This window comes from Rattus norvegicus, chromosome 16 (assembly GCF_036323735.1).
Source record: "Rattus norvegicus strain BN/NHsdMcwi chromosome 16, GRCr8, whole genome shotgun sequence".
NCBI classification, from domain to species: Eukaryota; Metazoa; Chordata; class Mammalia; order Rodentia; family Muridae; genus Rattus; species Rattus norvegicus.
The window spans coordinates 51,279,374-51,351,218 of record NC_086034.1 but is presented as its reverse complement, the minus strand read 5'-3'; the positions used below and the strand labels follow the sequence as shown (position 1 = coordinate 51,351,218).

Here is a 71,845-nt window from a genome sequence, read left to right as displayed (position 1 = left end):
CTTTAATGGGTCAATCAGGGACCCAACAGGAGGATATACTTAAGTTAGAGTAAGTCCAGCAGTGTTCAGTGGAAAGGCTGTTTACAAAAGGAAGGCTAAATTGAAGGTAATCCAGAAGACAGTGGCTCAAACTATGGCCTCCCTCTCCAGAGAGACGTGCCTTGAGTGTAGAGAGGCCAGGGTAAGGCAGAGCTCAGAGCAGGAGCACTTGCTTCCCAGTCTGGTGATCATCAAATCACTGACTGCACTGTATTCCTTAAGTAATATGAATTGTCTTCCCTTGTGATTTCCAATAATTTCCTTATAGCCTTTGTACTGGCTGGCTTTGTGTGCCAACTTGACACGAGCTAGAGTCTTCAGACAGGAAGGAGCCTCCCTTGAGGAAATGTCTTGGTGAGATCCAGCTGTAGGGCATTTTCTTAATTAGGATCGATGAGGGAGGCTCAGCCCTTTGTGGGTGGTGCCAGCCCTGGGCTGGTAGCCCTGGGCTCTTTAAGAAAGCAGGCTGAGTGAGTCACTGGAAGCAAGCCAGTGAGCAGCACTCCTCCATGGCCTCTGCATCAGCTATGGCCTCTAGTTTTCTGCCCTGCTTGAGTTCCTGTCCTGACTTGTGAAAGTGTAAGCCAAATAAATCCTTTCCTTCCCAACTTGCTTTTTGGTCTCAGTGTTACATTGCAGTAGTAGAAAGCCTAACCAAGACAGCCATGTTTATAAAAAGAAATATTCAAAGAAATGGCCTCCCTGGTGTAAATACAAGAACATTGGTGGAAGCTGGTAGAAACAGGAAGATATTTTTGTTCTCAGTCTTCTAGTTCAGGTTAGTAAAAACCCGTACAAGGAACCCCCCCTTTTGTTTACATTTTGCCCAAGGCTTTAATACCAAGCTCTGGTTCTGGAGTCTAATTTTGATCAATCTGCTGTTTCAGGCAACAAACACGATATACAAAAACAAACAAATTGAACAGGCCATCTGAGTCCACTTTCAACCTTACCAAAAAATGGTTGGGTATAATCTGCTCATAAAGTGTTCAGGTTTGGGGTAAGATTTATAACTTTTGCTGGTTGTCTCCACTCAAATAATTGTTCAAATCTTCTGATTACAGTTTCACTTAGTTATCATTTAACATGCTAATTTGAGAAAATACCTTTGTCATTGATACCCAGGAGAAAGTTATGTTTTAGTTTAAAATAATTGTACTCCCAATAAAGGATGGCTGGCACTTTTGAGAGAAAGGAAACGGAACAGAAAATCCTCAAAGGGAACTGGGCAAGATAACTGAGTTTGTAAAGTGCCCACTGAGTAAACTGAGGGTCTGAGGTCGGGTCCCCAGCACCCACAGCAACAGGCATCTGCAATCCCAGCGCTGGGTAGGTGGAGACAGGAGGCTCCCAGAGGATACTGGGAAAGCCAGCCTAGCCCAAACTGATACACTCCAGGCCCCGTTATCTTAAAACTTTAGGCTCTGTCTCAAAAAGTGAAAAAGGTGGACAGCTGGTAAGAGAAGATCTGACTTCAGTCTCTGGCTTCCACGTGCTTACTTACACAAATGCTAATGTACCCACATGCACGAGTACAGACACAACAAACCACACACAAAGTACTCAAAGGTTACAGCAAATATGTAAAGCATACATCTGCTAAGGGGTTAATATAGAGAATATGTAAAGAATCTAAGAGCAAACAACCCAATTAAAATATGAGCAAAGGGTGTGAGTAGACATTTCTCTGAAGGAGACAGACAAACGAGTTAATGATTGTATCCAATCAATGTCACAAATAATCAGGGGAAAATATACCAAAGACAGCTATTAAGGTGGTTAGCAAAATGATTAAGAAATAATTATTGGCAAACACATGGAGAAAGGGGTCCTTTTATACAGAATATAATGTAGAACAGTATGGAAGTTCTTCAGAAGACTGAACTACCATATACTCCATGTGCTGCATAATAGCATGTCTGTCAACAAACATGGGACATGATGGTGGTCCCATAAGACTATATGACCTAGTGATTTCCTAGCTCTTTTACTTTGTGTGAGTATCCTCTATGATGTCCATACAACAGCATTATCACACAGCCCATTTCTCTTGTTAAATGATGCATGATTCTATACAAAAAGGAAATAAAATCAGTGTTGTGATTAGGTTGAATCACCTAGGAGATGAGCTCCTAGGCCCAATTGTGAGGATTGTCTGAATTAGGTTAGGCATCTGGCCATGCCTGTGAGAAATTATCTAGAATGGGTCCATTGAAGTGAGAAGATCTGTCCACTGTGGGTGACATCATCCCATAGGCTGGAGTCCAAAGAAAAAGGAGAAAGGGAACTGAGCACTAATACTCCCTGTTGTCTTTCACTGCCTGTCTTATTTTTTTTACTTAGGTTTTACTACTTTGAACAGACACCACGACCAAGTTACCTCTTGTAAGGACAACATTTCATTGGGGCTGCCTTACAGGTTCAGAGGTTCAGTCCATTATCATCAAGATGGGAACATGGCAGCAGCCAGGCAGGCATGGTGCAGGAGAAACTAAACATTCTACATCTTCATCTGAAGGCTGCTAACAGAATACTGACTTCCAGGCAGCTAGGGTGAGTCTTACAACCCACACCCACAGTGACACACCTACTCCAACAGGGCCACACCTACCCCAATAGGGCCACTCCTAGATGGTGCCACTCCACTATCACACTGCCTGTAGACCTGATACCATCAGCTGCTTAAAGTCTTTGATTATCCCACCAGGATGGACTCTACCGTTGAGTTCTGAGCCAAATGAACCTTCCTTAAGTTGCTTTTGTCATCCCAGTGACACCTCTTCAATGAGGAAGCCGAATGGACACTGGGGTGCAGATCTTCTTAAAGACCCTGCCAGGCAAAACCACCACCCTCCACATTGGGTCCAGTGACACCATCAAGACTTTTAAGGCCAAAATCCAGAAAGGAAGTAACCTGCCCAAAAAGGGTCTCTCGCCCGAGGTAGTTGGAATGAATGCTTTGGGGAGACGCTGCGTGGCCCGCACGGGCATTCCCAGTATTTGGAGAGGGAAATGCTTCAGCTCCGGGAATGAGCCGGCAGAAAGCAACCAGGTGACACCGATGCTGCAGCATCTTATGTATAAAATAAAGTCTACAGGTCCCATCACTGTGGCCGAGTACATGAAGGAGGTTTTGACCAACCCAGCCAAGGGATATTATGTGCACCATGGTATGCTAGGAGAAAAAGGAGACTTTATTACTTCACCTGAAATAAGTCAAATCTTCGGGGAGCTACTCGGGGTGTGGTTCGTTAGTGAGTGGATGGCCTCTGGAAAGAGTACAGCATTCAAGCTGGTGGAACTTGGTCCAGGTCGGGGTACCCTCACAGCAGATATTTTGAGGGTGTTCAGTCAGCTTGGGTCTGTGCTAAAAACCTGTGACATTTCAATACACCTTGTAAAGGTGAGCCAAAAATTAAGTGAGATCCAAGCACTGACACTGACTGAGGAGAAGGTCCCTTTGGAGAGAGATGCTGAATCCCCAGTGTACATGAAAGGTGTCACGAAGTCTGGGATTCCAATCTCCTGGTATCGAGACCTGAAGGATGTTCCTACAGGATACTGCTTTTATCTCGCACATCGAGTTTTTTGATGTTCTTCCTGTGCATAAATTTCAGAAAACACCGCACGGATGGAGAGAAGTATTCATTGATATCGACCCACAAGCTCCTGATAAACTGAGGTTCGTCTTGGCACCTTGTGCGACTCCCGCAGAAGCCTTCATACAACGTGATGAAAGAAGAGAGCATGTGGAAGTTTTTCCTGATGCTGGGGTTGTCATCCAGGAACTGTCCCACCACATTGCATCAACTGGAGGTGCTGTCCTGATTGCGGATTATGGTCACGATGGAATGAAGACTGACACCTTCAGAGGGTTTTATGAACACCAATTGCACGATGTCCTGATCGCTCCTGGAACAGCAGACCTGACAGCTGACGTAGACTTCAGTTACCTGTGCAGAATGGCACAAGGAAGAGTAGCTTCTCTGGGTCCCGTGGAACAAAGAACATTTCTAAAAATCATGGGCATTAATGTGCAGCTGAAGGTTCTTTTGGATAAAACAGGTGACCCATCCCTGCAGCAGCAGCTACTTCGGGGGTACAATATGTTAATGAATCCTCAGAAGATGGGAGAGAGATTTACTTCTTTGCCTTGCTGCCTCATCAGAGACTTCATGTGGGAAGTCAAGGAAGGAATGCCTGCCAGTCAGAAGCCCCCTCATCCTCTGTACCTGGGTTTGATGAACTTGTTTGGCAGTAATATTTCAGCTACCTTGACTATCAAAATAAAAGAAATTCACTTTGCATAGTGAAAAAAAAAAAGGGGTCTCTCTTTCTGGTTTCCTGCTTGGCAATATGGATTCTTCCAAATACATGTGCCTCCACTGTGATGTGATTTTTATCCCTATAGAACCAATGCATGTAACAGGTCTTTGAGCCTCCCAGACTGTGGGCTCCATAAACCTTCCTGCTTTGTAAAAGGTCTTGTGTATTTCATTAAAGTAACGAAAAGTTAGCTGACACAAGGAATGTGAGTGGTTTTTTCTTTTTCGCTGTTGGAGGTAAATGTTATTACCCCGTAGACATTCTGAATGATATAGCATATTGTGGTTGTTCCAATAAAAGTGGCCCTCATAGGTTCATAAGGAGTGGCACTATTGGGAGGTGTGTCCTTGTGGAGAGTAGATGTGGCATTGTTGGAGTGTCAGTTTTTCTTCCTGCTGCCTGCTGATCAAGATGTAGAACTCTCAGCTCCTTCTCCAGCACCATGACTGCCTGCGTGCTGCCATACTTCTGGTCATGATGATAAAGGACTAAACCTCTGAACTGTAGGCCAACCCCAATTAAATGCTTTCCTTATTAAGAGTTGTCTCGGTCATGGTATCTCTTCACAGCAATGGAAACCCTAAGACAGGTGCTTATAAGCTGTCCCTTTCTACACTGTCATTGGCTGCAGGGGCACCGACAACATATATGGGATCTTCAGGCCTTCAGTGACAGGATCATTAGAAGAAGATGGGTCTGAACTGTTTCTGGAACTTCCCTTCTATTTCCTTTGGCCTGCACAGTTTCTACCTAGCAGATATTAACCTTTCTTCAAAATCCACATGTGCTTTATTCTTTCCTGAGAAGTTTCTCTAACATTGCTAGTTAGCAACTTCTTTCTTGGATCCCAAAACACTCAGAAGGGAATATTAGTATTTTTTCTAGTATATCTTTATACTTTATTGTAATTATCTGTCTTCTCTCAGCTATAGCCTTATGAAAAGACTAGCCTTATATCTTCAGTGCATCCCAAGGCTTCACCGTAGTAGATGCCGGAGTGTAGTACCAGCCGACTCTCGGAAGGCACTAAACGTCCTGCGATGTCCCTTTTAAACTTATTTCAGCTTTGCCCGGCCTTTCCCCCAATTAGCTGGTCCTTGTGCTGTCTGTCATTTCTGTCTGAACAAACCCACCATTGCCTGTGACAGTGTTAATTTGACCAGCAAGAACTGCTGTGCTAGGAGTTCAAAGAATTTTAAGTCTCCATCTCTGCCTTCCAGAGGCGTGCGGTCTCATTGGAGACTTAAAGACCAACACATGGAACAATTAGGTGGCGATATGGAGACATAATTAAGTGCTAATTGTTTGGGACGGACTGCATATTTTCAAAGGGGGATAATGAAGTCAGCCACTTAATGAGCAGATGATTTATAATGGATGCTGTGCACACTGTCCTTGAATTGAGCACAGGGGTAAATAACTTTGGGTTCAGAAAACAAGGCGTTGTTGTTGTTCCCTATCCCAGTATAGTAATCAGATTTGTGGAAAAACCGACCCATTCGTCTGCTTGAAAGTAAAAGGGGTTGGCCCTCAGCGACAGTGTGCAAGAATCAGAGAAGGCTGCCCTCGAATGAGATTTCTGGAGTCTCTTCTGTAAATCACAGTTTGTTGGAAACATATTTATCTACAAGGAAAATGGTTACAGAGCATTTAGGGAAGGGGGGCCACTGGTCAGTCATGGTACCAAAGTCCTTAGTGTCCTAAGAAAGTTTTGTCAAAGGCAGCAAGAAAACACCAGCCAGGTCCAGCAAGATGGTTCAGCAGGTAAAGGGGTTTGCCGCCAAGCCTGACAACCTGGATTCAGTTTCTGGAACCCTCCTTGAGAACTGATTCCTGCAGGTTGTGCTCTGGCTTTCTCACACTCACACAGCAAATAAACAAATAAAATGTATAAATACGAAAAGAAAACAGCAATTATTAGGGCTGGAAATGTAGCTTGGCAGTAGAAAGCTTGTGTAGCATTTGTGCAAGGCCTGGGCTGGCTGAAAACAAAGGAGTGGGGGAGGGGAGATAGGAAAAAGGGAGGATGGGAAGGAAGAAAGAGAGAAAAAAAGGACAATAGTCATTACTGAAATACTTGTGCTCTTATATCAATGGTTCTCAACCTGTGGGCCATGACTTCTTTGGGTGTGGAATCAAATGACACAGGGACCACACATCAGATATCCTGCAGATCAGATATTTACATTCTGATTCGTAACAGTAGCAAGATTACAGTTATGAAGTAGCCAAGAAATAATCTTATGGTTGGGGGTTCACCATAACATGAGGTGGCAGCATTAGGAAGGTTGAGAGCTGTCTTATATGAATATATTTTCCCTTTGAATATTCCTTTCCCAAATTCTTTTCTATTCCAATCCGTCAGAAGCCCATAAGCCTTTTCTGTGGCTTTGATGGAACGATGAAGGACACTGAGTTCCTCTCTCCCCACCCACGTTTCTCAGGAGGTCAGGTTCGTTCTCCTGGTAGCACCCGGAAGCTGAGGTAATGCAGGATTTTAGTTCTGTGGTGCTGTTGGCAGCTAATCCCGGTCCACAAGAGCCTTGTTGGCTGGTGTATCTAGACACTTGCTCTAAAGTAACCATCCTACAGCTGAGTAACTCTTCTTCACCCTTTCTTACTTTCCAAAGCTCGCATTTAGAAAGATTCACCGTGGGCAGACTACCCTTGCGCAATAAGAGAACAGGAACTAGTCATTCCTAAGTAGACCGCGATAGTTACTACGATATTGCTGTGGCCAAACTGTCTGCCGAAATGCAAGGAAAGAAACATTTATTTTAGCTCACTGTTTTGGAGAGATTTCAGTCGGTGAGGGGAGGCAATCCAGGAGGCTCAGTCTGTGGGGGCGGTAGCTTCAGAGATTACTGTTTATGAAGTGGCAAGACGGAAACTGGGGAAAGCAGGCAGGAGATGGGGCGACAGCCATAGATAGGGTCCCCAACCTCCTAAGTAAAAGCTAGGACCAAACATTAAAAGCATGAGTCAGACTCAAACCATACCATAGATTAATTACATGTTAGGCCTCAGGCAAAACCTTGGGAATAAAATTTTCAGTTCCCCAGGATGCAAACTGGGCTCCTCAGAGGAAGCCACTGACAACAGGTCATTGATCAGTGATGGCCGTGACTCAGGGAGGGTAAGTCTAGAACAGAGTCAGCTCGTGGGACACCTAGCTGGAGGAGATAAGGCCAGAACAAAGCAGGTTTCCAAAATTCTTAGAGGTCGCAGCAATTGTAATGAAACCAACTTAGCAACCAATCAAAATTGTACTAATGTCACTGCTTTCCTGCCAATCACATTAGAGGTTACCTAACCCTTTTGTAAAATTCCCCTAACCTTAAGTAAAAGGGGGCCTACAAGCCCCTTAGGTTGTCGCCATTTTGGTGAATGGTTGACCACTGCGCACTGGTAATTTCTGCAGAATAAGCACTCTGCCTTTGCATACTATTTATGTCTGGAGTCTTCCTTCCGGGATTCTTGCACCTTAACGACAACATACAGAAAAATTAGGAGTCACTCTATGGCATGAAGGGGCTCTCCTAAATGGCACTAAAGACCTCTGTAAAGACCCTCCCTGCACAAAAACTAATTTCTTCAGTTCATGTTATTGTGAGCAAAACCGTTGAGACCCGCGGAGAAAGAACTTGCGAGCTGACTACAATCACTGTGGAGAGTGCCCTTTGGACTTTGAGGTTTCAGCTTTGCACTGTTTAATTGAGAGGGTCTCAGCAGGGCTGACCCAGGTTCAACACTTGAGATTAATACACTAGAACATTCTAAAAAGAAGGTCAGAGGTGATATAAAGTGAATAAAGAAAATTTTTAAAGGGGAAAAATATTAAAAAGCTCAAAAAAAAAAAAAGAAAAAAAAAAAAAAAAGGTGAGAGGTGAAAAGCCCAAGACTGTTCCAATTAGGCAGGTTCTAAAGAGATGAAATGAACGGCCAACTTATGGATACTGCCGGTCTCGTCTGTGCCTCAAGGATACTTGGCGTTTGTTTGAGCTGATTCAACTATGAAAGAATCAAGCCTGCTTTGATTTTTATTCTTCCCTTAAATCAACCATTTTTTTTCTTTATGATAAATCAGTAACTCTAATATTTTTCCTATGTGTTGACTCCCAAGAAAGGAATTAGTTATTCTGAGGTAAATTCAACTCAGAAGGATTAGCAAGTATATACTATATACTTCCCCTGTCAACTGCAGAAAGTCAAGTCTTGCGAGCCGATGGACAGAGATGTCCAGGCGATGTTTGAACTGAGAGAGACTACAGAGATCACCACCCTCCTGTGGTCCCTGGATGACAGGAAAGAAGTGTAATTCACAGAGTAGTACCAGCACTGGCCCCTGCTTGACCTGGGACGGCTGGCTCTAGGGCAGTGAGGAGTCTTGATGCACAGCTTGGATTATGCGAGGCTGCTGTGCTGGGAGGCTTCTATAGATGGGAAGTGTGGCTTCAGAAAGGGCCAGTGGCCCTGTGCTTTGCCATACAGGACAAGACATAAAGGTTCTTTTTTGAGAAATGTTCTTCACATGACCTTGCCGGCAGCTGTGTTTGCAATGAACTGAATAAAACTCTGGAATCTAGAAGCTTCTACACTCCCTAGGTAATGTCCCTAGGACTTAACTTCCTCATCCAGAGATCTATCCATCTATCTGCCAATCTTTTCATAGATTTATTGTTCTTGGCTAAAAGGATAAATGCTCTGATCTTTTCCTTATTTATTTATTTATTTATTTATTTATTTATTTATTTATTTATTTAAGGCAGGATCTCAGGTAGTTCTGGTTGGCTGTGAACTTGGCTGATGATAACCTGGAGCTTCTGATCCTCCTGCCTCTCTACCTTGAGTGCTAGGATAGCAGGCATGGGCTAGTTTTATGTGCTGCTGGCGATTGAACCCAGGGATTTGGGCATGCTAAGCACTTTACCGACTGAGCCACATTCCCAGCTCTACTGTGGCCATTTCCACTTTGGGCTGCACTATTGTGAGATGATAGGCAAGTACACTACAAATCTGCACCAGAGACTGGAGTCAGGCTGGCTGTGCTCAAACAGCGGCAGTGTACAGAGCATGATTAAACCAAAGTGGTGGATAAAGAGAGATCGGGAGCATGGCCCACACTTCCTGTGCAAATGGACGGATTCTTTGACTTCTTCTCATTTCTCCATCCATCGCTTTTTTTGTTGTTTGTTTGTTTGTTTGTTTGTTTGTTTGTTTGTTTGACAGAGTCTCACTATGTAGCCTTGACTGGCCAGGAAATCCCTATAAGGACTAGGCTGTCCTCTAACTCAGAGAGATCCTCCTACCTCTGTCTTCCAAGTGCTGAAATTCAAGGGCATTAGCTGCCATACCTGGTCATTATATTCTTTAAAACAAAACAAAACAAAACAAAACCCCAAATCTGTATTAACTGTCTCATTAGGAAACAGTCTTTTGTTTTGGGTTTTTTGTTTTGTTTGTTTTTGAGACAGGATCTCTACATAGACTTGGCTGTCCTAGAACTCCCAGAAATCCACATGCCTCTGCCTCTGAGTGCTAGGATTAAAGGTGAGTGCTGCCACACTCGGCCAAGAAATACTCCGAAGGACAACATGGTAGGAAAGAACTATACTGCAATCAGAAAACTACAGCTCTCATCTGTGGCCAAGAGCCTGCTTTCCCCGGCTACAGTCGGTCTCCACTGGTTGCAGCCTCTTGGAATACAGCCAAGCGAGGGAAACAAATCCTGAGGCTTCTGTGCATCCCCTCCTTGGAGATGGAGCTGCTCGCTGATGTCAGAAACAGAATTATCCAGTTAGTGCCTACTAGGATTGAGCCATCTGGGTTTTTCCAGCTGAGCAACCTCTAGGTTTCCTCATAAACAGAGCTGGTTTGCTGAGCCCTGCAGCAACGGAGTCCCAGTTTCTGGATCAGTGTGGGGCCATCATCTGAACAATCCTTGCAGGTTCCCACCGAAAGAGTACTCTTGGTCCGGCTGAAGCGAATGCCTGCTATTCCAAAGCAGATGCGTCACTTCAGGTCAAAAGGGTGAACACATTTCCTGGCTGTGGAGACCACCCGCCATTCTCAAGGATCCTCTCCTAGCTTCTGCAAATCAAGACATTTTGAAAGCAGAAAAAAATGAAGCGAAGGTTTCAAATTTCAGGGTGAAAAGTAGAATGGGCGTGTTTTCAAGCATTCATGGTAATCACACCATGCAAAGATCTGAGATCATAGCTTTCAACGTCTCCAAGAGCAATGAACTGCTTGACCACGTTTTTATATAATGACGAATACCGCACAAAGCGCTGTCATACACTAGTTACTTTGTCCATAAGGGTGGGTGCGCATGTGTACAAACATGTCGTGGGAGAGCATTTTTGTGTGGATATGCATATGTGTGCACCTGGAGGTCAGAAATCAACTTGGGTGAAATGTCTCAACAGCTGTCGGACAACCTTGTTAAAATAGAGTCCCTAAACAACTTAGAACTTGCCTCGTAGACCAAGTTGCGTTACCAGTAAGCCACAGGGAGCCCCTGCCTCACCAAGATCTAATAATGGCCGTATCTGTCTGTGTGCGTATATGTGATTCACTTTCCTGGATGTTGTTTTTTAACCACTTGAAAGCAAATTCCAGCTATCATGAAGTTTCATACTTAAATACTTCTGCATGCATCTCCCAAATCTGGGAGCATGATGTCTAATCATGATTACATCATCACATCTAAAAATGTTAGTAATAATTTCATATCATCTAATCTCCAGTCATAATCAAGCTTTTCTCATTTGTTCTAATGCAATATAGTTTTCTCAGGACTAGTAATTGAACGGAAGGCCTCATGAACTAAACAAGCACTCTTTCTTGGGGCTCAAACCCTAACACCCCAATGTATCTTTAGATCTGCTTTTGTTTAGGCAGAATCCAACTATGACTGACATGCTGTCTTTTAAAGCTTATAATTGCCCCTCTTTCTGTCCCCCAACCCCCAACTTTGATTTATTTTATTTTTTTTATTTATTTTTTATATATTTTTTTTATTTTATTTTTTAATATCCATGCCAGCTCACGCACATGCTGAGTTTGCTCTTTTATATTGTGATTTAACTTTACCCCATCCTGTCTAGATGTTATATCTGAAGAGCTTTGATCTGACTTAGGCACGACATTGTCAGAAACATTCGGCTAGAGGACAACTTCGGGGAGTCAGTGCTTTCCTACTGCTGTATAGGTTCTGGGGATTAAACTTGGGTTATCAAGTTTATCAAGTTTATCAAGGTTATCAAGAGTGGCAAACTCCTTTAACCCATGCAACCCCATGGCTCACCATCAGTCACGATTGCTTTATTTAATGTCGCACCAGGTCAGTGGGGTGTTTCCTCAGAAGTGAGTCAATAAAGGCTGAGATGATACTCTGGGAAGCCTGCGCTATTAGGTAGGTAAACATTCCGTAGCCTTTCAAATTGGTTTATTTCAAGATCTCTGAACAATGGATCTCCTTGTCAAAATTTCTGCAAAGACCACATGGTGGCCTCAAAAGTCTGTCTTACGAGTTTCAAAGCTTGGAAACTGAGAATGCCCAAACCAGGCAGGCGCTGTCCTTGAATGCAGTCAGTGGGCTGATCTCTCCAAGAAAGTAAACAAAGTCAGGAATGATAGGAATGCAAGCACTGCTCGGAATTGAGAAGCAGTATCATTAACTTGTCTTAAAGACAGACCCCCATGAGGCCAGGTCTGTAGACTGGGGTGAGATGTGTCTGGGCAGTTGCACTCTTGAGTTCTTTGTGTTAGAGTCTCGTTTACTTTATCAGTAGCTGGAGCTGGTTCTGCAAATTCAAACTTGTATGGAAACGCCAGGTAGGCTGCGTGGGCCACTCTCCTTCCTCTGCCTTCCTTATTCCCCTGAATGTTTTTTGCCTTCTTGGAAACCCTGAGGTAGGAAAATGAAAGAAAAATACAGCCAGAGAAGAGACTAAAGCAGATAAATGTGACTGTTTTGGTAACTGCTTCAACCCAAATCCTTACTGACTTCTTTAAAGATGTGGAAAAGCTTTATTCACTATGAAATGAAGATTTTGAAAATGTTACATGATAAACCTGGGGTGTGGTGGTACACACCTTTAATCTCAGCACTTGGGAGGCAAAGGCGGGTGGATGTCTGTGAGTTTGCGGCCAGCCTGGTCTACAGAGTAAGTTCCAGGGATCTAGGGCTACACAGAGAATCCCTTTCTCAAAAACCAAAACCAACCTAACACAAAAGTGTTGCATGAATAGGTGAAGCTATCCTGGAGTTACTTTGTGCTGGTTGACGTAAAATAATTGAGACAAGAACATTCCTTGACTTAAATCCTACCCTTCCCTTCCCTTTGCTTCAGATCCTGACTGCTGTGACAGGACATGTGTGAGGAACCTGGAGAGCAGGCCTACTGGCTGCTTCTCACTCGCAGAGTCTGCTCTAGGCTGTACCTTAGTCCGTGAATAGTGAGGATGTGTTCGTATGCCATATTAGGTGCATGTGGAAGTCGGAAGACAACTTGTGGAAGTTGCTTCTCTCCTTCCACCCCCTCCTTCCCAGGGGATCAAACTCAGGGTGTCAGGCTTGGCAGCAAGCACCTGCTAAGCCTTCTTACCACACATCTCCCCTTTCTTTGACACGGACTTCTGAGACCCCAACACCAATGGGCCCTCCCTTAGATGAAGCCGGATGAGATGGTATGAGGATTGGTGCAATGGAAAAGGGCTTTAGTTGCTCAAGAGCTATTTGTTGAAGATTAATTATTAACTAAGCAAGGCTGGAAGCTTTGGGAGGGGAAAAATAAATAACATCTTTGTTTTTTCCACCCTAGCTTGAGCCAATAGAGAAGCGGAAAGCAGGAGATAGGCAGATAGATGCAGGTTAAAACACCAGCTTTAATAGATTAAGCAAAGGGAAAGCATGACTGCAGCGAAGTAGGTCTTGAGACTCAGACTGGTCACATGACCTTCCTGGTCTCGGGCAGTTCACAGGATAGACAGCTAATGCGGGGCAGTAGGTAGATAGTAATCTACATTTCTTACGGGCAGTAGGACTAACAAAAGAATCCAGAAGGACCTATTCCTCATCCAAATTCCTATATGGTTCTCAAACCATTCTCACCTCTCAGCATGCTTTCACTTTAGGTCATTATATAGCTCTACTGCTAGTGCATGGTGACCCACAAAGATCTACAACGTATGTCCCAGATTACTCTAAGGTCCTCTGATCCAATAAAATCTCCCCCTCCACATTTTCCTCTAGGTTAGACGTGAGCCCTGTTAATTGTGCAATTATTAAGTCCAAATGAATTTCAAGCTTGTCTAAATTTTGTAGCAAGCAACAAATATTCAAATATAAAAGTAGAACCAAGGGGTTGGGGATTTAGCTCAGTGGTAGAGCGCTTGCCTAGCAAGCGCAAGGCCCTGGGTTCAGTCCCCAGCTCCAAAAAAAAAGAAAAAAAAGAAAAAGAAAAAAAAAAAATAAAGTAAGTGTCTTAGGGTCTTATTGTTCCTACTTTGAAGCCTGTTGAAGAAACTATTTTTTCTGTTGTCCACTATATAAAGTAAGTGTCTTAGGGTCTTATTGCTGTGAACAGACACCATGACCAATGCAAGCTTTATAAAGGACAACATTAAATTGGGGCTGGCTTACAGGTTCAGAGGTTCAGTCCATTATCATCAAGGCAGGAACATGGCAGCATGCAGGCAGGCATGGTGCAGAGGAGCTGAGAGTTCTACATCTTCATCCAAAGGAAGCCAGAAACAGACTGGGCATCCTCAGGCAGCTAGAAGGAGGGTTTCCAAGCCTACCCCACAGTGACACACTTCCTCCAACAAGGCCACACCTCCTCCAACAAGGCCACACCTAATAGTGCCACTCCCTGGGCCAAGCATATGCAAACCATCACACTTATTTATTTACTTATTATTTTGAGACAGGGTCTCATTGTGGCTCTGCCTGTTCTCAAAATCTCTGTATAGAACAGGCTGGCCTTGAACTCAGAGAAATCCACCTGCCTCTGCCTCCCAAGTGCTGGGATTAAAGGAGTGTACATCTGTATTAGTCAGGGTTCTCTAGCATCACAGAACTTATGGGCAGTCTCTGTATAGTAAGGGAATTTGTTGATGACTTACAGTCTGTAGCCCAACTCCCCAACAATGTCAGCAGCAGCTGTGAATGGAAGTCCAAGGATCTAGCAGTTGTTCAGTCCCACAAGGCAGGCAGGCGAAAAGAGAGTCTTCCTTCTTCCAATGTCCTAATATAAGTCTCTAGCAGAAGGTATGGCCCAGATTAAAGATGTGTACCACCACGCCTGGGTCTGGGACTTGCTTTGTCCCAGATGACCTTGAACTCAGAGCTCTCCTTGCCTTAATTTCCTTGGTTTTTGGTTTTTTTTTTTTGTTTTTTGTTTGTTTTTTGTTTTTTTTTTCGGAGCTGGGGACCAAACCCAGGGCCTTGTGCTTCCTAGGCAAGCGCTCTACCACTGAGCTAAATCCCCAACACCGTTTTTTTTTTTTTTTTGTTTTTTTTGTTTTGTTTTGTTTTTTGGCTTAATTTCCTTGGATTCATAGCCACTATGCCTCAAGATCTCCATGTCAAGAACTTGTCAGAAACTTCTATCTCCCAGCCTCAAGATCAGGATCTCAGGTGAGCCTTCCAATTCTAGATTGTAGTTCATTCCAGATACAGTCAAGTTGAGAACCAGGAATAGCCACTACAGTGCATGGAAGAACATGCCTTTAACTCCAGTGCTTAAGAAGCAGAGGCAGGGGGTTGGGGATTTAGCTCAGTGGTAGAGCGCTTGCCTAGCAAGTGCAAGGCCCTGGGTTTGGTCCCCAGCTCCGAAAAAAAGAAAAAAGAATGAAAAGCTCTCAGGGAGAACTTTCCCTCGGGATGGAGACCCTCCAACTCCAAAGACCAGACTGAGACACCACAGGATGCAATCAGCAAGAGGATTTGGTTTATTGTCGGGATACACAGGCACAGGCACCTGCGGGCGCTTCAGTCACTCGGGGGACTGGCGCGCCCCACGGAACCAAGGATGGGCTTTTATAGGATTTTGGGAAGCAGAAGCAAGCATACAGAAGCAGATGCATGGTTACAGGGATATAATTGGTGGATTCTAATATGGCAAGGGTTTAGCCCGGGGGCAAGTTTCCTAGCTACCTTCCTGAAACATAACGGCTGACTCAGCCCCCCAAGGGTTCAGCCCGGGGGCAAGTTTCTTAGCTACCTTCTTGGAACATAACGACTGACTCGGCCCCCCACCAGGGTGTGGGACCTCTCCCGGGGCTTTTCTCATTGTCAGGTGCTCAACTGCAGTCGTCCTGTTGCCAGGCCTTCAACCAAACACATCCTGCTTGGCAGCCGCTGTGTACTCAGTGTTCTAACCTTTCCCTGAACCAGTCATCTTAAGTACAGCCTTGCAAAATGGCGTTACTGCTGCTAAGCTGGGGTCTTTCATTCCCCCATTTTTTTTTTTTTTTGCTAACTTTGAGTGAAATCTTTCACTCGACTTGGTCAAGAAATTTCTGTCTGGTGGGGGCTTATTCCCCCACTGACTCTAGGCCACAAAAGGGCTAGGAGGAGCCACGTAGGAGTTTTAACTTTAAGGGGTTTGGAGTGCGCTGAACTCTCCATGTCTGGGGTGTAGTGTTGTGATTAGTCAATTCCTCAGACCGGACTGTCTTGACGTGTGGTGCGTGGATCTAAGCCGCGACTCCGTCTACCTTTAGGGCGGTCGGGGTAGTCAGGAGGACGGTGTAGGGTCCTTTCCACCGTGGCTCGAGATTCTTGGTCTGGTGTCTGCGCACCCACACGGTGTCTCCAATCTGGAACGGGTGTGGCACCATCGGATGTTCAAGCTTGTCCTGGTAAGCAGTGGCCATAGGTCTCCAGACGTCTCTCTGCACAATCTGTAGGGCCTGTAAATGGGCCCTCAGAGAAGGGCTGTCAGCAAAATCAGCAATGTTGAATCAAAGAAATGGACAAATGGGGGTGGTGCTCCATATATTATTTTAAAAGGAGTTAGACCATGGGGGCCCGGGGTATTCCGGGCCCGATATAGAACTAGGGGAAGGAGGGCCACCCAATCCTTTGAGCCAGTTGTAAGCGCAAGTTTGGATAAAGTCTCCTTAATTGTTCTATTCATGCGTTCTACCTGACCTGAACTCTGGGGTCTATAGGCACAATGTAATTTCCAATCAATCCCCAGCAATTTGGCCACCAACTGACTTACTTGGGAGACGAAAGCGGGCCCGTTGTCCGACCCCAACGCTTGAGGCATGCCATACCTGGGAAAGATTTCCTCGAGGAGCTTCTTAGTGACCATTTTTGTAGTCTCGTGCTTTGTGGGGAAGGCTTCGACCCATCCTGAGAAGGTGTCTACAAACACTAGGAGATACTTGTATCCATATATACCTGGTTTAATTTCAGTAAAATCAATTTCCCAATGGATGTCGGGACGGTGTCCCCTAGGACGAACTCCTTGTCCAATCATGGTCCTTTCCGGGTTAACCTGAGCGCACGCTTTGTAACTCTCAGTCACCTTTTGTATCGCTTTGTCCCGATTTAAAAAAACACAGATTTATCTCTTCCCGATCTAGTCATCTTCTTAAACCCCAAATGGGTTAATTTATGTAAAAAGGAGATCAATTCAAAAGTCCTTTGTAGACCCACTGTTTTAGTTGAGGGTGGTAGATGGCCCCCATTTTTAGGAGCTCTATGTCCTCATGGGCATAAACCCAACTGGTTTGTCCCACTGGTGGGGGCGTGGGTTGGTCTGGGCTATTTAAGGGCAAGATTTGTTTGTTCATGGCCGCTTCTCGCGCCGTGGCATCGGCCAGCCGGTTTCCTCGTGTCTCAGGGTTGTGCCCTTTCTGGTGTCCTGGACAATGTACTCAGTCTTTTGGGCAAGAATAGGGCTTCTAAGAGGGCCAGAATTTTAGCCATATCTTTACCCTCAGATGTGAGCAGTCCCCGCCTCCGGTAGATCTCCCCGTGGATGTGTGCCGTGGCAAAGGCATAACGGCTGTCTGTATATATATATTTAGCCTCTTACCTTTTGTCATCTTGAGCGCCTGAGTCAAGGCGATGAGTTCAGCCCGTTGTGCGGAGGTACCAGCAGGCAGGGCTTTCGCCCAAATCACTTTGTCCTCCGTAGTGACCGCAGCTCCAGCCTTTTGCTCTCCCTCTGCCAAGAAGCTGCTGCCATCCATGTACCATGTGTGGTCAGCATTCTGAAGAGGCTGGTCCGATAGGTCCGGCCTGGTTCCATGTACTTCTGTGAGGATTTGTAGGCAGTCATGCTGTTCTGCCTCCTCTGGTAGAGGAAGCAAGGTGGCAGGATTGAGGGCAACTACAGGCCCAAACTGAACCTGTTCTGCATCCAGTAACAAGGCTTGGTGTGAGAATTAGAGAGCCAGCGGTCTGGGGGCTGCTTTACCAAGGCCTCCACTGCATGGGGTGCTAGGATGGTGAGTGGCTGTCCCAAAGTCAATTTTCCAGCGTCCTTGATCAGGACAGCAATAGCAGCCACCATCTTTAGGCACGGTGGCCAGCCGGAGGCCACAGGGTCCAATTTCTTAGACAGGTAGGCCACAGGGCGTTTTCAGGGTCCCAACCTTTGTGTTAGGACCCCTTTAGCATACCCCTGTTTCTCATCGATGAACAGTTCAAAAGGTTTGTAGGAGTATGAGGGTGGGATGCTGAACCCTAAAGTCAGGAGCAAATTGTAAGGGTTTGGAACAGTCGGATGAATATCTTCTACCCTCTTGTTGACCTCTCTCAAGTCTTGTACTGGCCTATAATCTCCAGTGCTGGGTTTCTTAACAGGCAGAAGAGGCGTATTCCAAGGCGACCGGCAGGGGACTAGGATGCCTTGATCCAGAAGCCTCGTAATGTGAGGCCTTATACCTTGATAAGCTTCATGGGACAGGGGGCATTGTTTTATGGAGACTGGAGTTGTAATTAAGGGGGGCTGTTGGAGCGCCAACCCCATCCCACCAGTCTCTGTCCAAGCCAGTGTCCTGTCCCAGTTCATAGGGTTAGAACTTGAAGGGGAGTTCCGTGGGGGCCAGTTATTTGGGCCCCTCCTTCCTCAAAATGAATTTGTGCTTTTAGTTTGGTGAGCAGGTCACGGCCCAGCAGAGGGTACGGGCAGTCCGGAACATGTAAGAAGGAATGGGTCACCTTACCAGTAGCCAGCTGAACCCGGCGGTCCGTAGTCCATCGGTATTGTTTCTCACCAGTAGCTCCTTGTACCCAGGCCGTCCGGTCGCTGAGTTGTCCTGAAGCTTGAGTGAGGACTGAATGCTGGGCTCCTGTGTCTATCAGGAAAGCAACCGGCTGCCCCCCAACTTTAAGCGTTACCCTGGGCTCAGGGGGGGCTCCTGGCCCTGACCTCCCTAATCTTTATCTAGAGCCAAGAGGGAGGTTCGTGGTCGAGGCTTTCGGGGTCCGCCAGGCTTCTTGGGGCACTCTCTGGCCCAGTGCCCTTTCTCTTTGTAATAGGCACATTGATCTTTATCCAGCTTCAGCCCCTTTCGAGCTCCCCCCTATCTCCCTTCCTTTCTTGGCCCTGAACTACGGCGGCCAAGATTCGACTCAATTTTCTCTCTTATTAAAAATCTTTTCAGCTTCTTTAAGTAAATCCTGTAATGTATAGCCCTGCAAATTTTTTAACCTCTGTAACTTAGTCCTGATATCTGGAGCAGCCTGCCAGATGAAGGACATAGAGACACTCGTCATTTGTCCTGGGTCATCTGGGTCATAGGGAGTGTACATACGGTAGGCCTCCTTAAGTCTCTCTAGAAAGGCGGAGGGAGTTTCCCCTGCTTCCTGTAATACCTGTTTTACCTGAGCCAAATTAGTAGGGCGTCGTATAGCCCCTCGGAGACCCGCTAGAAGCAACTGGCGATAAAGGCGTAGGTGTCCCTTACCTTCAGCTGTATTAAAATCCCAGTTTGGTCTCTTAAGTGGGAATGCAGCATCAATTTTTTCAGGCAGCTGGGTGGGACGCCCATCATCTCCCAGAACATGCTTTCTGGCCTCTAGGAACACTCTTTGTTTTTTTCTGAGGTTAAGAGGGCCTGTAAGAGCTGTTGGCAGTCATCCCAAGTAGGCTGGTGGGTAAGTAAAACAGATTCTATTAGGTCGGTGAGTGTCACCGGATCTTTGGAGAAAGAAGGGTTGTGTTGTTTCCAATTGTAAATGTCAGCTGCTGAAAACGGCCAGTATTGGGTCTGGCCACCGGTTCCCTGTCTAAGTGGGAAAGCCTGGGAGGTTGTATCTGGCATCACCTCGCGCTTATTGTGCAATCTCCCTGCGACAGGGGAGAAACCCTTATCAGACTGTGGCCCGGCAACTGATCTGGCCGGCAGCTCTGCCTCCTCCGTTTCAGCCGGGCCTGTAGGTAAACGATATGGGGGAGGAGGATCTTCAGAGAGAAGATCTATGAGAGGGGAGTTTGAGTCTGCTGGGAGGACAGGTTTCTTAGAAGGCTCTGATTTAATTAGAGTGGGGTAGAGAGAGGAAGACGGGGCCAGCAAACCGGGCAGGGCCGAGGGGACAAGCTGGGGGTTGAGGGGAGGCCAATTTGGGTCCACGAAGGGTTCCGCCCAAGGGGGGGGGGTATAAGGCAAGACTCTCCCAAGTGATAATATAAGGAACCTGGTCAGGATGTCCGTGGACGACCCGATCTTTAACCTGTAAAATAATGATCTTATTAAATGTGCCATTCACTGGCCATCCGGCTCCGAAGGTGGGCCACTCGGATGTGCAGAGAGTCTGCCATTTTCCTTTTTTAACCTCGACGGACTGGTTGTGTGCCCGGTCGTGGACGTCTTTCCAATGATCAAGAGTGAGACTTAGGGGCGTTGTTAGGGACTGTCCCATGTTAGTTCTAAGGAAGATTAGAACACAGAGAAAACAAACAACACCAACAGTCAAACAAACAACAGACAGGCGTGCTGCACGGCTTTGGTACCAAACTGAAAGCAAAAAGTCAGATAGAGGTGGCAAAAGTCCGGGGCCCTCTGAAAGCCAAAAATACAGACAGAGGTGCCGTTAGTCCGGATCTTTCTCCTCTCCCAGATTGGGGCCCGAAAAGTCGGGCCCCTAGCACCCTTGGAACGTCTTCCAGGGCTGCGGGGTGAGAAGTCCGAGCTCGTCAGCTCCTTCTTCGTCCCGCCCAAATTCCAAACAACCTGGCTGAGCGCTCACAGAACAGACCTGGCTGAGCGCTCACAAAACCTGGCTGAGCGCTCACAGAACAGACTTGGCTGAGCGCCCACAGAACAGACCTGGCTGAGCGCTCACAGAACAGACAGAATAAGGTAGAACGAGACAAAATTAGACAGACAGACAGACGTCGGCCGGCTTACCTCCCAGTGGGTGGTCGGTGGTCCCTGGGTGGAGGATCTCCTTTCCCGGCCAACGCACCAAATGAAAAGCTCTCAGGGAGAACTTTCCCTCGGGAGGGAGACCCTCCAACTCCAAAGACCAGACCGAGACACCACAGGATGCAATCAGCAAGAGGATTTGGTTTATTGTCGGGATACACAGGCACAGGCACCTGCGGGCGCTTCAGTCACTCGGGGGACTGGCGCGCCCCACGGAACCAAGGATGGGCTTTTATAGGATTTTGGGAAGCAGAAGCAAGCATACAGAAGCAGATGCATGGTTACAGGGATATAATTGGTGGATTCTAATATGGCAAGGGTTTAGCCCGGGGGCAAGTTTCCTAGCTACCTTCCTGAAACATAACGGCTGACTCAGCCCCCCAAGGGTTCAGCCCGGGGGCAAGTTTCTTAGCTACCTTCTTGGAACATAACGACTGACTCGGCCCCCCACCAGGGTGTGGGACCTCTCCCGGGGCTTTTCTCATTGTCAGGTGCTCAACTGCAGTCGTCCTGTTGCCAGGCCTTCAACCAAACACATCCTGCTTGGCAGCCGCTGTGTACTCAGTGTTCTAACCTTTCCCTGAACCAGTCATCTTAAGTACAGCCTTGCAAAATGGCGTTACTGCTGCTAAGCTGGGGTCTTTCAAGAAAAAGAAAAGAAGAAAAAAAAAAAGAAGCAGAGGCAGACAGATCTCTGAATTTGAGGCTAGCCTGGTCTATAGAGCAAGTTCTAGGATAGCCAGGACTGTACAGAAACCCTGCCTTGGGAAAAAATGATGTAGGTTATTGGCATTGCCCTAGTTTCTAGGGCAGGAAGTAGGATATCAGAACATACAATGGTACAAGCTGTTACTGGGACCAGCAAGGGAAGCTAGACCAAGAGCGTGTGTGTCCAACAGTGGATCTGTGTGAATCCGCACTGTTGTGGCTGCTGACTGATAGGTTTCAGAAGAGTGTAGAGAAAGTACCAGAAGAGCAGGGCTGAAGTGACATCAAGTGACACCTCCGGATGAGAAGTCAAAGAAAGAAGTACAACAAATACAAGAAAAGGGACCAGAGAAAAGGAAAAGGATGTCCTTTCAACCTAAGTAATCAAGCAGTTTAGGGAAATGATAACATAGGCCTCACAAAACTCAAAGGGAACAAGAAAGCCAAGATGCTGTACAGCCACCACCCGGGGTCCTCAGATATCAGCTTTTGATGACAGCAAACAGGGCCTAGTACTTCTTGTCTCGTACTTCTCTCCTGCTGCTGTTTGTTGGTCAATAGTCTATGTTGCACATTTATTCTGGGAGCTGATCTCGTGTGTGTGTGTGTGTGTGTGTGTGTGTGTGTGTGTGTGTGTACGTGCATGTCTATGTGTCTGTGGACAGAGGCCAGAGATCAACCCTAGGTGTTGCTCCTCGAGAGAAATTCACCTCAGTTGTTTGAGTTCAGTCTCCCACTGGCCTGGGACTTACCAAGTAGGCTAGGCTGGCTGGCCAGGGAGCTCCACAGATCTGTTTATCTATCTCCCAGCCCTGGGACTGCAAACCTGTGTCACCACATCTAGTTCTTCCTGTGGGTACAGGGGATCAACTTCAGGGCCTCAGGCTGGTGTGGCAAACACTTTACTGATTAAGTATAGCTAGCTCTTCTGCTCCTTTGTGAGTTCTTTTTAACTCCACTTCCTCCTCTACTCTTCTCTATCCTTTCAACTCCCCAACATTAGATAGGAGAAAAGAAAGGAGAGAAAGGAAAGGAGGCGATGTTGTTGTTAAACTACTTCCTGCTGATTAGGAGACTTGAGTTCTGTGGGGCAAGTTTGATCTTTGCCTCAGGATATCGAATTTCTTCTTCTTTGCTAACTACTTAATAAACCCCAACTAACAACAAACAGCAGCAACCAATCAGCAACCAACAACCCAGGGTCCTACCATTTATACATTCTCTGAAAAGTCCCCAGAATTCCCAATGTCGTCACGTAATCACAGAAACTATCTGCTGATGGCAAAATCATGCCTATGCTAGAGCATGAGGCAAATCTTAGTCAGCTGCTGTGGACAGCCTGAAGCAGTTCTATATTCCACACCTGGGATTAAAACAAAAACATTTTTATTTCTCTGTTTTTAAAAGAAATTTTAAAGAAAACTGTCACTACAACTGAGCTGCTGAAAAGAATTTGTAAAATTTTTTTTATTTACTATTTTTTATTTAGTGGTGCTGGGGATCAAACCCAGAGCCTCATGCATGCTAAACACATATTCTACCATAGGTCACAACCCCCAAGGCTCATCAAAGCTCCATTAGAATAGCGACAAGAACAGATTCTGATGCTCAGTGTTAATGCTAATCAACCAATAATGGCTGCTTAAGGTCATGAGCTGAGGACGACCATTTGAGGCTATTGAAGGTCACCAGCACAGACTGCTTCAAAGAAAATCCACTTTATCTGGCATGGGTACCCAGCTAGCAACACTCGGTTATTTTTACAACTCCCTTTCCCTGCGGCCCGTCTTTGGGGGATGTGGTATTTTCAGTCTTCTTTGAAGCCATCTGAGAACTGGGCACATTTGCTTGGGTGCCTTCAGCTTCTTTGGATGGAAAACAACACTCTGAGACAGCATCTGTCCCTGATGGAGACCGTGTTCGGAGATATCCTCTTAAAGCTGTGCGGTCTTAATTTCTTGATTGGAAGTGATCGTTGTCTACAATTTAACACAGAGACCGTAGCGAATTGGTCCCTCATCTTGCCGTCTGTTCCTGACAAACCTAGACATATGGTGGCCAGGCTGTTATAGCATGTTGACAAGTTTGTTCTTCCGTCAAGGATTCAAGTAGAACTGCAGAGAGCCCCATCTTCCTTTATTTTAAGCAAGCTGTCCACTCGGCAGTTTAGTGTTTCGTGATGGTTTATTATCTATCTAGTACATCCATCCTGGGATAATTATATACTCTCCCTTAACATTGATTTCTCATTTCCTTGACTTAGCCACAAAGCTTGTTGCTTTGGAACCAAAATTAATGAATCACCTTTTTTCAAAATTAATATTTTTTATTTCTGTACATAAGTGTATATAGTATATATGTGTACCACATGCATATCTGGTGTCTGTGGAAGCCAGAAGAGGGCATTGGGTTCCCTGGAATTGGAGATAGACCAGTTGTGAGCTGCTGTTTGGGACTGGTTACTGGGCCTGATTCTTCTTTAAGAACAGCCTGTGCTCTTACCCACTGCTCCATCTCTCCTTTTAAAGAAGGAAAGTCATATGGAATAGCTTAGGTGTCCATCAACAGACACATGCACAATGAAATGTTATTTAGCCAGGAAATAGAATACAATTGTATTTGCAGGAAAGTGACTAAATTTTGTTGTAAAATACTCCAGACTAAGAAAGACAAATATGTTTTCTCTCCTATGCAGATCCTAGATTCTAATTAATATATATGTATATGTGTATAGGAGAGTGCAGGTCATGAGTCAGAAATGGTACCATGAGAAAGGGAGGGAGATCTTAAGGATGGGTGTATTAGGGTACATGTGACACAAAAGCAGTAGTGGGGGAGGAAAGAAGGGGACACGAGAGAGTGGGAGAAGAGACTCAAGAAGTGAGAAATGGGGGCAGGGAAGATCAATAGAAAGTATGCACAGAAGCCCATATAAACTTATTAAACTGAAAAACAAAATGGAGGTAGTTAATGAGCACTGGAGGTTGGCTTTGTCAACTTGCTGGTCTAAAATCATCTGGGAATAGTTTCCATGAGGACTTGTCTAGATTAGGTTGATCTATGGTAATGCCTGTGGGGAATTTTGGTTGGGCTGAGGGAAACCATCCCTGGACAGGGGACTCCTGAACTGTGTGAGTGGACGCTTAGCTGGACACTGGCATTCTGACATTACTTCATCACTCTCTGCTCTTGACTGTGGTTGCAGTATGACTCCTGTTTCAAGTTTCTGCTGCCTTGACTTCCCGAAATGATGGAGTATGACCTGGAATTCTGAACCAGATGAACCCTTTCTCCTCTCTGTTGCTTTTATCAGGGTATTTTCTCAGCAACAGGAAACAAAACTAAGCCAGGTGCCACAGCTAATTGCTCCCATGATGCCCTGACAGATGGATCTCCTAGCCACCGGTTGGTTCTACTGAGTATTCTGCACAGGACATGTGCCAGTTAGCTTCTATAGCCTAAGGAACCGAAGACACTGGATCGATTAATAAATGTATCGGGACACTTATTTGAAAGGCATTTATTAAGAACAGACCATGTGTCACTGAAAGTACAGCTGTTGGGAGAAGCACACAGAGTTCCTGCTCTCAGAGAGCTTACATCTTAATGGGAGAAGACGTTCAAATAACTTACCTGGAAAATGAGGAAGAGGAGGAGAGACGGTAAAGTAGACAACACATCCTTGGAATGCTTCCTTTCGTTCCAGGTCTTTCTCTTCCTACTTAAGTCTTTATATGCTGTCAAGCTTACAAAAACTATAGACTCATCCTTTTAGCTCAGCTACAAATATGAAAGTCTCTGAGCAGGTAAACCTCACATAGCCATCCTCTGGTGAGAGGATGTTACAATCTTTCCTCAGTCACAGACAAGGCTGGCCAAGGTCTTGTGGGTATTTAGAGGAGGAAAGTCTGTGGGGCGACCTCAGAAGGAACCAGCAAAACAGAAACCAAAGATAACGGTGTTGAAGCATAGGGAAGTGCAGACCAGTGGCTGGAGAACAGGGTAGTCTCAGGTGGAGCTCAGGGTGGGGAACGGGGTGGCCAACATGGTTGGAATAGAATGGGCCAAAGGGGAGTGCTCAAAGTCAAGGCTTGAGGCCTGACTAAAAAGGCCATCACAAAACCTGTGGGTTCTACCTAAGAAGCCACTCCAGGAATTTATAAAGAGGAGATACTAATCTGGCTGAATCCGTTTAGCCAGTTTAGAGGCAATAATCATACAAAATTAAGTGAACGCAGAAAGATTAGCCAGGAGGCTATTTTAACAGTCCTCCCAGGGGTGACTGGTGGCGGTCTAGATGAGGGGAGCAGAATGTGGGCTGCTGGATATATTTTGATGGGCTCACAGAATGTGTGGACAAGATGGCCTGGGACCCTGAAAGGGGAGTCAGAGATGACTTTGTAAATTTCAGCCTGAAAGGGGTTGGGGATTTAGCTCAGTGGTAGAGCGCTTGCCTAGCAAACGCAAGGCCCTGGGTTCGGTCCCCAGCTCCGGAAAAAAAAAAAAAAAAAAGAAAAAGGAAAAATTTCAGCCTGAAAAACTAAAGGTGGAATTGTCATTCTCCATAGACAAGATGACAGGAAAAGGCAGGGGTCTGACTAAGGAGGGTATAAACACCTGTGTTAAGTGAGAAATAACCCTTTGGAAAGGAAGAACCATGGTAGGAGGGTAGCTGTGGGAGCTGGGGTGCTGACAGGCCTCTGGGAGTCATCAGAGTCTGAGAAATATCTGGAGCCATCAGACAGTGTGCGATTTTTCTAGGATGGTAGACTGTTCTGAAGGCTTAGCCTGGAACACTTCAGTACTTGGGACAGAAGGAAGATTTGGCAAAGCAGAAGGAGAGAGAACCACGTGAGGAACATGGGTGTTTCAACTCTGGGGACTGAGAGAGCATCTTTAGAAGAGAGGGCTCCTCTAAAGGCACGTGCCAGCAGGAAAGGATCATGGCAGAGAAGCCAAAACCAACTGTGGGGATGCAGTTTCATGGAGCACACCAGAGTCAGAGAAAGAGAGAAAGGGGTAGAGAGGAAAACAAAACAAAACAAAAGTTTGCATGTATGTTTTTAAGGCAGTGTGAGTGTTGGTACCAGATGCCATGGACCCGAAACTAGACAGCTGTGAGCAGCAATGTTGGTACTGGGAATCAAACCCAGCGCCTCTGGAAGAGCACCAAGTGCTGCTCTCACTCCTTAAATATCTCCTGAGCGACCTCAGATTTAAGAAACACACAATAGTTAGCATGAGAAGTGTGCTATTATCTTTGGGGTTTTTTTTGTCATTGTTGTTCTTTTGTTTTTTGTTGTTGTTTTGTTCTTTCTGGTTTTTAAGATTAGAAACATAACAATACAAAGGAAACCTCCACTAGGAGGGAAACCTGGAAAGGGTAGAGAGGGAACATTTTTAGGAATGAAGTTCCCGTGCATAAGTAGAGTCTGAACCTGAGAACAGCCACTGACTGTCCCAGAGGAGAGAGGTGGGAAGCGCTGCTTGACACAGCGGGTGGAGGGCCTGGGGTGGTGGCCAAGTGGCTAAACAGCTTGCTGTGCATGAGGGTCAGAATACGCACCCCAAGCCCCCATATAAAATCTAGGCAGATATGCAGGCCATCTATATAATTCACGCACTCTGGAGAGCAAGATGGCTAACTAGATTAGGAAAAACAATGGTAAGTTCCAGGTTCAGTGAGGCTCAATAAACAAAGTAGAGAGCAATAGAAGACATGACATCATCTTCAGGCTTCCACAAGCACACACACACACACACACACACACACACACACACACACACACACACGGAGGGAGGGAGATGGGGGACAGCAGTAGAGAACTCTGATGAACTTTGTTCTTGTTGGAGTCAAACGATTGAGTTAATCATCTTCTGGAAGGACTGGAGGTCTGAGGAGAGGCCAGAGTACCAGTGTGGTCCCAGACACAGAAACTGGCAGTTGTAATGTCTAAGTAACGCTATGGAAGAGGGTGGTCAGAGTGGAAAAGGCAGTTTAAGGAGAGAAAGTAAAGAACAAGAGTAATGAGTGGACTGTCTATGTCAACAGTTTCTAACAAAAATTTGCTCTCATATCCTCTAAGACTAAAAGAAAAAGAAAAACAAAATTATGGACCTTCACACACAGATAAACTGACTTCTAAAACGGTTCATTATAAGGTTGTATGATTGTAAAGATATAATTTCTGATATATTTTATAGTGTTATTTTAAAATAAGGCAAACCACTTAAAATTGCATCAATGAAATAGAAATACTATACCATAGATATTTAATGTGCCTGTTAATTAAATTTTAACATTTCTTTTTCCTGATACTCTCCCCAACTCCTCTGAGCTCCCAAATGACGCATTTCTATTCTTGAGTCCCACTACACTACTTGGTAACCAAATTATATATAACGTTTTCTCTGAAGTAAGTTAATATTAGTATTAGTTAACAATTTAAAAACATCATAAATATTGCTGGTTGTTTCTTTAACTCATTTTGTTGAACCATTATAAAAATAATTCTGAAGTTTCTTAAGAAAAGAACTTTCACTCTGTTTCCATTATTCCCTAAGATTTTTAAAGCTTAAAGCAGGAGCTGGGGGGTGCAGCCCAGCAGTAGAGTACATGCTTGGCATGAATTCTGTTCCCAGAACCTTGTAAACTCTATCCCTCGAGAAAAGTACCTAGGAGTACCTAGTAGTAAGGAGGATGGTCTGGAATCCAGCATGGTATGTAAGGTTATAACAAGGCAATGGCAGAACAAAGCTGGCTTTCCCAACTCAGACTGCAAGCCCTGAGCCGATGCACCAGGGAGACCGGAGTGGAAGCTTCATCTTTCTTAAAAAAGATGATTCTGAAAAGGGAAATTTTCCCTTTGCATATCATCTTCATTCCAACTTGACACTTCAGTCTCTTCTGAATAAGCACTATTTTCAAAAGCGGCTTTAACTAGCTATCTGTGAGATGGACAGAGAAGCTTGCTGCTTCTCATACACAGACACCAGTGTATCTGCTATTGCCTTAAGTTAACTTAGTTCCTGGGGCTGGAGAGATGGCTAATCTCTTCCAGAAAACTTGACTTTAGTTCTCAGTACCACCATGGTGGCTAACAACCATTTGTAACACCAGTTTCAAAGGATCTGACACCCTCATCTGGTCTGTCTTCCTCTGCCCTCCACAGGTATATACATGGTGTACAAACTTGCATTCAGGTAAAACACACACACACACACACGTACAAAATCAAGTGTATAAAGAAAAAAACAAAAATCCCCACCCAAAACACACACACACACACACACACACACACACACACACACACACTTAACTTCTGTTCCAGGAATAATTTGATTATTTTCCTGAAATACCAACTAAAGAGGTGAAGAGAACCTAAAAGACAAATGTTCTACTCTCCCAGTAACCTTTGTTAGAAATGGCACATTTGGAACCCAGTCACTCTATGTATTCATTCTCAGACAACCAGCTACCCCCTTCTCTACAGGCTAGATGACTGATATGCTCCTCAGGTTTGAGTTCCAGCTATACATGATACTTCTGGCATGGACAATTTTGACTGTGACAATGGCTTAGCAATCCAGACTTTCCAGTAAATGCATTTTGCAGAAACAGATTATATTAGTTACTCTGAAACAACAATGAAATTCTCCAAGGAACTTTATAGATTCTGAAGCCAAGGGAACATCATGGCATTGAATCCTAATAAACTTTAGAGATCACCTCGAACACAAGACTGTTGCCCAGGGGCCACTTCTCACAGCATCTACTTGGCCCATTTGGTAATAATAAAATGTGGGCTAAATCAAGATTCTCATTACCACTCGTCTATCACTTGTCATGCTTATTTCCCCAGAAATGATCTTGAGACTAACATAGTCCCTTCTGGAGTTTCTCTGATCAGAAATGAAGGCTACCATCTTCCAATTTAAGGTTATAAAATCTAGGCCTCTTTAACTAATCAAGAAGCTGAGCTAATTCAATTGCTTGTAAAGTGAGACGTAGCATACACACATTTTACTGAGCGATATTACCATCAGCTGTATCCAATCTGTTCAGGGACGCTTCAAACACTGACATCTAGTTATTATTAATAATCAGAAAGACTGAAGCCTTAAATAACAGTTCAGATGACATCAAGACTCTAGTTTGGGGATATAGGAAAGGGCAAAGTTGGTGTGTGGCTGCCAATAGATCACCCAAGCCAAGTAGTGGTGATGCACAGCTTTAATCCTAGGATTCAGGAGGCAGAGACACGTGGGTCTCTGAGTTCAAAGCCAGCCTGGTCTACAGAATGAGTTCCAGGACAGCCAGGACAACACAGAGAAACCATGTCTCAAAACAAAAATACCTCAACCAACCGACAAACAAAAACAACCAACCAAACAAAAATCAACAATAACAAACAAAAGAAACAACAAAACACAAGGAAAGAAAAAGATATACTCTCTCTGCTTTAGTCTGTGAGAACTTGCCCTTTTCAAATGGACAGGAAATGAGGCTTAGTAACAAAAAAAGTGAAATGTACTCTTAAGATCGCAGAAGGAAGTTTTTGCTATTTGGGGCATTTGTCACCACACACACACACACACACACACACACACACACACACACACACACACACGTACAAATCACATCCCCCACTCCCACCCCAGAAAACAATAAAAGTCCATCTTTCAGGCTTGGAAATGTTGTATGCTAGCATTTTACATTTTGGATAGGGTAAATTCTTTTGGAACCAACATTATCACTTGCCCCTGAGGGCAGGATTCCATCCATATTGCCAGGCTAACACCTGAGCACCTGGAGAGGAAACTGGCCAGTCGGACCACACTCGGTTTCGTGTGAACTGTTTCTAATGTTAGCATACTATATAAATAAGTTAAAGGCTACGGTAAAACAAAGGAATCGGATTTTGATCTGCAGAGTAAGAACATAGTAAAACACTGCTCTGAGATGCAGCTCAAAGGGAAACTTAAAGCTACACATTCGGCTGGGCAGGGTGGTGCACGCTTTTAATCCTAGTACAATGAAGGCAGAGGTAGGTGGATCACTGTGAGTTCAAGGCCAGCCTGGTCTACACACTGAGTTCCATGCTAGCCAAGAATACAAGAAAACCCTGTCTCATAAAGAGACAGAACACTAAAACAAAACACTTTAAAACCTAACTTAAAATCCATATTCAAAACCTAAGCCTCAGGCACCCAAGTTTCTCAGACTCTATTTACTCTTAGGCTAGATAGAAATCTAACCAAACGCTCTTTCGAGATACAACCAATGCACAGTTGCTAAGCAGTTTTTGAAGATTTAAAAAAAAAAAAAAAAAAAAAAACCATTTTTCAAACCAGCCTGAGGTAAAGTCCAGAAGCAAATGGTGCTCTTGACTGGCGTAAGGTCTGAGCACCGTGTGTCATCACGTGCTGAGTCACAAGGGCCAACACATTACTTAAATCCCATGAAAGGCCAAGGGGACTAAGGGCCTACTTAAGAAAGCAGGCCAATTGTTTTTCCAATATTTTAAAACTTGTGAAGAATACTTTTGTACTGATAGGCTCCATCCACGAAAACCTCACTCCTCCCACGTTTATGGTGAGGACGAAAGTCCTGCCGTCAGATTCGTAAGGAACTGGAACATTTACATTTGGATAGAGACCCTACACTGGGGATGCATAACCAAGGTAGTTATGTAGATGGCTTTCACATTCTGTTTTTCAACTCTGTGAACAGTTAGCCCAAAAGCAATGGTGTAAGACTGGCCCAAGAAATCTCTCTCCAGACAGAGCTACAAAGAGAAGCTTTCTCAAAAGGAAAAAAAGAAAAGAAAGAAAAGAAAAAAGAAAACTCAACTTGTAAACGAGACACTGGAATGGGTGTGGGGGTACTTGGATCAGAAAACAGACCAGACTAAAAATCTCTATGGGTCAGCATAATAGCTTTTGATCAGTCTATGTAATGTTCATATGGATAATGTTGGTTAGTGTCTTGTAGGCAGGTTTTACAGAAACCTTATGACTTTTAGCTTTAGGAGAAAGGATTTTTCTTCCATACAAGGCGTTTTGTATCCTGAGACACTACATAATCCAGGCTGGCCTTCAACTCCCATTCTTTGGATTCTATCACTCAAATGGTGAGATTATAGGTGTGTTCCACAATGGTCAGGAAAACATTAATTTGAGTGTGAAAAGAAGAGCAATGGCTAGCTTTTGTTGGTAAAGTTATTTCTCAAAGGAGCAGGATAAGGAAGTATTCAAGAAAATTCTCCAAATACTTTCGATTTCTTTGGTATTTTGGTCTTTCATTCTTAGTATTAATCAGTCCCATTGTTTAATAAGGGTGGATCCTGGAGTCTGATCTTGCAAATAATTCCACGTAGAATGCCACTGCTTTGGTTTGTTAATTTATCACATGCACAAGTGACACTTTTGTATTTATAAAATAAACTTACATAACTGAGTCAAGAGTATTGGGTAATATTTTAAAATATGATTCAAAGAGCAGACAGAAATGGCTAAATCTATTGAACTCCTCTTGTGTAGAGTCTAAAATAATCCTGCTTTAAGGTCTCGTTACCACATACATGAACTAAAAGCTGTTTTAGAAACCCTAGAGAGCAAACTTATCAGGAACACTCTTCCCTCAGACCTCCCCAGAGACATGAATGGCAGCTTTCTGAATAACCATTCTACATTGCTCACTTCTTTCTTAGACCGCAGGCCAAGGGCAGGGGCCTGACAGGCTCACAGATAAGGTCTTTGTAGTCCTGACTCAGAGCATAGCCCTCATACTCAAATAGGAAAGGGTAAAGGAGCCAGTTTCCCGGCTTGTGCACCAAGGTCAAGCAATCACAATTAAGCTGAGTGCAAACTGACACACACTGTTGAAAGTGTACCTAGTTCTACATCAGAGCACACATGCTTGACGCAGAAAAGTGCAGCACAGTCCACCTGTTCCACTGCCAGCGGCTGCCCCCCAGGAGGGCTGTGCCTCTCCACTCTACACAGGCCATGAGGCCAGATGCTGCAGAGGGCAAGTGGGCATACAAAGAGGGCAGAGGAAATGCCATTTTCCTGGCTCAGACACTTAGAGGGGTTATTTTGTATTTTCAGGATTTTTTTTTTCATCCAGGCAATTTGCAGATGGCCCATCTGAAGGGAGGACTCAACCCCTTGGCATAGCAATAGCTCAGAGTGACTTTTCCTGGACTATTCTTGTTCCCACTTCCACACTTATCTTTAATGCCCACAGATTTCCAGCACCCTCTCTATCCTCAGCTCTTCACCAGAAATGTGAATCTCAGGAACGGACAAACTCATGGTCCCCATACCAACTTCAGCCACCTATCTGCCTTTACCCCTGTGCATTCTGGAATCTAAGCATCTCAAACTCAGACTGTTGTCTCTACCTTACCGCACCACCACCCAAAACATTGTCTGCCAAACAAGTACATAGTACATATTTAAGTCAGGTGAACAGCCTGGCTCAACCTTTTGCATCAAAGCTTGAGATGAAGTCCTGTCGACTACTTCAGTTCTCCTCTGGTCAACGTTGGCTCCTTTACCCACCAAACCTGCAGCTTAATTCAACTAATCAATCTGAGGGTTCTCTGTGCTCGTCTTACTCGAACAGCACCTGAACGAGATGCTGACGCCCTTCTCAGAACCTTTCTATTTAGAAATAAACAGTGGACAACTCTGGGTTATTTGAGGGGTGAGAAGGCACTTCTGCTTCCTATTTCAAATGTCAGAATAGCTCCCAGCCGACTCCTTCCTCTTCTGGAATAGCTTGGTCACTCCTCACATTGTGGACCCCTCAATAGCTTCAGCACCAACACCACAAGCCTCCCTTAAAATGCAGACTTGGATCCTACAAGCAATCTACTGACCACACTGCACTGTAACAAATGGAGATGACACAGGCACTTGAGAAACACTAACTCAATCACTGACTGACCAAATGCTTATCCAGTCTCCTCCCATAGCCTGTCATACCCGGAACTCCACATTGGGTTGCCCAGACATTTGTGAGTCATTTCAAACCCAAGTGCAAACTCCTTTCTCTTCCAGAATCACCTGGTTGCCATCCCAAATATGGGGAGCTTCCGTCCTCACCCTCAGATCAAAGATCCACGAGTCACCCTTACTATCACATTGCTTTACAATTCCTAGGTCAAATAAATTAGCTATGCCTTTTAAAACGAAAATCTCAGTGGTTAAACATATTTCTTGCTCTTCCAGAGGACCTGAGTTCAGTTCCCAGTACCCATAAGGCAGCTCACAGTCTACAACCCAGTTCTTTTTTTTTTTGGAGCTGGGGACCGAACCCAGGGCCTTGGGCTTGCTAGGCAAGCGCTCTACCACTGAGCTAAATCCCCAACCCCTACAACCCAGTTCTAAGGACTAGATGTCCTCTTAGCTTTTCTGAGCACTACACACACACACAAGTAGTGTATAAATACACTTTTTAGCTTTAAAATAATCTTTGAAAATGTTTTAGACATTAGACAGCCTTCCCATAGCTAACCACACAAACCTAAACTGTCACTTGGTAGGCAAACACTTCTGTTTTCTCCCTCTACTGCATGAGGTGGGGGACGACTACAGAGTCTATTCACAATAGCTAAACTGATCTTTAAATACAAATCAGACTGTGACTCACAATGCCTTCCCAAACTGCCTGGCATACCCAGTCTCTATTCTCCAGCTCTCTCCTCAGTATTTTAATGCTGTGTCAAATTTGTTCTACCTCCGACACGAGATACACACACACACACACACACACACACACACACACACACACTGTTGTGAGGTCTGACTACCTCCTCTGAGGCCCTTCCCTAACTCACTGCATTTGATACTCACCCCTCTCATTTTCCACGTTTATAGTGCTTTATTTAACCACAGAAGGTTAGTGTTCCATACATCTGACTTTTCGGCTAGAACGAGTGGTCCTCAAGAGGGAGTATTTCTTTGCATATCGTGACAGGGTAGGTAGAGCAGTCCTGGCACAGAGGCACCACTCACCTACTGGTGGTGGTAGCTGGTAGCTTTGGAACCACAAAAGTTTGATGCTGACGATCTCCCAAAACTTTTCCATAGGCTGAAAATTTCAAAGCAGGGCAATGGTTTCAAAACTTTCCAGTCTATACATTAGAATGGGACCTTTAAAAAAGACTAATGCTCAAAAGAATTCTGTCTCAATGGCTGGGGTTGGGGCCTGTGTATCAATGCTTTCAAACTAACTCAGGTAATTCGACTATGAGGTAAGACTGGGGTTAAGTTCTCCATGTCAGACCTCGAAGCTTAGGAGAGTTTTGCTCCTACTGACATTAATAGCATCAGTTAAACAGCTACATTCTCAAGAGGGAAATGGGTTTCTTTACAACTCAACAGCACTACAGTAAAAATAAACACCACACTCCCTAATATTTCTTAAGAAGTAAGATAATCAACTGGCCATAGTCACCAAGCAAAATATCCTGGGATGGAAATAAAATAATGTTCATTTTCCCACTTCTAAGCTCACTCTTAAAACTGTCATCATACCTCAGGATAGAGGACATTAATTAAGCAAGCCATTTCATTGTTAAAAATCTTTCACCAACAGTACAACACTGAAATTTCTGAAGACCCTGGGGGATGGTTAAACCAACTCATTTCCCAGGTCGATGACCTCACATTCAGGTAAGGTGAAATGACATGGCTAAGTCACACAGACAGCTTGAAGAGGAAAAAAAAAAATTCTTTTCCAAACAAGCAGACAGGATTTTTTCACATGTTAATCAAAAAGAACCAAGATTATCAGATTAGAAAGAAATGATGAATGGGACGGATGCTACATATAAGTCTAAAGGACTAGTCCATCTGCTGCCCACCATAACCAAAAACTGCTCCAATACATGGTCACAGATCCACCAAGATGCTTACCCTTAGAATATGAAAATCTTGGAAAACTCAATTTACAAATGCATTATTGATGGTATCGTTATAATGAAGTTAATTCCATAAACATGAAACATCAACAGCACCAATACCAGGTTAGGGTAAATATGTGATTATTTAAATTAATGTATAATTCTCCTTTGGACAGAAATAAACTCTAGGTCCCAGAAAAACTATTTCAAATAACTGTTTAACAGAAAAGGCAATATCAATATCTAAAGACTAATAAATGCCCTTTTCCCATGACAGGTCTGTGACTAAACATCCCAGCAGTGGGTCACATGGAAAATATTAAGACACACCTTTAAATTGTTCAACCTTGAGCCATGATGCTAAATAATCCAAATCTTGCCAGGGGCAGCGTTTTTTGTTGTTGTTTTTTTGTTTGTTTGTTTTGTTTCTTGGTATTTCTAACTAGTCTTATATGTCCTGATCAAAACAAAACAAGTCCCTTATTAAGCACTAGATGAGGTGTGTCTGTTCTAAAGAAGCAGGGCTTTTCCAGACACTACAACTGACAGGTATCAAAAGCTACCCAGGAAATACAGCAACAAATACTCCAGTAAGAGCGCACTAGCCCGTGTGGAAGCACAGATCACTCTGTCTGTTTCTGGGATTTCTGGGCCACTAGAGATTTAACAAGTATCTGAAAACAAGGAGGCAGGAAGAATCTCTAAACAGGATAGTGTTCATGTTCGAAATTACCAAGATAATTTGACAGAGAAATCCAACAATACATGAAATTCTTAAGCATACAGAACTAAAATAAAATGTTAGCAAAACTTTTGGGTTTACCACCCCCAGCCAGCATGGGAGTTCGAGGTGGGGCTGGGATGGGCGTGGCTTGGGAAACTGCCTGTTCCTTTCATCGGGTCCTCACAAGACTATCTGGCTGAAAATATTTGGTAATTCAGTGCAGAAAATTAAGGTCACAGACAAAGTACAACAACTTTTAATACACCATCAATACTAATGATTAAAAATTATTGCATAGTCTTATGCATTTACCCTAAAACATTTTCTGAAAGTAAAGCAATTATATAAAAGACAAAGAACCCTTTAAAACCGGATGGCCTTCACTACCTCGCTCTTCTCTCCTTTCTTGTCTTTTCAGTACTTTTGTCCATGGTTTTCTCACTGTCTCCCCTGCACTTTGGGCAATACCATTTCCCCTTTGGTTTATAGGTGAGTGAAACGCAGGAAAAGTGAAACCACTCAATGGGACACTGTTCATTGTCACAGCCTATCATCTCCCCGTAAGACACTTGGTTACATAAGCAGTAGGTGGGCTCGTTGGGATCTATGGCAAACTCAACAGGTGACGCTTCCCTCTCCTGCTTGGCCTTGGAGCGCTTTTTCTTCTTGGCGGATTTGGATTTCTTTTCTTTCGGTGGCTGATCATCGCAGTCATCAATCCCGTTTGTCATGTGACATAAATCACGGCTCTCACTGGTCCGCTGTCTTCGAGGTCTTCTGGAAGATCTTTCGGGTTGACTGGAATCCATCTTGGATTTGTCTGAGGCCCGCTCACTTTCAGCAGGATCCTGGAAACACTGTGAATGCAGCTCCATTTGTCTGGCTCGGTTTTCCACCAATTCCAGCATCTGTGTGACAATCTGAATCTTTTCATCTCCCAATTCTTGGCTATTGATTAATGCTCTCTGGAGATGCTGCTGTAGGCGTTTTTTCTGGTTTGAATCATCTTCTTTCTTATATTTTTCATAGACATCATCAATTTCCTTTAAAGTTTCTAAAAAGGGGGAAAAAGAAGAATATTATGGCATATTAGCACATATATCACTTTCAAGATAAAAGTAAAGCAGGAAAGCACATTTATGCATACATTGAACACATTATTCTCATACAAATTCTACATCATTCAATATGAAAGTGTGCTCAGGGGCAAAGGGCATAACAGGTATAGGAGCTTGCTACCAAGCTGGCAACCTCAATTTGATCCTCAGGACCAACACTGTAAAAGTACAGAACTGACTCCTGCAAATTGTCCTCCATATATGCTCATGTGTTGGCATGAGTAAAGTAAGTGAGTGAGTAAAAGTAATTTTTAAAAACTTTTTAGGTTGTTCTGGTTAATTTTTGTCAACTTGACAGTTATTGAGGAAGATGAACTCTCAATTAAGAAAATGCCTCAAAACCCTGGTGAGGTAGTTCTGAGATACATAGGAAAGCAAGGTTGACCAAGCTTCAAGGAGCAAACCAGGAAGCAGCATGGTTTATGTTCTAGTTCCTGCCTCCTGGTTCCTGCCTTGAGGTTCTGCCCCAACTTTCTCCAGATATAGACTATGACCTGAGTTGTAAGCTGAAATAAACTCCTTTCTCTCCAACTCTAAGACAAAGCCAATTAAAAGTAACTAACAAAGAGAACCTAAACCTTAATATCATTCATCTGTACTTTTAAAAAGTAAAGGGGAAATAGGGAAATGGCTTAGTCTCTAAAGTGTTTGCCACAATCATGAGGACCTAAGCTGATACTCCCAGCACCAACATAAAAAGTGGTGTATCTGTACATCTATAACCTCAGTGCTGGAGGATCCCCAGGGAGGGCTGAAGTGGGGCCTGTCTGGGGCGTGGGGGGTGTAGAGAGCAATAGAGAAGACACCTTCTCAGAACACACACACACACACACACACACACACACACACACACACCACAAATTAACAACCAGAAGTATTTCACAAGACTTCTATGACAAAAGTAAGACAAAGGTATTCCATAAGACATGCTAATTTAGAATTTGCTGAGTCCCTTACTGCTGATTCTTTATTTGAACATCAAAACAACTCAATACACAAAATTTACACCCTAAACTCCATCCATAAAACCTGAGGTGGTTCTCGGACGCAGCCTCAGATTGCTACCCAACTGTGTGTTTACAGAAATTACAGCTCAATCAGTGACTTGTCCCATGACTCCGGAGAGACACATTACCTTAATTTTCACATCCTACCCATAGACATTCTTTAAAAAGGCAGATGTCAGCATTACTTAGCTTCCTGACAACTTAGTTTTAAATGGCTCTTTTATTTTGGCATCGAATGGGAAATTCTGAAAATCAAAACTACTTCCAGAGTAGATCTGCTGTTGCTGGCATCCAGTGATCAAGCCACTACAAAATTAAGTGGAGTCAGCACTGGACCATTCTACCTTTGTATCTAACTCAGCACTTGATTCAGTGTGTGCTGGAGCTGCTGATGCAACTGTATTAAAAGTTGGACACTTTTAAATCAAGCAATGGCTGAGTCACCAAGAATGTATAATTTCACAAGTCATCAAAGATCCAATTAAAGTGTAGTTTTATTCAAATCTGTTCTATTTCTTACCCAACAATGCTACATGAAGGAGGTCTGTCTTCCTGGGGGTAACAAATACACAGCAGCTCTGGATTTCAACGCTCCGTCGGTGCCCCATTGTTTTAGCTTCCCACGGTATTACTATGCATCCCTCACCACTGCTTTATGTTACATGACTATTAGAAAGAGCAGAAATGTTAAATAAGTACATAATGCTGGCTATCCGAAAGCTGCTGACAAGAATGAATACTTAGAGCAGCTATGGACTCCCTTCTTCCTGGAAACTGCAGGTACAACACTTGATGGACAATTTTGCCTCAACAGCTGAGGGCACTGGGAGGACTCAACCATAGCTTTACATTTTTTAACACTCTGTGTGTGTGTGTGTGTGTGTGTGTGTGTGTGTGTGTGTGTGTGTAAGTTCTCAGGCAATGTCACAGCACTCCTTGTATATAGACCAGAGGAAAATTTATGGGACTCAGTTCTCTCTTTCCACCATGTGAGTTCCAGGGATTGAACTCAGGTCATCAGGCTTGGCTGTAAACCCCTTTACCAACTGAGCCATCTTGCTGGCCTGTGCATATCACATGTTTGAAAAAAAAAAAAATCCAAATACATCCCGTTCTGGTCAAGTAGGCATATAAGTACATTTCCTACGAGCCTAATTTTCCGATGGGAAAAATAAAGTCATTAGCTATTTTGTTAGACACAAAATAAAGGCAACAAAAACATAAACTTCATTTCAGACATTCTATATCTCACAATCAGAGTTAACATTTCTTGTGTCACACTTGCACAGACACAGTGATGAGTTAAAAATGTATAAAGACACCTTAACTATACAATGAGAAAAAAACAAAAACAAAAACAAGGACTCAGTCTATTATTATGGGATACAGATTGTTCTTTTTATCTTGCTAGTCCTAGTAGCACAAGCTGTTAATACCAGCTACTTGAGAAAGTGAGGCAGGAGGGTCACAATTTCAACAGCTGTCTGGGGTACACAAGGCCATCCTGGGTAACTCAGTGAGCTCCTGTATCAAAATAAAACGTAGAAAGAGGGCTTGGGAGTGATGCAGTGGTAGATTGCTATCGCTTGCTACACATGTGAAACCTTAGCTTCAGTGTCCAGCACTTAAAAATCTGTCTCCAGAGCAAACCCATGAGAATGTAACCATTGTTACATGAGGTGTGTAAAAAGATCAAGACCTTCAGACTTCAACACTCATGCAACACTTCTCACGCACTGTACAAACGGAACTTGAAATCACATATTACATTTTAGCTCAAAGGCCACTACGTCTCTAAAAAATTATGAATGAAATGCTGAAGAGACAATGCAGGCTTTCTATAGCCATATCGTGCAAAAAATGTTTAGTTTTTTTTTTTTTTAAGTTTTTTCCGGAGCTGGGGATCGAACCCAGGGCCTTGCGCCTGCTAGGCAAGCGCTCTACCGCTGAGCTAAATCCCCAACCCTGCAAAAAATGTTTAAATCAATTGTGTTTTCCTTTGTTTCTCTACTTAATAGACCGTGCAATAATTTCTGAAAAACACTTACATCAGACCCCCACACTAGAAAATACTTACGAATCAGTGAAAATAAAATCTGAAACAGAAATATATAAAGCTTCTAACAAAAATAAAACTGTGAAGTTGAGCTTAGCAACTAGGTGCCAACGCAGAAGCAAGGCCACTATCTGTGTATTAACCTTGGAATTAATCCCAATCAGAATGGAGCTGATTTGCATTAACCTGAGTCTTGTAAGGTCAACTACTCATGTTACCTGAACAATTTATGACAATTATAGGTAACTGGCATCACAGATTTCCCTGTCAAAAAACTATGTCACTACCAACCTAAAAGAGTGTGATTTTTGCGCCTTCAAAGAATACATTACAGTTTTGATATAAAGAAACTACATATTTTGGCAAAGAATTCTCAAGCTCATGTCTCACTGCTAGATTGCAATTCACATATGTCCCCCATAAAATACCACAGGATGATGCTCATTTTATAAAAGGGTGGAAATAGGGGCAGACTTGTAGGACTTTTACCTATCCTGTGTGAGACCTAACTTCAGTCTCTTGGGAATGAGAGGAATCATGCAGTTTAAAAATGGTTGTTTTTGAAACAGACAGCTTTGAGATAAAATATTCTCCACATAATTAACTGAATACATCACTTCATCTTTATAAATTTTGTCTAAAGTAAATTTTTACCTCATAAATTTTGAATCTGGTGAAAACACTGACGTTCTATAAACAATCTTATCAGAGACTCAGAAAACAAGTTTGTAGATTGAAACAACTAAGTGCTCTAACGTGCTAAGTCATCATGGGCTGTATTACAGGATTAAGTTACAGGACTGGTGATGGTCCGGGAGAACAGAATGGTTCCATGTTGTTTTTATGGTCCATATTAGATCTCTACAGTTTCCTGACTAGGAGTTACTAAAGCCTGAACATATCCCCATTTAAATATCTCCTGTCCTAGCAGTCCCTAAAGGACCTAAAGGTATGATAGTCCCTAAAGATAATTCCCTGCCCTAGTTTCTTTGCTAACAACACAAAAAAGCTTTTCTCCTCATTTAAACTTGGTGGAGGAGGAACCCAAGGGTGCAAGGACGCCAGGTGGTTGCCCAGCCAACGAACCCACTTCCTCCAGAAGTCCGGAAGTGACACATAGCCCGGAACCTACGCTAAGCCAGGGTCAGAGACAGTCCCACGGCAGTGCCCGCGCCTTGATTCACTCTCGGGGTAGGACAGATTTGAAACATCACCACCCAACGCTAACTCCGCCCAGGCCCTTCTACTGTCCCGCCCGCAGTCAGTTCAGTTCACCCGGCCCCTAGGAGCAGCCCGCTGTGGCCGACGCCCGCGGGAGCGCGCGCCCCGCCCATACGACGTCACACCTGCAGGCCCCGCCCCTAGGCTGGGCCCTCCCCGCCACACACACAGACACACAGACACACAGACACACACACGGACACACAGACACACACAGACACACACCCCTTCTCCGCCCGGCCCTGCGGGGGACCCCTCCCCCTTTAACCATTGGGCAATAGCAGAGGAAGAGCTGAGGCACCGGGCGGCCCGGAACTTTCCCCGGGGCGAAAGGGAAGCACAGACTGTCCCAGTCCCGCGCCACGCCGGGAGGCGGTGGGGGGGGTGCATCTCCGGAGTCCACCTTCGCCGTCCTCTCTCCCCCTCCCCCCATACGTTCCAATGCATCTGCTCGCAGAGGGAGGAAGCCCAGCGGGCAAGGGGCAAGCAGGCCCAGCACCTAGTCCAGCCCGCGTCCCGCTGCTGCACATTCGCCAGCCCCGGGCAGGACAGAGTGCGGCACCCAGCCGGCAGGCACCGGAACAAATGCTCGCTTAAAATGGCTGATTCCCGGTCCGCGGCAGCTGCAGCCAGCCGCCAGAGCTGCAGCGGGGGCTGACGGGCGGTCCTCGGAAGTCCTAGTCAGCCGCAGCCGGGACAGGGAGGGCCGCGAGTGTGTTGTGCAGGACCCTCTCCCGGTCCTACACACCAGATCGCTCGGTGCACTTCGCGCACACTTACACCCGAGAGAGGGAAAGTACCTTGGTATTTGTTGTCCAGCTCCCGCAGCACCGACACGTTCCTCTGCATGTCGTGGGGCAGCGACTCCACACACTCCAGGTAGTCCTGCACGTAGCAGGTGAGCAGCCGGCTCCGCTCTCCGGTCAGGAGCGCGGCCGACGAGTACAGCTGCTGCTGCTGCCCTAACATCCTGCCGCCGCTGCTGCTCCTCGCCGCCGCCGCCGCCGCCGCCTCCGCATCCAGCAGCCACACATGCAACAGCCACGACCGCCGCTCCTCCGCTCGGCAGCCCGGCGCCGCGGGGACACGGCCGCCGCTCGAGAGGGCACCGCCGAGTCCCCCGATCTCCACTCCCCCCAGAAGAAACCCTTACTCCCCGCCCCCGCGGTAACAAGCCCAAGGGCGGGGCGAGACCGGGGCTCCCTCCGGCCCCCTCCCTCGCTGGGAGAGAGCAGCGGGGTTCCCCGCGGCCGACGGCGCCGGGCTCCCGGGCGGTGACACTGGCTGTCCCCCCTGGGACTCCCCAGACACCACCAGAGCTGCCCGGTCGCCCGGATCCCCGTGACAAGACCCTCGCTATCCTCTCGCCTCGCTATCAGCCTCCTTGCCTGTCGGAGTCTCAGTGGACTTGCCCCCGCCCCTTGGCCAGAGGCCGCATCTGCGCCTGCGCAGCACTCACTCCTAATAAGGCTGGGGCCCCGCCCCTATCGCCCTACCGAAGAGTTCGCATTCTCCCGCCTTCCCTGCGCCACCCGGGCGATTGGTCTGTCAACTCTCGCCTGGGGCGGGGGGAGGGTGCGGAGGGCGGCCAAACGGCAGGCTGCGCCCCGCCCCCTCTTAAAGGGGCCGCATGGCTGAGCCTGCCCCTTCGCCCAAACTCTGACGGTTGCCCCCGAGAGGCCAGGCGACCGCTCTCTCGTTTTCTGGACCCTGGAGGGAGAGGAAGCTTCTGCTCGGCTCGCTCGGTCCCGAGTTACCGACCTTGCCTCCATCTGGCGGATCCAGCGCCTCCCTCGCGAGCCTCCAAGACAGCAGCGAGCGGCCCCTGGGCGCTGCTGGCCGAGTGAGGCCTGAGAGAACTAAAGCGACCCAGGGTGCAGCGGGCGCGGCTCCGGGCATGCGCGGCGACTTCCCGCCGAGCGCCCCGCGGCCACGGTTGTGCTCCGGTCGCCGCCAGGCTCCCGGAGTACCGGGGCCGACCGCGGAGGTAGGCGGTGCGCCCCCTGCCCTCGGTTTTTAAATGCCGATTCCCGCCTCGCATGCGGTCCCCTCCCCCCAGCTCCAGGGTGGCTCGCAGGGTCGGCTCCCCTCCCCGCGCGCCTTAGAGTTTGGTTTAGGGAGAAGGTGACAAGACTGCGCCCCGCCCTGTCCCCCGACCCCAAACCACCTTAAGGACACTGTTTCCATAGGTCGAATCGCTTAGGCATCACACACCAGGGAGGACTTGGCGTGGCCGCAGAATGAGAGACGCACACATACACACAGACGACACTGTATTTTTCACTACACACACGCGCGCGGCACTGTATTTTCACTCGGCTTCACCACTAACCAGCAGGGGAGCCGTGCAGATGGGATTAAAAATCGGATCAGCCACCGAGTGCGGTGCTGTCTGTGTGAGCGGTTGGTTAGCCGCCTTACTCTCCCAGTACCATCAGTGAAATGCCAGGAGGAGGAGCTAACTGTAATTACGGATAGACTTCCGGAATGTATATAAATATGTGAGCTGTTTGGTTTTTGTTTTTGTTTCCCCAGAAATAGGTATAAGTAAGAGTACTCACCGAATTTTGATGCAACGCTTGTGTAAACCCCCATGGGAGCAGAGTCTCTGAGTAAGAAAAGGCCAGAGAGATGAGTTTGGGGTGCTCTTGCCTGGTTTGCAGCGCTGTACCTGTTGCACGGCCTGTTCCGAACACTTGCGAAGTGCTATATGCAAAGCAGGTGTTTGCCAAGGGAAATCTAGGTCCGGGTCTAAGTGAAAATTTGGATTCGTAAAACACAACGCGGAATTCGGCGTCCCGAGGACAAGAGTTATCTTGTAAGGCCTGGGAACTCAGGGGTTAATATCCTTTAACGCTGAGATTTTGACCAGTCGAATATTAGGTCAACCCAGGCAAACACACTATTGAATTTCTGAGAACTTGGGCCGAATTATCTTGCTGCCATACTTTAATATTAAAAAGCCAGGTCTTGTTGAACAATAATCGTTGCTAAGGTTATTGACTTGTTTTATTTTACCTGAATTAATTTTTGTGTTCACTCACAAATTTGGCTCAGCCAATCCTAACTAAAAGATGGAATAATTGCAAGCCGCTCCTTTCCTTACTTATTGGAGTTAGGCGCTGTTGGGGCCCATGGATTTTATGCAGCCTGCTTATTAATGCTCTACAGGCAGACTTGATGTGTGGGAACAGAGGAAAGTCGGTGATGCAGTTTTAACCAAGAACCAAAAAACAAGCTGGGAAGCAAGGAAGGGTTTGGGAAAGCATCGGGTACCTCCCATAGTTCTGACAGACTGAAGGGGGAGGGAGTCCAGATCATTGTATCTCCACCAGGCGCTGGTATTAAACCTTCCGAACCTCAAACATGATAATATGTATGGCTTATTTCAGGTGTGCATTTCTTGCTGCGTTTATTCACACAGGTTTATCTAATTCTGACATCCTTCTGAAAGCAGCCGGTGTGGGGAGAATGTTTACAGGAGGTTGGAAAGTGAGCATTGCATGCCTTGGTCCTTGCAATTCCAACTCCTGACCCTAGCTGTTTATCATTGTCCTTTCCCTCTAAGTAGCTACTCAGTCAGTCTCCTAATTCTCCTGAAGGCAGAGCTTAAAAATCCCCCACTCTCTACAATATAGAAATTGATGATACTCTGGGAGTGGGGGTTGGGTGCAGGGTTGTTGTTTGGTATTTTGTTCTGCTCTTAAACTGACCCGGAAAAAGATAAGAGATGAGTAGCCGATGCCTCCAAATTAGTATGCAATTGGCTTCAAGTTACTGGACTAAGTCTAGTGTATGCCTTTTATTAGGTCCCTGATGGGAAATGTCCCCAAGCCTATTTCCTTTATACTAAAACGTTTATATCCATAGTTAATACAATATGAGATGAGAGGAACAGTCTCAACTAATTAAAAGCAAACTAGCTAGGACTTCTGAGAGAAAAGAATCAGTTTCTGCTTGAATTAAGCCAATTACATTAGAAAATCTTTTCTTTTTAATATTTCATGTTTTTCCTTTTTAAAGATTTATTTTCTTTCATGTGCACATGTGCACCATGCACATGCCTGGTGCTCAAGGATATTGTGGTTGGTACATTGAAAAGGGTGTCAGATCCTGTGGACCTAGAATTGCACACAGTTGTGAGCCTCCATGTGAGTGCTGGGGACCAACAGGGCCCCTGCAAGAGCCTTAAGTTCTCTTAACCTTTGAGCCATCTCTCCAGCCCTGAATGTTTTAAAACCTTTTTGAATTTTGCCTTTTTTTCAGGTTAGCATACAAAGTAGTGGGCTTTATCATGGCAACTTACAAATGTGTCCTAGGCCAGGTTGGCCTCAGACTTGAGATCTTGTCTGCCTCCCTAGTGCTGGAATACAGGCATGTGCTACCATGCCCAGCTATATATATTTTTTTTTAATTTTTTTATGATGTAAACTTCTAAACACAAAAGTGTACTTATATATAGCATTTGCTCAGGGTCACCGTTATCAGCATGTGACTATATTTAATGTAGAACTCTTGTGTTTTACCTGCAGGGGATTATTAAAATCTTAGGTGATGGGGTATAGATATGGCTCAGTGGTTCAGAGCGCCTGCTGCTCTTGCAGAGGACTGGGTTCTATTCCCAGCACCCACAATGTGGTTCACAGCCCTTCCTAACTCCAGTTCCAGGGGATCTGACTCCCTTCTCTGACTTCTGTGGGCACCAGTCATAGATGTGGTGCACCTACATACATGTAGGCAAACACTTACACACATAAAATAATCTAAACACTTTGATATTTTAAAAAAGGCAGGACCTCAAGGCCACTGAACAGCATGCCAAAAGACCCCTGTTGGTGACATTGCTTCTTAAAACATTGATGGAAGAGGGTCGGCTGTGCTAACTAGCAGTTTAGGGTCTCTTGTTTTTCTTTTTTTTTTTTTTTATTATTTTTTTTTTTTTCGGAGCTGGGGACCGAACCCAGGGCCTTGCGCTTCCTAGGCAAGCGCTCTACCACTGAGCCAAATCCCCAACCCCCAGTTTAGGGTCTCTTAATCTGACCCTACTTCTATGTTCTGTCCAAATTCCCTCGGCAAAGTCTTGTCTAAATGATGTGTGTGGGGAGAATTGCTTGTTACGGGGATTTTGGTAATAATTATACCTCATGGATATGTGTTTCCCAGCACCCACCTGGTGGCTCACAATTATCTTTTAACTTCAGTTCCAGAGCATCTGATCTATGCCCTCTACTGACCTCTGTGGCACCATAGACACACAGGGCGCACATACATACAGACAAGCAAAACCCTCACTCATACATAAATACAAATCTTTACACAGAAATGCTCTATTAACAGATAAAATACAGTAAGAGTTTAGACATACATTGCCATTACTCTATAGAGTTTCCTGTGTGTGCACTGTCTCATTTAATCTTTTCACATTTGGATTAACAGAATCCAATCAAATCTCATTTGGTTAGTGAGGTCTTTTCCAAAACCAGTAAAAGCAGTTTAAGAAAACTGCAATGTTTATCTGATAATTTGGATGGTTGAAAAGCAGTGTTAAAAATATTGAGGGATTCAGAAAAATTATGGTCCGTGAAGTTTTTACATAAAGAGGCCATCAAGCCTGGTGTGATGGCGTACTACTTCAGTGCCAGCACTAGAATCAGAGGAGGGCAAAGACTTTGTGAGTTTGTAGCTGGAGAGATGGCTCACTCGATAAGAGCACTGACTGTTCTTCCAGAGGCCCTGAGTTCAATTCTCAGCAGCCAGTGGTGACTCACAACCATCTGTAATGGGATCTAATGGCCTCTCCTGGCACCCAAGTGTACATGCCGATAGAGCACATAGACATAAAATAAATAAATCTTAAACAAGCAAACAAATTAAACTCAAGGTCAGGCAAATCTATATAGGGAGTAGCTAGGGCTACACAAACCTAGACTGAGACCTCCAAAGCATGATAAAGGTCACCAATTGACAACTCATTATAGAAATGTAATTTTTTAAATTTTAAAATGTTAAAGTTTATTAATTTTAGAGTATTTGTTCTGGATGGTCTAGTAAAGCATTTTAAATTATCTTGAAAAGCTCAAAACTTTAAATCAATTCATTAGTACAAAAGGTAACCAATAAACTTGTAAATTGTCTATATCTCTATTGAGCTCAGTAGTTTTTTTTTAATTTATTTATTTTATTTATATGAGTACACTGTAGCTGTCTTCAGACACACCAGAAGAGGGTATCAGATCACATTACAGATGGTTGTGAGCTACCATGTGGTTGCTGGGAATTGAACTCAGGACCTCTGGAAGAGCAGTCGGTGCTCTTAACCGCTGAGCCATCTCTCCAGCCCGAGCTCAGTAATTTTAAGACATGTTAGTTGCTTTATAAATACAGTTAATATACACTACACTGGTTATTTAAAAAATATATAAATTAAAATCTTCATCAACTGAAGGTATCTCTTACCAGTATCTAAGTGCTGAAAATTTAATTACCTTTCAGCAGCCCTTTTTTGTTTTTGTTTTTTAAGAAACTGCTTTGGGGGCTGGAGAGATGGCTTAGCAGGTAAGAGTACCGACTGTTCTTCCAGAGGCCCTGAGTTCAATTCCCAGCAACCACATAGTGGCTCACAACTTTCTGTAACGGAATCTGATGCCCTCCTCTGGTGTGTCTGAAGACAGCAACAGTGTACTCATATACATAAAATAAATAATTTTTTTTAAAAAGTAAAACCACTTTGGTTAGGACAAAGTTAAGGAATATCCGAGTCTTTATCAAGAGTGTTATGTGCAGTCCGTCTACTCTGGGCTTGGACTTTACAGTGGCACTACTGTTCAGCATTAGGATAACTAACTACTAGTAGCAAAAAGTCATCCTAAAGCATTTAAATTAGGGAGTGAGAAATTGCTTGAATTATCATTGGTAAGAGGCTTAGTCTTATGGTCTCATCACTAATGAAAAAGGCAAACATTTTTGTCTCCTTGTTTATCACAGAGAGAAAAAAATAACACATATGTTATACTTTGCATAATGCTGACCAGAAAAACATTCATTTTCCCTAGATGGTTACCATAGTTACGTGAGCCATTTATAACATCAAGAGGGAACTAGGTCACAGTATTGAAGGAGTTTGAATTATGCAATTATGTTTCCTAAAAGCAGGGGAAAGGTTTGAAATTTAGAGAAAGGAGCTTTATGCTGTGTGCTCAAATTGAAATTATGGTCTAATTTTGCCTTTAAAATGTTGTCCAAGATTAAGTTATCGATAGAGTAGATGCGTTGTTCAACTTAGCAGTAGGTAGATCCATAAATGTTTTTTAAAAAGGTGCCTGAACATTCTGTCCTTGTAGATAAACTCTTTATTCTAGTAGGCTGTCTTTCCTGAGGTGTTTTTGCAGGTAATCTGTGCACCAGCCATTGCCTGTAATCTGTGAGTAGTCAGATGTGTGGGAAATGAAGCTTTCACCTCATTCCTTCCTTGACCTGAGTATAACTGGTGCCATGTCAGTGAGGTACCATCCTTCTTTGTTAATGGGGATGCTGCCCTGAAATTGTTACTGTGATTTGGGATAACATTGAGTAGAAATAAGAGCATGTGGAGAGGAGATACACTGGAGGATTTTGTTTGGCTGATTTGTTTGTTTTTGATAGGTTGGTGTGGAACTCAGACATTTGCCTGCTTCTTCCCATGTGCTAACGTTAAGTGTATATCACATCATATCCTCCACAGAGAGGGACTGTTTTTTTAAATATACTTTTATTGATTCGTTGAAAATGTCATGTATCCATATACTGTATTTTGATCATATTCATACCCACTTATAATTCCATTTTCCCTTTCTCTTTCCCCTAAAGTTATATAACACCTTCCTCTCTTTCAAACTCATGGCTCCTTTTATCATAAATTATTATTAAATATAACATACATAATCATATTTCTAAATACATAAATATAACCTACACAGTCTTCAAAATGTTTCTCACATGTTTTCATGACTGATCGCTGGTATTAGATAAGCAGTTGGCATGTTCTTCCTGGAGATTATCTGTCTCACCCTTAGTGTTGCTCAGTTCCATGGTTCTCTGGGTACAGTGGAAGCCTCTCGGGCTTTTCCCTGTCCAGCGTGGCTTGTCTGTTGGAGTCATCCTTGCTCCATTCATGGTTTAGGCTATCTTCTCGTGAGACTTGTGGGTGTACCATCTGTCATTCTGAGGAGACGTGAGCTCATAGCAAACTCCTGATCCTCTGGGGCCTGCAGTCCTCTGCCTCTTCTTCCACAGTGACCCCTAAGTAGGGGCGTCTACACACAGCTCCATCCTTTCTTTACTAGGGATATATGTTTTGTGTGGTTGGTTGGTCTGTCTGTCTGTCTGTCTGTCTTTCTTTCTTTTTTTTTTTTTTTTCCGGAGCTGGGGACCGAACTCAGGGCCTTGCGGTTGCTAGGCAAGCGCTCTACCACTGAGCTAAATCCCTAACCCCTCTCTCTTTCTCTCTCTTTCTTTCTTTCTTTCTTTCTTCCTTTCTTTCCTTCTTCCTTTCTTTCCTTCTTTCTTTCTTTCTTTCTTTCTTTCTTTCTTTCTTTCTTTCTTTCTTCCTTATCATCAAGGCCCTCAAGAAAAGATTTTTTTTTTCTCCAGAGACCATGTCTGGGGTTTGTACAGTGCTTAATAAGTAGAGATTGAATAACAAAAAAGAAAGGCTATGCCTTGCAGCCTCAGATGGCTTTTCTCGATTTCATGGTCACTGTGAAATTTTTCATGTAAAAAGAAGTCCTAAGGAATGCAGATAAAGAGGCAACCTCATGGAGAGTCTGTCAGAGCTCACACATCTCTCATGAAGAGATGCAGAGGAGTTTGAAGATCAGTATTACATCAGCTTACCTGAGCTGATGTCATGGCTCAGCAGGATGCTGCAGTGGAAGCTCTGACAGGACCTGAGTTCCCTCCCCAGATCCCGAATGGCAGGAGAGACTGACTCCTGAGAACTGTCCGCTGGCCTCTACACTCTTGCCTTGGCGAGTGCACACCTGTGCTCACACACAAATAAATGAGTAATATTTTACATAATAAATTGTGTACAGATTTTCTTTTTTTTACAGATGACAGTTTTGGCAATGTTGGGACATTAACGTGCTCAGTGCCACACAGCAATACTTAAATCAGTGCATGCCACACAGTACAAAAGTGAAACAAAGGTAATTTCACTTTCTGGCTGGGAATGGTTATTGGAAAGAAAAATACCCATAAGAAGAAAATTAAGACTTAGGGTTTTGGGGCTGGGGATTTAGCTCAGTGGTAGAGCGCTTACCTAGGAAGCGCAAGGCCCTGGGTTCGGTCCCCAGCTCTGAAAAAAAGAATAAAAAAAAAAAAAAAGACTTAGGATTGTATGAGATTTTTTTTTCTATAAAGTCTTGCAGCAAACTTTTTTTTCTTTTCTTTTTTTCGGAGCTGGGGACCAAACCCAGGGCCTTTTGCTTGCTAGGCAAGCGCTCTACCACTGAGCTAAATCCCCAACCCCTCTTGCAGCAAATTTAACAGACTCATCCAGAGGGGAAATTAGCACATTCTCTTCAAACTCCTACAAAATTGAAAGTCCCAGAAGCACATAGCCCTTAGACTGTTGTTGCCAGCCCTCGCTGAATGTTTCAGACATAGCTGAGTATTTGTCTTTTAAAAACAAAGCTAATGCTATTAGCTAGGTGCTCTCTGCTAAACTCCTTTGTTCCTTTTAAATTATTCTAACTGGGTTGGAGGTGGGGAGCATGCTCAAGATAACATGTGGGCCTTTCTCTAGCCCCTAAAAATTAAATTAGAATCAGTTATTTAATGAGGCTTTATTGAAGCTATTGCTACATTAGCTGCTTTTGGCATGATTAATTTAATCCAGCGTGTTGATAAATAATGATTTATCTTTAATGGGAAATGGATTTTCTAATCTGCTTATCAAGTTTATTTCCATAAATAGACATTTCCAACAACTTCCATACCTGAAAGTAGTATATGTTACCTATACAACACATGTAGAAGTGTCCTGGAAAGTTATGTTTAAGCCGTATCTTGTTATGTCAAGTGACTTATTAAATCCATGTGTGTATGCATGTGAACTTATGGAGATCAAAGGACAACTTAAGATGTCTATCCTTGCCTTTTACTTGTTTGATACAGGACCTTTTGTTCCTGGCCGTGTCTGCCAGGCTAACTGACCCCAGGGCTTCTAGAAGATTCTCTTCATCCTCTCATTTTGCCATAGAGTTCTGAGATTTTAGACATGTGCTATGAGTTTCAGAGACCCCAACCCATGTCCTGATGCTTGGACAAGCACTTAACCCACCGAACCTTCTTATCAAATAATTTTAAAGGTACTAGTTCTATAAAAATAGATTTTATAAGACCACCATTGGTAAACAACTTTTTAAATGATTTCTTTTCAGTTAGGTGTATATATGTGCATCTCTATGTAGGTTATGTGCATGTATGAGTGCAGTGCCTACAGAGTGCAGAAGAGGGTATCATCCCCCAGAGCTGGAGTTACAGGCACTTGTGAGGGACCCAGTGTGGGTGCTGGGAACTGAACTCTCTCCTCTGCAAGATCAGCACATGCTGAACTGTCTCTCTAGCCCGAGAAACACGAGTCTCTTTGAAAAAAGTCATCTTTTGTAAAATGTCAAGTTTTCTTAAAAGCATGTCTCCGTCCTCTCATCCTTATGGTTTATGGAGTCACAGAAAGGAGTTACAGCCTTTACCACAATTTCATCCCATACTGATGAGGTCTATGTCTACCATCCTGCCAGTGCTCCAACAGTACTTGATGTGCATCTGATAAAGCCAGCTCATTACTTGCAAGACAACTCTCATTGCATCTTTAAAGCCAAATTATTACTTGCAAAACAAATCTCATTTTAGCCATGAACTAAGTCTCCGTCTGCTGCGCTCCACCAAGGCTATGGAGGCTTGTATTAGATCAGTGACCACCACTGATGGCATCCATTCGGCTGCATTCTGTTGCCTCCTGGGCAGTGGTTCCTACATTTAAGTAATGAGATCAATAGGAAATAATGCTTTCTGTTCCCACTAACTGCTTTTATCAGAACATTTTCCTGACACTAATGTATTCCGACTTTCAGTTTTAGTACAAATACTCAGGGACAAAACTCTACAATTGCATACAATGAGTGGCAAATTGTTCAATTGAATCCGCATTGTGTTTTAGCAGTTTGAGAGAGGTGTTATGTAATCTTTGACTCAGAGTAGTTCCCAACTTGTGCTTAAGAACTTTTTTTCGTATTTGTGGGATCTCATTTCAGTGTTTCAAGACAGAAAAGGTTTATTATTGTTATGAGTCATGTGTCTTTAAATTGATATTTAGGTTGATGTTACATGAAAATGCTTTCTGTAAGCGCCCACCATCTCGGAAGGGACCTAGGAAACAGAACTACTCACAAGAGAACTTTTTCCTGAAGTTATTCACTGAGCTGTTGTCTTATAGGAATGAAATTTAACAGTCAGACCTAGTAAAGAATCTGAGGAAGGCAACTGGGAATAGAAACAGACTGGGAGATGATGCTGGGTGACGTCATCAGAAGGCGACTGGGAAAGCAAACAGACAGCTTTAATTTGTTACATGACTTAGAACTCCAAGAACCTGAGTTTCCCATACAGCATTGTTTTCTATTTGAAATAGAAATTAATTTATTTTCTAAGAAAATAAATACTGGTAAACACTGATGAGGATGAAGCTCAGGGCCTAGCATACCTACGTTCTGGATCCAGTCTTCAACACTGGGGGGCTGGGGAGTGGAGGAGGTGTGGGAGTGGCCTGGTTAGGGTTGCCATTGATGTGATAAACACCACGACCAAAAACAACTTGGGGAGAAAAGGGTTTAACTGGTTTAATTGACTGAGGCTTCCACATCACAGTGGATCATTGAAGGAGATCCAGCCTCACTCAAACAGGATGTGAGCAGTGTGGAGGCCATGGAGGGATGTTACTTACTGGCTTGCTTCCCCTGGCTTGCTCACCCTGCTCTCTTATAGAACCCAGGACCACCAGCCCAGGGATGGCACCACCCACACTGGACTGAGCCCTCCCCCATCAATCACTAACCAAGAAAATGCCCTACAGTTTTGCCTACAGCAGGGTCTTTTGGCAGCATTTTCTTGAGCATCCTTCCTCTCAGATGACTCTAGCTTCTATCAGGATGCCATAAAACTAGCCAGCACAGGAGGGGAGGGAGTAGTTATGCAGAAACATAAAAATGATTTGGGTTGTTCTGATACTTCAGAATGTAAGAGGTGGTCTTCAGTGTTGTGGAAAGACCGAGACCCCAACTGTGCTGCGTTCCTCGGAGAGCGGGGAGACAGAATGAAGGAGAGACGATCAGGACAGATTGGAAGGGGAGTAGTTCAGCAAGTTCACAGGAAGTGACATCTGTTGCTTTGGCAATTGTAATTAAGAGGGGAGAAAGGAAAAGAAAACTCAAGGGTTTTAGCTTGAGTCAGGGTAGTGGCAAAGTCAGGGTGAAGCAAATAGAAATCTAGGCAGCCAAGCAGATTTGCAGGGAAAAGATAAAGAGATGAAATTACCCAAAGATGGGAAGCCCTGTAGGATGAGCTCTACCCGTCTTTGGCATCCTCTTCCAAACAGCTCAAACTGCTCCCTGTATGCAGCCTGTCTGAGAAGACGACTCAGAGAAATCAGAATCTGGAACATGTGGAGCTGATAAGAGTACTAGAGGAGGTGAGTTTGAGAAAAAGTAGTCTGAAATCCAGTCTGTGTGCCCAGACTTCATGCTTCCTATCAGTGTCCTTAGTAAGCCAGATAGTGACACGCAGGGCTGTGCAAAAGGGATAATGAGACAGACCTGGTTGTTTCCTTCTGAAAAGTCTCCAGGAGAGTCACCTTTTACCATCAGCCAGCCCCTGGAGGGAGTGGAGAGGGACAGGGTTTTTCTATGTAGTCCTGGCTGTCCTGAAACTTGTGTTGTAGACCAAGCTGGCCTCAAACTCAAGAGATCTATCTGCCTCTACCTCCTATGTGCTGCTGCTATGCCTGCCTGAATATTACCAATGATGAAGATAGACAGGTAGGTAAGTAGATAGACAGATAGATAGATAGATAGATAGATAGATAGATAGATAGATAGATAGATAGGAGAGAAATGACCCACTCTTATTGGCTTGCCAAGTAGTTTTACACACATTAGTCTTAACTTTATAAGATACAGCTGTCGGGAGTTGGAGAGATGGCTCAGTGGTTAGGAGCACTGACTGCTCTTCCAGGGGTCCTGAGTTCAATTCCCAGCAACCACATGGTGGCTCACAACCATCTGTAATGGAATCTGGTGCCCTCTTCTGGTGTGTCTGATGACAACTACAGTGTGCTCATACATAAAATAAATCTTTAAAAAAAAAAAAAGATACAGCTGTCTTATTATTGAGGTCCTGGGTTTTGGTTGCTATAGCTTATTGTGGAGTGAAAATGCATGAGAGTAGCGCTCTGCAAAACTGTTGGCTCCTAAGCCTTAAGTGAGCTGTGGACAGTGGTGTTCACAGAGCTTCAGTTTGCAGAGAGAGAGCCAGAGGAAAGGAGGGAGAGGAGAGTCCTAAATGTCTTCAGGTAAAGGGACCCTGTGTTAGCTCCCTCCGAACTTCATTGGTATATCTTTTTCCTGGTGTTTTTACTCTGTAGTGTGTGTGTGTGTGTGTGTGTGTCTGTGTGTCTGTGTGTGTCTGTGTGTGTGTCTGTGTGTGTGATATGCAAATATGTGCAGGAGCACATACACATGTTTATATAGGCCAGAGCTCAACATCCAGTGCCTTCCATAATCACTCCCCACTGTATTTTTTGAAACAGCGTCTCTCGCTGTACCTGGAGCTTACCAATTTGGCTAGGCTTGTTAGCCAGTGAGTTCTAAGGATCTGTCCATGTCCACCTACCACCAGTCCCACCCTGCTCTGTTACAGACAGAAGCTGCAGGGCCTGGCTTTTATGTGGATTCCCAGGGATCCAAACTCAGATCCTCACACTTGCTTAACAAGCATTTGGCTGTCTGAGCCATCTTTCCAGTGCTGCTCTGTAATTTTTGCTGTCATAAGTCTTAGCCATTCATACAACAAACTATTGAGTCCTTTGAGCTCTGAAATCACCAAAGAAAACAGCCATATACATAAAACAATAAATTAAAAGTCTATTTGTCCATCTGCATCTTGATACAATCACTGAAGGAAAAAAAATCACCATGTGTGAGAGTTGTCTGTGTGTGGGTTTAAATTCAAAGTTTGATCTGTATCCAGGAGACATTTAAAGTATTTATAGGGATACCAAACTCATTGGAAAAATGCTATGGTATAAGTATAAATAAAATCAAATTGGCAGGAAGTGTGGAAGGAAGGTAGAATTAGGTTAGATTACTAGGAGTTAAGAGTCAGACCCAAGATATAGATAGAACCAAGCCTGCCTTCTTCCTTGTATATATTTCAGCACTATGTAAAACGATATCACTGAAATATTCATGGATTTCAACATTGCATTGGGTTCAATGCAAGTTTGAATGAATTTCATGTCACCAAAATTCATACTATATCCAAATGAATGTCATATGATAATTATTTGAACTCTCAAGATAGGAATTCCAGGTGCAGCCATAAGTATTGTAGTCAGTCAACAGATTCGACCTGGTCATCTCTTCAGCAGTTTGAATTGCTTGCTTGCCCCTAAAGCAGTTATCTAGTTACACACAGGTCTGGCACTTGCCGGGAGAATCTCAATAACCCAGATTAGGAATGAATTTTGAGCTGGGTAGTGGGAGCGCACATCTTTAATCCCAGTACTTGAGAGGCAAGATAGGCTGAGCTCTGAGTTTGAGCCAGCCTGGTGTACAGAGTGAGTCCCAGAATAGCCAGAGCTATCCAAAGAAATCCTTTCTCAAAACAAACAAACAACCCTCTGAGACCTTGTTCAATAAATAAACAAACAAATCTGCCAGGTAGATCCTAGCAAATCAATGTTGGCTCCATAAAAACTTCACAAAACATTTAAAATCATCAAAAGGCACTGGTGAGCAAGAAAAGAGGGAAGAGAGCAGTGGTTCTCACCCTTCCAAATGCTGCAACCCTTTAATGCAGTTCCTCATGCTGTGGTGACCCCCAACCATAAAATTACTTTCGTTGTTACTTCATAACCGTATTTTTGCTATTATTAGTTGTAATGTAAATATCTGTGTTTTCCAGCAGTCTTGGGCAACCCCTGTGAGAGGGTCATTTGACCCACTCGGGTCAGGACCCACATGTTAAGAACCACTGGTCTGGGGTTGGGGATTTAGCTCAGTGGTAGAGCGCTTGCCTAGGAAGCGCAAGGCCCTGGGTTCGGTCCCCAGCTCTGAAAAAAAAAGAACCACTGGTCTAGCAAGAAGTCTAAGCTTGGAGGAAGAAAACTTCAGTTCTCAAGCTTCCTATAAAACTGTCATTTAGTTTGAGGGAAGGGTCCAGTCAGTATCATATAAGACTATTAAAATTTAAAAAGAAACATTGGAGAGCCAGCTCAGTGGGTGAAATGCTAGTTAGAACCTGAGTTTGGATCCCCAGAATCCATGGAAAGCCTGAAGGCCCACATCTGCAATTCTGGAGCTCCTAGAGCAAAATGGGAGGTGGACTCCAGGGCTTGTCTCAAACAAGGTAAAAGGCTAGAGCCCATAGCCCAGATGGTTCTCTGACCTCCATACATGCACGGTGACACACGTGCGCGCGCACACACACACACACACACACACACACACACACACACACACACACACACAGTGAGGTATTTTTGTCATGGACATAGAAATGTGCAAACTTGGACCAGGAGTTGTGGTGCACACCGTTCATCCCAGCACTCCAGGCTAGACCTCTGGAGTTCAAGGGTAGCTTGGTCTGTATAGAAAACTACAGGCCGGGGCTGGAGAGATGGCCCAGAGGTTAAGAGCACTGCCTGCTCTTCCAATGATCCTGAGTTCAATTCCCAGCAACCACATGGTGGCTCACAACCATCTGTAATTAGATCTGGTGCCCTCTTCTGGCCTGCAGGTGTACATGCAGACGGAATGCTGTATACATAATAAATAAATTAATTTAAAAAAAAAGAAAACTCCAGGCCAGCCAAGGGAGACCCTGTGCCTCAGGATTTCATTTGCCGTGATGAAACACCATGACTAAAAGCAAGTTGGAGAGGAAAGGGTGTATTTTGCTTACACTTACTTGCACATCATAGTCTATCATCGAAGAAAGTCAGGACAGAAACTCAAACAGGACAGGAACTTGGCAGAGACCATGGAGAGTGGCTGTTCACTGGTTTCCTTCCCAGCCTGCTTTCCTATAGAACTCAGGACATCAGCCCAGGGATGGCACCACACACAATGCTCTGGGCCCTCCCCATCAATCACTAAATAAGAAAATGCCCTACAGGTGTGCTCACAGACTGAGCTTTTGGAGGCATTTTCCCTCCTAATTGATTACTCTAGCTTGTGTCAAGTTGACATAAAACTAGCCATTACAACAACTTGACACACATCACTTTTTCTTTTTCTGTTGTTTTGTTTTATTTTGTTTTTCAAGGCAGAGTTTCTCTGTGTAGCCCTAGCTGTGTTAAAATTCATTCTGTAGACTAGGGTGGCTTTGAACTCAGAGATCTGCCTCCCAAGACTCCCTGTGAACAAAGATTGTTTCTGTTTGGGAATGGGCTCACCCTGGTGTGGCTGGGAGCCTGATAGGTCCTGGACTAGGAAGTAGCACCCAGTCCTTCCTGGGTGGTGGTTGGGAAGAAGGCTCCAGGAGAAAGTTGATCTGTCAGGTGGACTGAAAGATAGAGGGAGAGGGCTGTTCCCTACGTGGGGGAGCTGGTCTAAGGGTTTTCAGCATCAAGATAACAGGTTCTCAACCAACCAATAAGCCAATTCAAGCAAAATTAACAGTATAAAAGCAGGTTTTTAAATTTAGGAACAATTTCCTGGTGTATCCACAAGTCTCAGGGGACAAGACCAGGGAAGTAGCCATGTAGACAGGGAGACAGGCAGGAGAGGGAGAGGGAGAGGGAGGGAGGGAAGGAGGGAGGGAGGATAGAGAAAGGGTAGGTAACCAAAATGTCTGTATTATATAAGGAAGAGAGCTTTTGGGAGAAGGGCAGCCCAGCCGCCGGGCTGGAAAGTCCAGAGTAAGGGGGCAGAGTATGCCAGCCATATCCTGGTATGGCGTAGGGAGTGAGGGAAGCTAGAAGAACCTGGAGGCCAGGTATGTTTTGATATGTTAAATAGGTACCTCAGCCTTTTGTCCCTGGTTTGAAACTTAGCAGGAAGGAACTGGGCACAGTCACAATCTGAACCGAGTAAAACCAAAACTCCAACTGTGTAAACTCAACGTCCAGTGTCTGGGAGTCACTCAAGATCTGGGCTCCTCCCGAGCTTGGGTCACTTCTCTGGATCCACCCTCTGCAGCTCACACAGCTTGTCCTGCTTTGGATAGTTCCCCTCCACTGCTGCTGCTGTTCTCGACGGTCATCCCATGGCACTGACATCTCCAAAGCACTGGACTCCAGTATCCTCTCCTAGGCTCAAAAACATGCACTGCAGCCACATCGTGGAGCGGCGAGCACGATGTCTTACTAGTGCTGCGAAGGAGGGAAAGCCAGCAGCAGTATTGCACTCACAGTAGGCTGAGCGAGCCTCTGTCTGAGGTCAGGCATCACTGAATACTCAAGGCAGGTAATCATGTCCTAATAAAAGTTTTTTCCTGGGGGGTTGGGGATTTAGCTCAGTGGTAGAGTGCTTGCCTAGGAAGCGCAAGGCCCTGGGTTCGGTCCCCAGCTCCGGAAAAAAAAAAAAAAAAGTTTTTTCCTGGGGTTGGGGATTTGGCTCAGTGGTAGAGCGCTTGCCTAGCAAGCGCAAGGCCCTGGGTTCGGTCCCCAGCTCCAAAAAAAAAGAAAAAAAAAAGTTTTTTCCTGTGCTGGAGAGATGGCTCAGCAGTTAAGAGCACTTACTACTCTTGCAGAGGGCCTGGGTTTGATTCCCAGAACCCACACGGTAGTGATTTCTGGTGATTCCCGATTCCTAGTACCCACACTGGCTCACCACCATCTGTGGTATGCATACCTGGAGATAGATAGATAGATAGATAGATAGATAGATAGATAGATAGATAGATAGGCCTAAAAAGCTCTTAAAAGATCTACTATCTTGGAATAAATGAAAAAAAATTGATATTACAGATAGCATTGATTAGGGGCAGAAGTTGTTTTACATAAACAGAAAGAAAAGAGTTTGAGGCCAACCTGGGTTACTTGAGAACCTATCTCAAAACTAAGTAAATTAAGTACTTATACTGCTGTCATATTTCTGTCCAACACATTTTCTACTGTGTACCTTTTTACATAAATGAGTTGACAATAAATGTTCATTTGCATTTTATGATGCTAAATAAAATTCAATCATTTGAAAACAGTACAAATTACTTTCCTGTTCTTGGTTATTCGGATTGGTCCTAGACTTTCTTTTTAATGGCCATCTCGTGCTTGCCTAATTTTACATAGCTTTAAAAATATTTCCTTAGTAGACAACCCTGGGAAGAGTCCAGTCGACTAGCTAGGGGTCATCCGGTGCGCTTTCAGCATTCCAATTTGCATAACCGATTGCATCCCTCAAGCGCCTTTTTTTTTCTCCCCAGTAGGATCTCCTATTTTTCTCGGGTAGCAGGACAGCCAGCACAAAGGCCCCTGTGGTTCTAAGCCACAGCACTACTAAAAGAAAAACCCCACATTTGCATCTGGACTTCTGCTGTGGTAATTACTGAAAACTAAATAAAGGAAACTCAGGAAAAGTGAGAGTCACAGCACGGACTTGTCCGACACCTTCCACACCTTCCACGGTGGAGACTGTTTCTCTTCCTAGCTAGGGGGGATACTTTGACAAAGGGAACAAAGGCTGGGCGCTTGCCCTGTCCAGCGACAGAACGACAGGTTTCAGTCTAGCGTGTTCCCGTCCCCTTCCGTTTCCCATTATTACTATATAAATACCCACACCCAGCTTTTTTGTGTTTTCCTCAAGCACAGGACATTCACTCTTTTTTTTTTTTTTTTTTTTTGGTTCTTTTTTTCAGAGCTGGGGACCGAACCCAGGGCCTTGCGCTTCCTAGGCAAGCGCTCTACCACTGAGCTAAATCCCCAACCCCGGGACATTCACTCTTGAGGTTTCTCCTTTAGTTTTGACTCCATCGCCTCGAGATTTAAACTCTGAGAAAGAAAACTAATTTTTAAAATGCTGATTTATATGTTGTTTCTAAGTTAAGAGGCTGTCAGCTTGGTCTGGGAAGATGAAGTTACTGTGTTTACCGCTCTGGGCGGTGGTGGCGAGTGCCTTTAATCCGGGCGCTTGGGAGGGCAGAGACAAATTGCACCTGAATTCAAGACCAGCCTGATCTACAAAGTGACAGCCAGGGGTACACAGAAAAACCCTGTATCAAAAACCAAAAAGAAATGGAAAAGAAAAGAAAGACAGACTTACTGCACAAGGATGAGAATGTCAGTTCGAATCCCCAGAATCCACTTAAAATGTTGGACCTGACCCTGGGGTAGATAGATGAGAGGAAGTTGAAGTTGCGGGTCCTGCTCGCCTCACCTAACTCCAGGCTCAGTGAAAGACCCTATCTCACAGGAATATGGTGGAGCGTGGTAAAGCAGGACACCCAATGTCCTCCTCTGGCTTGTGTGCGCATAGACATGTACCACGGCATGCATACACGCACATACACCATACGCACTCACACTGTTGAGGCAAACTGCTTCTTCTGTTCTGATTAAACAACAGATATCGTGATATAATGTGGAGAGACAACTCTGTGGGTCAGAATATGTATTGTTCTTGTGTTTTATAAAAAGATAAGGAGAGAAGGAATATGTTTGGTGGATGTGCAATCAGGTGTGGGGGAAGGGGGTGCCTCTGCGAGCCCATGCTGAACATCCCCACCCCCGGGGTGACCAGCCACGCGATGGTATAGTATAGAACAGAGTTTATTCAGGACATGGGGAAGGGAGTTGAGGAAGGGAGTAGAGACAGAGAGAGAGGAGAGGAGAGGAGAGGAGAGGAGAGGGGAGGGGAGGGGAGGGGAGGGGAGAGGAGAGGAGAGGAGAGGAGAGGAGAGGAGAGGAGAGGAGAGGAGAGGAGAGGAGAGGAGAGGAGAGGAGAGGAGAGGAGAGGAGAGAGACTGGCCATGAACACGTGGAGAGAGGAGGTAGGGGAATGGGGAGAGAAGGGGGAAGGGGGAAGGGGCAAGGGGACAGAGGGTGAGCCAAAAGGCAAGAAAGAGAAGAGAGGGCAAGCAGCCCCCTTTTACAGCGAGTCAGGCACACCTAGCTGTTGCCAGGTAACTGTGGACGGAGCCTAGACGAAATGCCAACAATTCTTCCAAAGGACCTGGCCAGCAGCACCCATGTTGGGCAGCTCACAAGCACCTGTAACTCCAGCATCAGAAGGATCTGATGCCTCTAGCCTGCGAGGGCCCCTGCTCTCACACGCACACACCCACATGCACACACCCAGAGGCACATCGACATGATACAACTAAAAGAACAAGAGAACTGACAATTATATCGCCTTTTCTTTTATTCCCACTCTAGGTACTACTGCATGAGCACTTGTACTATGAAGTACTATATATTTTGTAGCTTGTGGAAACCAGTCAAGTAGTCAGAAGTTACAGACCAAGGAAAATTAATAAAAGAGAAAAAAGAGTATATTGTTGACTTACGGTGCGTTTATTTAGTTGGCACATCAAAAATTTCATTTAAGAAGTCAGAATTTTCATCAAAAGGTCGTGTGTTATATGGCTGTGCAAATATGGGTTCTCAAGATGGGAGAGAACAAAAGGATGAAAATGAGTCTCCAAAGAGATGTCATATAAATCCGGATGAAGAATGTGGCAAGGACAAGCCCCCTGAGGGAAGGAAGAGGGACAGAAAACGGGACAATGTCTACAATGAAGAATGGCTAATAGTGACAGAAACTGTGTTCACCCAGGAAATGTTCAGAACCTCCGTGAACTGTCATTCACCCAAAAGTGAGGCTATCAAGTGTGGTAGGAAACAAACCTTAATCCAAGCACTTAGGAGGGAGAGTAAACGGATCTCCACGAGTTCAAGACCCGCTTACTCTTCATACTGAGCTCCAGGCCTGCCAAGGCTACAGCAGGAAGAAAGGAAGGAAGGAAAAGAAAGGATGGAGGGAGGGAGAAAAATAAACAAAAATATGACTAATAGAAATGAAGGTTAGAAAAAAGATGAAAAACTGTGTTCAAAAGGGAAAGGGCTAAACTATTAATAAATTTAGAAGCAAAATGTTATGCTTAAAGTAATCCTAACGTATTTGGCATATTAGATGTCCAATATTATTTACTTACTTACTTACTTACTTATTTATTTATTTACTTACTTATTTATTTATTTACTTACTTGCTTACTTACTTACTTATTTATTTATTTACTTACTTGCTTACTTACTTACTTATTTATTTATTTACTTACTTACTTACTTATTATTTATTTATTTATTTATTTATTTATTTATTTATTTTCCCAAATAAGCTGCGTTCTTTTCCTTGCTTTTGAAGTTTCTTAGGCAACCATGCCTGTATGCTGCCCCCTGGTGGCAGTCTCCTCTTTGGACATTCCACATACGCCTGAGCTTTGTGGGGCAGGACGCTGTAACCCAGGGAACCAGGAGTCTGTTTGTTTATGCTTTTTCCCTACAAAGAACACTAAAAAGTGATACGGTAAAGGAATCTGTTTCTAAGCCTGACAATGTGAGCTTAATTACCTGACAGGCCCAAAGGGTACCCCCTAAGGGGCAGGCCCACGGACTTGGTCCAACATTGAATGTAACTAGGCTCAGCGCAAGCTGGACTTCAGAAACCAAGAAGGATTTCTGATGGTTAGATTAAAGTCAACATTCCTCAGGAATTTATGAGATAGTTGTGATTTTCCCTGCCTCTGGCAGGAGAAACATGATTCTTCATTGTGGCAGCTATCAGCATATCAAAGTCCATACCGGCTTCCCGACTCCCTCCGTCCAGATTCCCAGGTATCCATTATACATTTCAAAGCCCTGGGCTAGCATCCTGGACCTTTCCACCCCAGATGTCCACTCTTTGTGAGGACAAGCTGTACCTACCACAACCACATCACTACCCTCCATTCTCCCCTCCCGTTGTCCCCCACTTCCGGTCTGCCGGTGTACTCCCTCGTCAGTCCATACACACACACAGGCACGCACGGAAAAACTGCATTGGAATAAAGAAGAATGGGTAAAGTCCTGGGTTCAGTCTCCAACAGTGGAGGGGAGAAAGAAAAAAATAACACAGCAACTGGTTAAAAACTATTAATAACAATTTATAACTTTAAAAAAACCCTTAAAATTCAACTTCTCAAGCTAAGCAGAAGACACAAAGAGTGTTCCTAGCCGAGGTGCCGAAAGGTGTTCCTCACACAACGCTGGTGAGGATGTGGGGAAAGAGGAGTCCTTTCTCCGGTAGTGGGTGTGTAAATTAGTGTGGATAAATAAAGATGAGTGTGGGCATTTCTCATAAAACCAAAAGACCTACCGTATGACCAGTTATGCCATCCCAGGACATGAACCCAAAGGGGTCTGTACCCTACCCCAGAGACACTTGCCCATCCGTGGCCATTCAATAGCTAGACAATGCGATCAGCAAGAATGCGTTAATGAAGCTATTCCCAGGAAACTGGGCGGAGCTAGAGCCTCACCAAGTAACTCAGGCCCAGAAGGATAGACTCTGTATGTCCTCTTTCACGTGCAGATCCCGGCTTCTCATTTTTAGATTTAATTCTGAAGTGTCTACAGAGATCAAGAAACTAGAAAGAGCTCCTCAGAGGGAGGGGAGAAGAGGCCATAGGAGAGAAAGGGCTAGCAGAACATACGCGATAGGAAATTAGAAGGTGGGGGTGGGGGTGGGGAGGCGGTACTGGAAAAGGAAAGACTTAAGTCAAGACCAGGATGAAGAGATGGGAGAAAGGAGAAGGTAGAAAGATTTAAGCAGGAGATCAGGGGCAAAATGGCTCACCAAGGCCTCAACCTTGATGACCTGACTCCAGAAGGTTGTCTTCTGACCTCCACATGTGTGAACATGCACGACCACCCCCACACCCCCCACACATACACACATCGTTTATGTAAAACTAAAGATACATGAGAAGACTTATGGATCCTCGTTACTTAACTCTAAAATGTACTTTTTTAAAAAAAGAATTTTGAGCTGAGCCATTCTGCATGGGTGGATAACGCCACACCCACAAGCCCTGGATTATTCAACAAAAATTCCAGTGATTCTAGGTTCTGACAAGCTGGTATTTAAAACTAGCCATCTGTACTTTTCTTTTTTTCTTCTCTTTGTCAACTTGACTAAGCCGAAGTTATTTGGAAATAGCGATCCTCAGTTAAGAAAACACATCCATCAGATTGGTCTCTGAGTAAGTCTATAGTGTATTTTCGTGATAAACTATTGTTGTGGGAGGGCTGAGAGCCCAGCCCACTGTGGCTAGCGATATTCCTGGGCTGATGGTCCTGGGTTATATAAGAAAGCAAGCAGAGCCACCCATGAGGAAAAAGCCTGTGAGTGGCGTCCCTTCATGGCCTCTGCATCAGATTCTGCCTCTAGGTTCCTGCATGAGCTCCTGCCCTGATTTCCCTCATAGATGGACTGTGGTGTGGAAGTGTAGACCAAATAAACTCTTTCTCCCCCGAGATGCTTTTGGTCAGAAGGGTTTATCAGATCAACAGAAAGCACACTAAGACACCATCGCTGCACCAAAATGCAGGGTATAACAAAACAAAGAGCAACCTGGAAAGGGTCATTGCCCAGCCCTTGTTCTAGGTAGCAAAGTATGCAACTGAGGTTGGAGTATTTGTGTAATTCAATATGACCACCCTTGCCATGTTCAACATGATGGTGTGCCTTCTTGCTACCACGATGGTGGCATAAGTGTTGCTATAGATAGCAAGACAGTCAACTGAAATGGCTAAGCCACATTAGAGGGTCATGGAGAGGATGTCACGGTGAGTGAGGTCCACCATGTGAGTGTAAGGATGCCCCCAAAATGACTGAATGACAAGAGAATACATTGCCGTCCATGAGGGGATCATATATGGGACAAGATTTGCTGAAGAGCTGTCATGTTGGTGTGGCTGCTGCTGAGCATAAAGGGACTTACAACTGAGGACAAGATGGTTCTGAGCTCATGTAAGGGCAATGTCTAAAAGGGAAAGGGATGTATGGGCAACATCCTCCATATTGTCCCCTGATTTGTCAAGAAAATTGGATGAAATGGAGGGTCTGGCTGTTTCTTACATCTGGAGGAGGACGGGGAAGTATAAAGAGAGCACAGAGTTCCTCTTGAGATCCAAAAGCATAGAACCCATGGGAAGGATCGGATGGTGAAGAAGGAGAAAGCAGGGCAGAAGTGAGAGAAGATATTCCTCGGGTCTGCTCCTTAATACTGAAGAAGAGAAAATCCGCAATCTGGGATACAGATGAGGGCTTTGGTAATGACCTGGGACAGGAAACTCTGAAGGCCAAGGAATATTCTACCTCTGAAGTGCTTGAATTGGGAAAGACTTTTTAAGCTAGAGGAACATTTTCACAGCCTGGTTTATGAGACTGTAAATGGATGGAAACCGTCTAAGTACCACAGAAACAGAGGAACTAAGTAATATAACTACCCATCCTCTCCTGAAACAAAGACTGCTTTCTCTGAGGCATGAGGGAAGTGAGTTGCTGCTAGATTGGTTTATACGAATCATCAAGGACACTCAGTTATTGCTAGCTAAAGTCCCCATGGATGCTGGGGACTGGAAGATAATAAGGGAGAGTCAGGCAAAATGAGATAATAGGCTTGAAACACATTGTTTGATGCCCAGTTTACCTGGAACTAATAGGATTGAGTTCATGGGAGAACTAAGAGACTGGCTCAGCAGAGTCTTTTGTAACCTCAGTCTCTATCTCTAGCAACACCCTTCCTCCAACAAGGCCATAACTCTAAATCCTTCCTAAACAATTCCACCACCCCAAGGCTAAGTATTCTAGCACATGGGGGCCATTGTCATCCACGCCACTACAGGACTAGTTCTGAATTCTAAGTGGTTTTGCTGCACCCCTGGTGGAGCATGATTTTTTATAAGTAAGTCAAGGCATTGTGCAATCATAATAGCTCAAATTGGCATGGAAATTGGATTGATAAATGCTAAGAAAATCTAGGGGAGATAAGAGAAGGGAGAAGCAGACAAAAGTGTCTGCTAGCCTCACTCAAAGCCCAGTATGACAAGATTTGGTTCAATACGAGACGAGTTCCTAGGAGGAAAAATTGACAGCCAAATGCTGTGTTGTGAGCTTCTGGAAGGCTAAGACTTGAACAACAGTTCGTGGAAGGCATAAATAACAGAACAAGGCAAGTTGAAAAGACTGTGCTTGTCCTGGAGGTGCACAGTTACCACCTCAGAGTAAGCTGTGTTCATTTCTTCCTGCAGAAAGACTATGCTGGGAGGGGTGACTTTTCAACTAGCCTATGCCCACTCAGCTGACAGATGCGGCTGAGGAAAAGATAGTGGACAAAAGCAGGAGTCATACCTCAATGCTGGTGCAAAGACTGTCCACTCCACAGAGCCAGTTTCAGAGACACTAACCCCCCCCTTAGTCCTGGGCCATGTTGAGCAGCTTGAATCAATTCCATTGTGCCTTCGATGTGGGAGATGCACGCAACTCCATTGTAGCATCCCAGGATAAGAAAGTGGGACAGTTCAAGGAAATGATTATGGATTATAAACTGCTAAATAAGTAGTACATTCCATCTATCCATCCATTGGTCCCAATATTATTTTTTATAGACAACTGATAAGAACAATGGAATCTTTTCATATTCGATTGGTCCTTGCTAACATTTTTTTAAGATTTATTTATTATATTTATTATATAGAAGTACACTGTGGCTGTCTTCAGACACACCAGAAGAGGGCATCAGATCTCCTTACAGATGGTTGTGAGCCACCATGTGGTTGCTGGGAATTGAACTCAGGACCTCTGGAAGAGCAGTCAGTGCTCTTAACCGCTGAGCCATCTCTCCAGCCCCTGCTAACATTTTTCTTTTGGTATCCTCTTAACTACTGACTGCTGAGACCAAGGGTACATTTGGAATGGAGGGTGGTGACCTGCAGTCGTCCTTCTTCTTCTGTGTAAAAAGCTGTCATTATACAATTCCAATCTTTGAATGTCTTATAGATTTGGAAGACACCAAAACATCAGTTACAGAGGATGGTTGCAAAAAAACACTCCCAAAAGCCATATGGTTTTTGGATAAAGCTCAGTGGTAAGGATGGGTTAGGAGTTGGCCAGAGAGGCTCTTAAGTGTAGCAGTTTTAGGAGAGCCATTGTACCTGGCATGAACTCCAGAGTAGTGGCCACTTCGGCCTTATAATAATCTCTTCTAAACATTCAGTGATTAGCTGAATTTATGGGATTGTTCTTCCTTGGGAATTTCAGAGCCTTAGCATGACCTCAGTCATAAGAGATTCCTGGCAAACCTGGAATTCCTATAATGACTGTGTTTGCTTAGGTAATGGTTTCCTAAGAGACTCCTGGATCAGATAAGAGGTTTTGGTATTTGGGAATTGACTTGCTAAAAGGCCTTTTGTGTGACAATCAATGAAAGCGCTTTTGCCAGGTGGTTCAGAGTTCAGGTCATCAGAGATTGTTCCTCCCCTGCTACTAGGAAACTTTAATGCATCTTGCAGTATCTCTTTCATCAGACCCTGTATCTAAGAACACGGATACCCGAGGTCCCTCAAATGGGAAAGACTATTGCCCTTGCTGTTGGTTTCATGCCAGAACTGAATGGTAAGAACCTACTGGTGAAGAGGTCACCTGCGTTGGTGGCAGGATATGCAGAAATGAGACTGGAACTGGACTCAAAGTTTCCTTCCTGCTGGCCGATTTACCTATTGCTGGAAGACATCTTGCATTGGCCAGGGTGAAGGGCGGTTATTGCTAACAATCCTATTTGGCTACCGACTTTGCGTGCTATACCATCAACAATACAGGCACCACTGGTGCAATCGTGGTGTGATTGTTACAGGTGCAACCAACAACATTCCATTTGTGTCTAAGACCCACTCCACAGAAGAAAATACTCATACTTCAAGCCAGGGTGAGTCATAGGCTATTGTTTTGTTCAACTGATGCGATATTCCTGTTAATTAAAAAAAATATGTTCGCATGTATGTGGAGGCCAGAAATTGAAATCAGGTATCTTTCTCTTGCCTACCACCTTATTTTTGAGACAGGTCTGTCTGTCAGTGAATGTGGAGCACACTAATTCTTCTAGACCGGCCAGTGAGCTCGAGACCACCTGTGACTGTCCCTCAGTGTTGGGGTTACAGGTGTGTGCTGCTGCTACAGACTGGTGTTTTGGGGGGTGTTTACTCGGGTCCTCTGGCTTGCACGGCACACATTGTTCTGAGTCATCCTCCTAGACCCAGATCACAGTTTCTTAAACCCATAAGGGTTCACTGTAACTTATTGTTGGGGTTGTGAAAAATTTGGCAGCAGGAGGTTTGTGTGTGCAATGATCACAGCCTAATTCAAATGCAAACGTAATGGAGGTGAGGTGTTTCTGGCAGTGTTCATCCTGTAGTACTGTACAACTTCAGCCTCCTCTGTTTTGGACATGAAACATGTCCATGCCACCATGCCATGTGACACTAATATTGCCTAAAATACCTCTGCTCAGACGCAAGATTACTGTATATAATGAAGCACAGCATGTTTTGTACAAAGTTCTGCTCCTACAGAAACATTGTGATTTAATTACAGACAGCGAGGACTTAGTATTCTCTCACTGTTATATCAAGCTGGGGATCTTTGGATTGGATTGGGTTGGAATGCTAGGTTAAGATGCTCACTTCACCTTGAATTGCTGACTAGATATTCATAAAACATCAAATGAAGTTTGACCTTGGATTGTCTTCTAACGAGTTTTATAAATGGTCCAAGTCATTCTACCATCTCATACTACATATTTATGTAAAGTGGCATATTCAGCGTTGGCAATTAAAATCAGAATACTGATCAAGTCTGAAAACTACTGAAGTGTAGAACCACCTTTATTTGCCTGATCTAATTGCCTCAGAGGCTTTCTGTTCTAGATCTTTCTGAACTCTGGCTGGCTAGTTCAACTCAGCTGCTCTGGCTCAAACTCCTCTCTAAGCTGACTGATTGAATCTGGCTTCTCTCAGCTTCTCACTGAATTGCTCTGTGCGGCCTCAAACTAACTCTGGTAATTTTTTTAACCTTCTGGCTCTTTCTCATTCTCTGGCTTCAGCTGCCCCTGCTGACCTGCACTGAACTGCATGAACTCATGAACGAACGCAACATCACTGAGCTGCACTCATTGCACTGACTCCCAACTCACTGTGACACTGCAATGAAGTCAACTGACCGGACAGAACTGACTTCCAACTCCCTTGCTCTTCTCTTCTTAAATAGCTTCCCTTTCCAGTCTGTCCCTGAGAGAGGTAGGCGTGTCCTATCTGTCTCATTCTGTCAAATCCCTTTCTTTCTTTTTTTTTTTTTATTAACTTGAGTATTTCTTATTTACATTTCGAGTGTTATTCCCTTTCCCGGTTTCCAGGCAAACATCCCCCTAATCCCTCCCCCTCCCCTTCTTTTTTTTTTTTCTTTTTTTAATTTTTTTTTTTCAGAGCTGGGGACCGAACCCAGGGCCTTGAGCTAAATCCCCAACCCCCCTCCCCTTCTTTATGGATGTTCCCCTCCCCATCCTCCCCCCATTGCCGCCCTCCCCCCAACAATCTAGTTCACTGGGGGTTCAGTCTTAGCAGGACCCAGGGCTTCCTCCTCCACTGGTGCTCGTCAAATCCTTTTCTAATGTGTCACTTTGTCTTGTTAGTATGCTAACAAATAGTAAAATGAATACATCGTGTTGGTCACTTTTCTGTTGCTGAGATAAAACACCATGACCAGGGAACTTAAGGAAGAGAGTTTATTGTAGCTTATAGTTCTACAGGGGTGAACCCATGTGCATAGAGGTACAGCAGCAAACAGCCAGCAAGGTAGCAGGAGCAGGAGGCAGAGAGAAAAACCTAGAAGTGGGATGAGACTTCAAACTTCAAAGCCCCTCCCACCCCTACAAGTGATGTACCTTCTCCAGCAAGGCTGCACCTCCCCGAAACATCTCCAAACAGCCCCACCACTTGGGGCCCACGGGTTCAAGAGCCTAAACCTATGGGGGACATTTCTCAAACACACACATACACACACACACACACACACACACACACACACACACACACACTTTTTAAAAATGTACTTATCAGTAAGTGATTTGTATAACTATTTCATACTCCTATATACCCAGGTTCTCAGGTGGGGCTCTGGGTATAGCTCCATTGGTAGAATGCCTTCCTAGTGTGTACAAATCCTTGGTTTTGATCCCAGCACTGCACATAAACCAGAAATGGTGGTGCACATCTGTAATTCCAGCACTAGGAGGGAGAGTCAGAATAACATTAGGTTGAGGTTACCCTCAGCTATACAGTGAGCTAGAAGCTACTTGTCTTTAAAGGTTTTTTTTTTTTCTTTATTATAAATTCTTAGGGGTTGGGGATTTAGCTCAGTGGTAGAGCGCTTGCCTAGCAAGCACAAGGCCCTGGGTTTGGTCCCCAGCTCCGGAAAAAAATAAATAAATTCTTAGACAACGCTTGTAAATGGAAGACATTGAAGAAGTCCTTAGAGGCATTTTCTTGAAGGCCTCAGGGAGACTTGCTCAACTGTCACTATCAAGTTCACTTGATAACGTCTTTGCTGAGTAGGCTAGTTTCTGCTACCCTTATCTTCAGAGCACTCAGAAATGTCCACAAAGTCCTCCTCCAGGTCACAGCTCAGTCCACATATTCAGGTTGATACATCTTTTGCTGAGTGCATGATTTCTTGTATATGTGGAAACTATGTGAACAAAAGGACGTGAGACTAAACATGTAATGGAGCAGGGGAAGGGAAAGGGAACAGAATCAATATGACCAAAATACTGTAAGTACACAGGAAAATGCTCTTCCCTACATAAATAAGTTTAACTTCTTTTTGTTACAAGTACTTTCTTAAATAGACAAGGTTCGGTAAATTATTACTTTGATTTTTTAAATTAACTGTTAGGAGAGCATTAATATATCCAATGAATAATAATTTAGCCTCCTTTTCAGTATTTAATCATATGCTTCTACATTAAACAAATGTCTCTGTGATTG

The 71,845-nt window shown here is 44.4% G+C and overlaps 1 protein-coding gene, 1 long non-coding RNA gene and 1 pseudogene across 5 annotated transcripts; 2 read left to right on the top strand and 1 right to left on the bottom strand.

Annotated features, from left to right (window-relative positions):
• The first annotated feature begins 2,824 nt into the window (after window positions 1-2,824).
• Window positions 2,825-4,559, top strand: Ndufaf7-ps1 (NADH:ubiquinone oxidoreductase complex assembly factor 7, pseudogene 1; annotated as a pseudogene).
• Window positions 4,560-35,041: 30,482 nt separating this feature from the next.
• On the bottom strand, window positions 35,042-45,908 carry Ing2 (inhibitor of growth family, member 2). Of its 4 annotated transcripts, none has more exons than XM_006253133.5 (3): window positions 42,314-42,453; window positions 38,757-38,902; window positions 36,352-37,165 (listed from the first exon to the last, which is right to left on the bottom strand). In XM_006253133.5, exons 2-3 carry the CDS (start codon window positions 38,842-38,844, stop codon window positions 36,495-36,497), a joined length of 759 nt encoding a protein of 252 aa, XP_006253195.1. In that variant the 5' UTR covers window positions 38,845-38,902; window positions 42,314-42,453; the 3' UTR covers window positions 36,352-36,494. The 4 variants fall into 4 exon arrangements, with proteins under 4 accessions (NP_001099553.1, XP_006253195.1, XP_006253194.1 ...); XM_006253132.5 differs by lacking the exon at window positions 42,314-42,453 and adding an exon at window positions 40,947-42,183; NM_001106083.1 differs by lacking the exon at window positions 38,757-38,902 and having other exon boundaries at window positions 35,042-37,165; window positions 42,314-42,927.
• On the top strand, window positions 43,368-62,720 carry LOC134482502 (uncharacterized). Its single transcript, XR_010058702.1, has 2 exons — window positions 43,368-43,500; window positions 62,143-62,720. It is a non-coding gene; the product is annotated as an uncharacterized LOC134482502 (long non-coding RNA).
• Window positions 62,721-71,845: the final 9,125 nt, after the last annotated feature.

What these genes read in the sequence shown, in the direction of transcription:
- Ing2 (XM_006253131.5), bottom strand. Translation starts at nt 43,554, where the DNA reads ATGCGAGGCGGGAATCGGCATTTAAAAACCGAGGGCAGGGGGCGCACC. An exon ending in ATCCGCCAGATGGAGGCAAG is followed by an intron (nt 37,166 to 43,274) that starts GTCGGTAACTCG and finishes CCCCCTTTTTAG; the next exon opens with AAACTTTAAAGGAAATTGAT.